At 55.2% G+C, this 68,031-nt stretch overlaps 4 protein-coding genes and 1 long non-coding RNA gene across 8 annotated transcripts in view; 2 read left to right on the top strand and 3 right to left on the bottom strand.

Moving 5' to 3' along the window:
• Positions 1-757, top strand: part of CDK5R2 (cyclin dependent kinase 5 regulatory subunit 2) — a 6,571-nt gene extending 5,814 nt beyond the window's left edge. The window contains exon 1 of the mRNA XM_058300104.1: positions 1-757. This exon is cut by the window's left edge and continues 5,814 nt beyond it. The gene's annotated coding sequence lies outside the window, so the exon portion shown is untranslated.
• A 10,504-nt stretch (positions 758-11,261) lies between these two features.
• FEV (FEV transcription factor, ETS family member) lies at positions 11,262-14,563 on the bottom strand. The gene is made up of 3 exons (XM_004467731.3): positions 14,512-14,563; positions 13,681-13,755; positions 11,262-11,848 (listed from the first exon to the last, which is right to left on the bottom strand). Exons 1-3 carry the CDS (start codon positions 14,561-14,563, stop codon positions 11,262-11,264), a joined length of 714 nt encoding a protein of 237 aa, XP_004467788.3.
• Positions 14,564-19,344: 4,781 nt separating this feature from the next.
• Positions 19,345-22,173, bottom strand: CRYBA2 (crystallin beta A2). The gene is made up of 4 exons (XM_004467732.1): positions 22,013-22,173; positions 21,091-21,232; positions 19,902-20,044; positions 19,345-19,492 (listed from the first exon to the last, which is right to left on the bottom strand). The coding sequence occupies exons 1-4, from the start codon at positions 22,171-22,173 to the stop codon at positions 19,345-19,347; spliced, it is 594 nt and encodes a 197-aa protein (XP_004467789.1).
• Positions 22,174-32,432: 10,259 nt separating this feature from the next.
• CFAP65 (cilia and flagella associated protein 65) lies at positions 32,433-67,347 on the bottom strand. Of its 4 annotated transcripts, XM_058300101.2 has the most exons (34): positions 67,046-67,347; positions 63,884-64,094; positions 61,818-62,002; positions 58,483-58,585; positions 57,945-58,111; positions 57,540-57,739; positions 57,246-57,391; positions 56,674-56,896; positions 56,128-56,393; positions 54,720-54,802; positions 54,527-54,605; positions 54,018-54,371; positions 52,544-52,681; positions 50,535-50,780; positions 49,752-49,976; positions 48,840-48,995; positions 48,453-48,603; positions 47,964-48,092; positions 46,820-47,033; positions 46,373-46,501; positions 42,636-42,812; positions 42,278-42,344; positions 41,994-42,104; positions 39,038-39,229; positions 38,777-38,935; positions 37,436-37,579; positions 37,055-37,168; positions 36,775-36,882; positions 35,537-35,581; positions 35,144-35,343; positions 34,578-34,703; positions 33,541-34,062; positions 32,731-32,868; positions 32,433-32,613 (listed from the first exon to the last, which is right to left on the bottom strand). In XM_058300101.2, exons 2-34 carry the CDS (start codon positions 63,968-63,970, stop codon positions 32,481-32,483), a joined length of 5,517 nt encoding a protein of 1,838 aa, XP_058156084.1. In that variant the 5' UTR covers positions 63,971-64,094; positions 67,046-67,347; the 3' UTR covers positions 32,433-32,480. The 4 variants fall into 4 exon arrangements, with proteins under 4 accessions (XP_058156084.1, XP_058156082.1, XP_058156083.1 ...); XM_058300099.2 differs by having other exon boundaries at positions 54,527-54,802; XM_058300100.2 differs by lacking the exon at positions 67,046-67,347 and having other exon boundaries at positions 61,818-62,005; positions 63,884-64,068.
• Positions 33,609-34,573, top strand: LOC139439297 (uncharacterized). Its single transcript, XR_011649200.1, has 3 exons — positions 33,609-33,666; positions 33,913-33,995; positions 34,481-34,573. It is a non-coding gene; the product is annotated as an uncharacterized lncRNA (long non-coding RNA).
• Positions 67,348-68,031: the final 684 nt, after the last annotated feature.

Raw genomic sequence — 68,031 nt, 5'->3', positions numbered from 1 at the left:
TCAATTCCATTAAGTAAAAATAGATTAGTCACTTTCGGGACAATTGGATAGGCATTTATAGGGAGAAAACAAAGGCAAACCTTCCTCACCCCTTACTCCAAAATAAATTCCAAATTGACCAAAGATTTAAATAAGAAAAAAGTTACAAAATTCTTAGAAGAGGGGGCAGTTCGAAAGTATTTTAAAATTTTAAATGTATATAACTCTTTATAATCAGCCAGTACAACCTCTAGTATTGACCCTAGAGATATACTTGAACATGTGCACAAAGAGACACAACAAAGGATTTTTTTAAATTGCATTATTATTTGGAATCACTCCAACTATCCATCAGTAGGTTAGGGGTTAAATAAATTTTGATAACTCAAATTACTGAATACTACAGTATTCAGTTTAGAAGAATAAGTTGGACTATATGTACTGACATGAAAAATCTCCGAAACAGGTAGTTAAATTAAAAATTGCATAGCGATGCATAAAATAAAATATAATTTATGAAAAATAATACTGTACTATAATTTCTGTGTGTATATGTGTATATATATATAACAGAAGGTTGAGAAGAATATGCATCACTTTTAATAAGTGACCTCTGGGACAGAACTGGGTTTGGAGGAATGTTGTCTAGGGGATTTTCACCTTATCTGTGGAGTTTACTTTTCTTACAATGAGAATGTATTAGTATATCATTTGTGTAATTTGAAAGCAGTAGTTAATATGGCAGTAGTCAAACATTAAATAAAATACTTGAAGAAAATATGGATAATTTATTATCATTATCATTATTATTATTATTTGCATTGTGTGGTGGGTGGAGAACTTTTTTTAAGGCTAGAGAGACCTTAAAGGAAAAGATTGATTCATCTGGCTACATAAAATTGAAACTTCTGAATGTCAGAGAAATAGAAAAGAAACACTACCATACCATAAATAAGGTGGAGAGACATATAACAAATTGAGAAAATATATTTGCAACACAACATATTTTTCAAAAGAAAAATTGCTTAAAATATGAAGAGGTAATTCACAAAAGAGAATGTAAATAATCAGTAGACTCATGAAAATATACTTAACTTCACTATTTTCCAAAGAAATTCACGTCAAAATAGTAATGGGACATTTCATCTCTTATACTGACAAAGATGATAAAAGTGCAAAATTCCAACCATGCTGAAAGCATGGGAAAATGCACACCTTTTCTCATACTGTTTGTAGACATATATGATGGTTCAGTCTTTGTGGTGTGTTGTTTTGGCAATGGATCAAAATGGGAAAGGCAGTGTATTCTTTGATCCAGTTACCACATTTCCAGAAATTTGCCCTAAGGAGATAAGTGGAAAAGACAAGAATACTTATCATCATGCTGTTTATAATAATAATAAATTGGATACAATCTGAATGAACATCAGTAGATTAAGTAAAAGATGATAAATCAATACTCAGATATTATAAACCATATAAAAATAATGCATCCATCTACATTTACTGACATGAAAAATGACTGTGACAATGTGAAAAATAGCAGGTTAAAAACAGTATCATATAGTCTCATTTATATAAGAGAAAGAGAAAGATTTTTGATCTTGTCACTCATATCTTGACTTAATAACCTCCTCCATCCTTACCACCTTGTCATCAGCCTGCCTCATCATCAGCTTCCATCACATTCCCCTGACTTATTTTCTTCATGGCATATATTCCCAGTTGGTAAATATTTATTTGCTTAATTTGTATCCTCCCAATAAAAGGTCTATCTTGTTCACTGTTATGTTCTCCAATACTTAGTACAGTTCTGGACACAGACTAGGCAGTTAATAAATATATATTAAATGAATGTGTACATGCAGGGGTAGAGCCTTTTAGAAGGCTGTTTCCTAAAATGTTAAGGGCTGCTATCTCTAAGTGGTGGGATTTAAAATGATCATTTTTCACTCTTTTCTAATGCTTTTCAGAGTTTTCTAGTTAGTTATCAATTACATGATTTTTACCAAAATAAGAAGAAAAATTATAAAGAGATAGAGAAGGAAAGAAAGAGGGCAAGGAAGAAAAAAAGAGAAGGAAGGATGGAAAGGAAGAAAGGAAAGGGGGAAAAAAAGAATGAAAAAGAGCCAAAAATAGAGGGAGGAGACAAAATGAGGCTGGGTGGTATTTCTGCTCATCTAAGTCTAGAAATGGAGAAACACATAACCCTGCCCCCTCCCCTCTTACACATCTCTGAAGTCTCTCTGTTCCCTTCCCACTCCTCAGCTGTTTCCAAATCTCTGGGGTTTAAGAATGTTTCTTGCTGGATAAGGAAGATTGGACTCCTTTCTAGCTGGCAAGCACTTGGTATGCACACAGAGCACATGTATGGTGCTTGCACACACACAGAGCAGGGACATACACAAGTACAACTCTTATCAGGATCCTTCCAAGCACATTTAAAGAGCACGTCTCTATCTTTTATGTAACTTCCATAGAAGACCTTGTGTCCCTTATTCAAATAGGAAAGGCAGGTAATTTTTTTTCTTTTCATATTACCTTGTTTATACCCTTTATTTAAACAATGAGAAATAGCACAGTGCCTAGGATACAGTAGGCTCTCAATAAACGTTAATGAACTAAAAAAAAGTGACACTTTCCATGTTTTCCTTTGGTTCCCAACAAGTATACACATTTATCTTTAGGACACAAATGTTGTAATTAATTCCTCCTGGACATTTTGTATTTTTTTCTCCTTCCAAACAGTCCCATTTTATGCTGGTTTTCGTGATGGGTGTTGTTTTTGTTTTGTTTTGGATTTGGGTTTTTTTTTTTAATTTATAAAATCTTTGAGGAAGCAGATGTGGCTCAAGCAGTTGGGCACCTGCCTACTACATGGGAGGTCCTGGGTTCGGTTCCCAATGCCTCCTAGAGAAGACAAACAAGACAGCGAGCTGATGCAACCAGCTGGCATGGCAAGCTGACGCAAGATGACAATGTAACAAGGAGACACAATGAGGAAACACAATGAGAGACAAGAACAAGCAGGGAGTGGAAGTGGCTCGGGTGATTGGGCACCTCCGTCCCACATGGGAAGTCCCAGGTTCAGTTCCCAGTGCCTCCTAAAAAGAAGACAAACATAAACAGAGAGCAAACATCAAGCACAAAAAACAACGGGATGGGATGAGAGAAATAAATTAATAAAATACATCTTAGAAAAACAAAAATAAAATTTTTTTAAGTCTTTGAATTTTATTCTGGTGCTTTTATGTTTTTTTTTTTTTAGATTTTTTTAAGATTTATTTCTTACTTATTTCTCTCCCCTTCCCCCTGCCCCAGTTGTCTGTTCTCTGTGTCCATTCACTGTGTGTTCCCCTGTGTCCGCCTGTATCCTTATCAGCGGCACCAGGAATCTGTCTCTTTTGTCGTTGCTGTTGTTGCGTCATCTTGCTGTGTCAGCTCTCCATGTGTGCACCGCCACTCCTGGAAAGACTGGACTTTCTTTCATGCTGGGAAGCTCTCCTTACGGGGCGCACTCCTTGCGCAAGGGGCTCCCTGCACGCATTGGCACTGCACATGGGCTAGCTCCACACGGGTCAAGGAGACCCTGGGTTTGAACCGTGGCCTTCCCATGTGGTAGGCAGACACTCTATCCATTGAGCCAAGTCCACTTCCCCATAAACAGTCCACCTTTTCTTCCAGTGAATGCCATTCTTTATCATTTATGAAATTCTCATCTATATGTGGATCTCTTTCAAGGCTCTACTTGAATCCGCCGGTCTATTGACTATTGCTGTGCCAAATCATGCCTTTAATAACTGTATCTTTGCAACATGCTCATTGTTCTTTTGCTAAAATTGTCTTAACTATTTTTAAACATAGTCCAGAAGGCCTTTAGGACCAAGCTTGTCAAGTTCAATAAAATTCCTTTGGGATTTGGATTGAGCCTGCATCACTTTTATAGATCAATTTGGAGAAATAGGATAGTTTTACAATACTGAGTCTTTCCATCCTGGAACATGCTAGCTTTTTCTGTTTATTTGGGCCTTCTTTTTATGTTCTATAGTGAAAATTTATAGTTTTCTTCATTTAGATTTTCTTCATTTAGGTTTCCCATGTTTTTCATTAGTTTTATCCAAAAGCACATTTTTTAACTGATATTATTCTGTTATTCCCAATTCTTTTTTTTTTATTGTTACAAGTTACAGAAGAGCCACAGGTTTTTGTATGTTGAATTTGTATCTTGTTGGAATTTCTTTTGAATTTCCTAGGTAGGCAGTGGCATTGTTTGCAAACTAGGATATATTAATAGCTTCCTTTTCAATATTTACACATAGCATGTATGTTTTCTTGTCTTATTGTATTGACGAGGACCTCCAAAACATTGCTTAGTGCTATAGAGATGACAAGGGGCAAGCTAGCAGCAATGACTAGGTTAGAAGGGATAATAAAGACATCCTTGCCCTGTCTCTGACTCTAATGGGAATGTTTCTAATAGTTCATCAACTATATTTTGATCTGTCTTTTCATTCCACATATCCTGTTTAGTCTTTATTGTTATGAAGTAAGTCATAAATTACCTGTCCTGTGTGGAGCCCCAACTGAGCCACGTTGGACTACATAGTCCTGGCATATGTAATTCGCAGAGAGAGGAGGTAGCTAAATGCTCCCATGGGACTCCTCTATCCCACCTGCCATTTAAAGGCAGTGTGATGTGATGTACAGCACAGACTAGGAGTCAGAGATTTGAGTCCCTACTCTGCCCTACTAGCTGTTGATCTAAGTTATTCAATCTTTCTGAATTTAAGTTTTCTCATATATCAGAAGGGAACATTCATCTCCGACTTCCTCAGTCTTTCAAATGGCTGATAGGAATGGCAATATTACTGTGGCTGGGACGAAGCCTACTGCTATGGTAGACCATACTGGGGATTAAGGGCCAGAGGGAGAGGACAGAATGGGACCCGGGGCTGCTCTGGGCAGCTCTGCTGCAGCCCTGGAGGCCTGGGCCTCCCACGAGCCATCCTGAGACCTGGATGGCTCGTGTTTACTCCTTGTTGCCAGGTCCTGGCTCCAGGGGAGCCCACGTGCCTCCCTATGGGATGCCAGCCAGGGGACTGGCTCCTTTTGCCAGAGTGTAGAGATTTGTGCCAGCCTGGCCCAGCACAGCAGCATTCCTGAGTCTACACATGTGCTTGGGGCCAGCAGACCAGGTCCCCTCCCGGGACTCCCCACTCCTCAGATCTGCTTGCCCCAGGCTGGCTGAGGTCAGCAAGGGGGATCAGCTGAACCCTTCATCCAGGACTCACCTCCTTTGTGACCTCGAGGGGGGGTGCATCTGGGGACACTAGGCCCCAAGAACCTTCACAGCCTGCCTGTGAGCACACATGTGGGCCCTGCCTCTACCTCCAACTGCAGGGTGAGGTGGAACTATCCTGAGATTGGTGGCATTTCTGGGCTCCGCTACATCCTCACAGTGGGACCTTGTGACTTGTGTTTGCCCTCATCTGTCATATAAGAGTAATAACAGCCATCCCACTATTACAGAGGATGCTGTCTCAGGTGCGATCATGTGTACGGATATGCTTTGCAAGCTGTAAAGCACCATTCAGATGTAAAGTGGCCCCGAGTCTGGCCCTTACAAGCATGGCCACAGACGTGGCCATTGCACGGATGTGGGTACAAGACAGACCTAGAACTTGTCTCTCTGCCTCTCTATGACAATGGTAGGAAAAGCGAAGGGGAAAGACTTAGAGGATTGGGAAGATGGTCATAGGAAAAGAAGAGGAAGCCCAGAGGTTACCATCACAGCCTGGGTCCCTCCCGCACTTCCCCACTCTTCCCATTCATTTCTCCATCGAGCTTTGCCCAAGCTCTCCCTTTGCAGCAGGATAAAAAAGGACAGCAGCACTGCCTGGTGCCTCCCTGACAATCTCCTCTGTGTTGCTAAGCAACTTGGCCTCCTCTTCCAGAAAAAGGAGCCTGATATTCAGGGCCTGGCCATCCAACCTCTTTTGGTGACTTCACCACCCTCTCTCCCCTCCCCAAGGCTCAAGGAAGGAGCTTCTCTGACTCTTGGGATGCAGAACTGGAGGAGACAGGTGGCAAATGGTGTGAGTTTGCAAGGCAGGGCTCTGTTTCTAGGCTGGTTGGTGCTGAGGCAAGGATGACTGTGGAGAAGTTTTATATGCACATGCCCTGTTCCCGCAGCAACCAGCAAGATGGGCATAGCCAGCTCTCCATTTCAGGGATGACATCACTAAGGCTCAGAGAGAGTAAGTCTCCTTCTCAGTCCCAGGGGGAGTTGGTCACATGGGCTATGAACCCATGCCTATCTGGGCTCCTTCTACACCATCATGCTCTTTGGGAAAAGACAAGGGTCACAGTGGGCCACAGGACCTCTAAATTATATTTCTTACTCTGACATTTTTCTGGTGTTGAAATAGTTCCTACCCTGGAACTCCATGACGAGTGCAGGAATTAGGAACCTGTGCTTGGGTAGGGCTGGGGTTTGGGCATCGACTACTGACACTTCCTGTGCCTCTCAGAGTCTTAGAATCTCCTTAAGAGATGAGCAAAGAAATAAGGGGTGGGAAATGAATGAAGGCATAAGCTTGCAAAAGACATTGCAGGCAACAAAGCAGCCCCTGGTCTGTTCAGGAAAACGATAGACTCTCATCAAATTGGGGACCTTACCAAGGACATTCATAAGACAAGGGGCCAACTTGTCCTTTATAACCAGCCATCTTCTGCTATGATTAGACAGTAAGATGTGTGCACCTGCAGTGGGCAAGCAGCAGGTCACATTTACATGAGGAAGGAGCTAGCCAGGAAGGCCCAGGAGGAGAGGCTCTGGTGTGATGGTGAGGACTTAAGCACTGAGGTCACAGACTGGGCCAGTCACTTAACTTCTCCATGCCTCAGTTTCCCCCATCAGAAAATGGAGGAAACCATCAGCCCCTGGCAAGGTTATCAAAGGAGATACCCCACGTAAAGCATTAGTCCAGGACAGTCTGGCACAGAGTCAGGTTCAATGAAGGGGAAGCCATACTTTTATTCTCAGCAGACCCAACTGATGCAAATTATAAGCAGTCCCAGGAATAGGCTAATTTGGGTGCAGTTTAAAGAAAGTTTGGAGGAAAGATGGCAGTCAAAAGAGCAGAAAACTCCAAGAAAAGTGCATCACAGCAGCTCATTTGGATGAGAAAGTGCTCTCTAAGCCTCAGCACCCCAGGTGGCCTCGTTGATCTGGGATAGTGATGTCCTAGCGCTGCTTGTCAGTAGGGCTTCTGATCCCATCTGCAAGTGGCGGCAAGTGGAGCTCAGACACTCAGGACACATATTGGAGAAGCACAACCTCCCTGGTTCATTAGACATGGGTCTATGACATCCTGAGGTAAGAGATGCTAAATACTGGGTGATGGGGGCCACTTGGGACTATGGAGAAGGCGCTTCGAAAGTTTGGGCCTGGGTGAGGAGCTGGAAGATGCAGGTCCTGGGACAAGCCCTGAGACTTCAGCTGTGTCACTTAACACCTTGGGCCTTGCTCTACTTAACCCTGAGTAGATAAAGTGGTCCCTGCCCTGTCTTCCTCCCTGACCTTGGAGAGGATCCGTAAAACAATGGATGTGAACGTGTTTTGTAACCTCTGTAGGGTGAGCCATATTTTCACCGGTGACTTGAATGAGGAGATAGAGAAAAGGCTCAGAACTTCAGGAAATGCAAGTGGGGCCAGACCCTGGATGGGAGAAGGAAGCAATGTAGGATCAACACCCTGGAGGGCCAAGGACCAAGGGCTAAAGAGGCAGTGAGGACAGACCTGGCTCACCAGAAAGCTGGGAGTGGGTAAGAGTGTGGCCTTAGGTGGAGTCAATTCACCCCAAGACCACAGTTACTCAGGCCCTGGAGACAGCACAGAGGCAGGGAAACTACCAGAGCTGAGCTGGCCTGGAGAAGAGGACATCCCTCTAGAGGATGCTGGGGCCGGAATCCCTCCACTTTAGGGATTATCTTGAACAGATGCTTTCCAACTCTAGGTTTTTAGGAACAAGTGACTTCTGGGGTTCCACAGAGCAGAGTTTGCAAATTCCTGGAACAGCATCATTATTTTAATGAGATGAGAACAGAATCCCAGAGAAGAGATGTGGTTATCTGAAAGTCACACAAAAAGTTAGCAGCCAAGCTGGGACTGGAACTCGTGCCTCTTGGTTACCATCCTGCATCTCAGCTTCCCAGACCAGATATGAGTGCAGGAAAGAACAGAAGGGCAGGGAGAGCCTTAAAGAAGGGATTTCACAGGCAAGGACACTTCCTACTCTGACAACACCTCCTACAGCTGCCTGAGGATGCATGAAACTCCTCCTTTATCAACCCATTCTCAGGATTTCAAGTCTCAAGTTCAGAGTAGTCACCTCGTCCAGCTCTCCGTCTGAGGCTGGAGTTCCTCTCTCAACCTCCCAAGAAAGGGTCTGCAGAACACTCTGATGACAGCCAATTCCTCACCTGCCTTGCTCTGAGTTAGAAGATTCTTCCTTGGATCACGTTGACATCCATCTTAGCACAGCTTCCAGTCATGTGTCCCAGGACAGCCCTTAGTCACACCCATCCAGGCCCTCTGACCCAGCACAGCCCTTTGAATAACTGAAGACAGCTCCCACGTCCCTTCCCTGTTTGATGTTCCAGACCACATCTCACTTGGTTGTTGGTTTTCTTCCTGTGTCCACTACTCTGCATGTTCTCCATGTGGACTTCTCCTGAAAGTGTCATCTAACACTGTGCACCATATTCTGGGGGTGAAATTATTAAAACAAGTGGACCACTTCCTTCATGATAGGTTTCATAGCTCCGTCAGCGCATCCTCTCATCACAATGATTTTTGTGGCATCCATTTCACCCCACAGGCTGAAATTTAACATTGTGTTGGCAAAGTCATCACTAATTTACATATTTGCACCCCACCCTCCTCACTCCTCCCCCTTGGGCCTCCTGGTGTTCCACTGAGAGCTCCAAGGGCAGGGCTTCCCATTCCTTCCCGGGAAATTTCTCCTTGCTACACTCAGCCCACAAATCCCTGACCCCCTGGTCCTCCGGGATCCTGGTTTCATCTCCCCAGCTTCCTACCCCCTGCAAAGCAGACAAGCCTGCCTGCTGCTTCCCCGTCTAAGTTAAGAGACCCTCGCCAGGCCTGGCTCCTCTCGTGACTCAGCTACTCAGGGGAACACATGAGCCCCTCCACCCCAGGAGGTCTGTAGGGTGGTCATCATGAAAGAGGACGTCTTATGTTAGAATGTTGGGCAGCTAGAGCAGGTACCACTGAATCTTAAAGTGCACAGAGAAAAGGAAGGAGATTACTATGAAGAGCTGTCCACTGTGGTGTATTGGGGCTACTGGCGATTTTGTTCCCACGTTTACGAACACTCTTCATCCAACAAACATTTAATGGAGAGAGTCCTTGCTGTGTATTTTCCAAACTTTCTATGCTGAGTACGTTACTTGGAAAACCCAAAGGAAAAAAAATAATAAACTGGAAAATAAAAATAAAATGAAAATGAAAAAAGAATTTTTCCCTAGGTGAACTTGGATGAATTCATCAGGACCCTTTGGGAAGCGGCACTGCTGCCCTCCCCTGCAGCTCATCCCCTCGCTTCCACCCGCATTGCCTCTTCCCGCCAACAGGGCACAGGGAAATCTCCTCAACGGCCTGCTGGGAGCCCAAGGCATTCTCCCACCTACCAGCCCAGACGCTGAGAAAGAAATACCATGCCCCGGTGCGCCGCTCTCAGCCCCTGCTCCAACTTCAGACGCCTCCCCGGGGGCTGCTTCCGTCTAAGGGAACGCGTTGGCCGCGGTTTTCCTGCCGTCGGGTTTTTGAAAAGGCGCAGAGAGAACATAAGGGTCCCCAGGTGGTGAAAGAAAGGGCCCAGACAGGAGAATGACTCACTGGACAGACTTCCCCGACCTCCCGAGGCCTGGCCCGGGCTGCAGGGCCAGGGTTCCGCCTTTCCGCCTCGTCTGTGAAGGCCGAAGGAGGCCTGAGGCGGCTCCGTGCTGCCGGAGGGGAAGCCGGCGAGGTTTGCGCGGGGCCTTCCCAACCAGACCCTGGCTTACCCGGCTGTGACCAGCAGAGGGCGCGCGCTACCCGCGAGAAGGAGGGGCAGCCGGCGGCCACAGAGCCAGGCAGCCGCGGGCCTGCGCGCAGGGGGACGAGAGGTCCCCCTTTGAAACTGAGACAGATCCAGAGACAAGAGAGCGATGAGGGTATGGGCGGTGGGGAGTTGTGTTTGTGCGTGAGGGTGAGAGAGAGTCGGAGTGAGGGCTGGATGGGGAAAGGGGTGAAGGTCAAGAAATGCAGTGAGAAGTGGGCCGAGGGAAAAGTGAGATGGGGTGAAGACGAGACAGGTGGGATGGACGTTGGGATGGGATGAGGGGCAGGTGGAAGGGTGGGGGAGAGGGGGGCGAAGGAGAAATACGTTGCACGTTGGCACGGACCCTGGGATGGGGTGGAAGGCCGGGCGAGTGTGCCGGTGGTCGGGTTGGGGAGCCCCCTCTTCGGCTGGGTCCACCCATCAGGGACGCCTCGCTGCTGGGGTCTAACAGCACGCGAGGCTGCTTCGCCCGCGTTCCCTCGAGCTCTTCCTCCACGGGCCTTTCTCCTCAAGCCTGACTGAGCTCCTCCCTCCTTTTGTCCTGCAAAAAGGTTCTGGTGCAGCAAAGAACGGCGAGAGGAGGCAACGAGGAGCTCGGGAGCTTTAATGGGACTGGAAGGGAATAGAAACACAGTGGACCGCCCTGCGCGGTGGTGGGGTCATCGGGAGGAAAGGGGCGAAGCTACTAGACTTCTTATGGGGGCAGCGGCCCTTCCCAAGCCCGCTTAGGCCCCGGGGAGAGGCCTCCACTGGCTGGGGTCGGGGGCAGCAACCCGGAGGAGGAAAAAGTAAGGAAATATCTGGAAAGATAGGGGACTTCCAGGTCCCTGGCCAAAGTGCAGGTGGAGGGAGAAAAAAGCAGAGCAGGCCCGGGAAGCCCCTTCGGGAGTCTGGAGCCCTGGAAGAGGTGGAGATTAAACGGAGCCACCGCAGCCCTCCCCGGGGGCTTGGGACGAGAGGCCGGGGCACACCTAGTGTTAAAGAAAAATGGGGGCGGCTTCCCGCCGCGTCCGCAGGGGAGAGCGTGGCGGGTGGAGTAAAATCTGGGGCTCAAGGGGGCTTGGAGGAGGCTCCGGGCCCCATCCCCAGGACGCCGATGGCACCGGACGAGGTTCCGGGCACCTGAGGAGGCCGCGCGGCACCCGGTCGCCCCGTCTAGTGGTAATGGCCCCCCAAGTGCGAGGCGGCGGCCACGGCACCGAAGGGCCCGGGCGGGGGCTGCAAACCCGGGCTGGGGTAGAGGGCGGCGGTGGCGGCGGCGGTGGCGGCGGGGCCCGGGCCGGGCCAGTAGGAGAAGCCGGCGGGCGCGACGCCGGCCGAGGCGGCCATGAGGTTGAGTTTGGAGAGGCCGGGGAAGGGCAGCGGCGCGAGGCCGGCGGGCAGCTTGTAGAGCGCGCCGTCCTGGGCGGCGGCGGCCGCGGCGGCGGCGGCGGCGGCGGCGTGGGCGTGCGCGGGCGGCGGCTGGCAGGCCTGCGCCAGGCCCTGGAAGTCGAAGCGGTAGGCGTAGCGCTTGCCGTGCACCTTGCTCATGATGTTTTTGTCGTAGTAGTAGCGCAGCGCGCGGCTCAGCTTGTCGTAGTTCATGTTGGGCTTGCTCTTGCGCTCGCCCCAGCGCCGCGCCACCTCGTCGGGGTCGGTGAGCTTGAACTCGCCGTGGCCGCCCTCCCACGCGATGCAGCCGGCGTTCGCGCGGTCGGCCAGCAGCTCCAGCAGAAACTGCCACAGCTGGATCTGCCCGCTGCCTGCGGGGAGGGGGGTGGTCAGCGGCCTGCGGGGAGACCCACCCTGCCCCGGCGGGGACCGGCGTCGGGGAGGGAGAGGACGCGTCCAGCTGTGGAGCTGGGCGCAGCTGGAGCGGCCAGCTGGGGAGGGGCTGATCAGGGAGCGGTCCCTGGTCCTGCCAGCGCGTTTGCACGACGGAAACACGGCTCCCCCTTAGGAGCTACTTCTTTGTGAGAAGTGGCGGGGAAAGCGGCGCCCCGAGGCACACGGCTTTCCAAGGCGAGCTGAGGCCAGATTTCAGCCCCTACTCGCCACCTTGGCGGGGGCCCTTATGCAGGGCAGGGCCTGCACAGCCTCATTGGGCGGTCCTCGGCAGGTGGCTGACGGTCGCATCCCGGCTGGACCACGTCCAGAGATCCAGAAGGGAAGGGGCAGGTGTGCAGCAGGACCGTCCCGGCCAAAACTGGACAAGACCCAGCTCCCGCCCCGCGAAGTCATAGATCTGGACAGGTCCCGCCTGAGCGGAACAAGGGGCGGCGATTGAATTCCTTCTGATACCAGACGGGAATGGGGACAGCGGGCTCCTCCGCCTGTGAGAGGAGGGACAGGGTCTCAGCGGGCTCCCCACGCCAGCAGCCGTGGGCTGCTCAGGACGTTGCACTGGCGCTGCTCGGATTCCGCCTTTTTTTTCGGAACAGGCGGGATTCCCGGTGCCCGAGGGTGAAATAATTCCCTGGGATCCGATGCAGAGCTTTCAAGAGAAGAGAGCCGCTGTGCCGGGCTTTCTGGAGACCTCCCCCATCCCCGGCAGGCCTGCGGCTCCTTTGCCCGGTCTGATTTCGGGATGGCTGGAGGAGGGCGGCGAGACGACAGGAAGCCCTAGAACTCCCGGCTCCCCTTTCTTGTCGCCTCAGACAGTCGGAGTCAAATCCTGATCTTAATACAATTACCGCCCCACCCCCCTCATTTAGAATTAAACGGATTTTTGTGAAGGTGCCTGATCATTGCCTCAAATCGAGTCTGGTGAAACCCTCTTTTTCAACCACCGGCTCAGAACTCAGGCGTGCCTTCCACCATCATTTCAACACTGTCTTACACAACAGCCCAGCAAGCAGCTGACTGGCCCCAGGTCGGGATGGTTGAGCTTTAGGGTCAGAAAAAACGGGGAAGGTTTGGGTAAAAATGTGCACCTGGCACCGACGATGGAGTGACATCGGAGGCTTGCACGCTCGCTCCTGCTGGGCGTGGTGTTCCTCTGGGATAAAGCAGTTGCCAACCTCGTTTTTGCGGTTACTGTAACTTGGTGAGATCGAGGGTACCGTCTGGGGTGGGGGCTGTGGGGAGCTGTTGCCAGCTCCGGGATCCCCCCTGCCAGCAGGGTAAAGACAACGGCAATTTGTCCACCCCGGGGGGACTTGGCCCGCAGAGCCCAGATGCGCAGGCACGGGAGGCAGGAAGCACAGGCCTCTCTGCTAGGTGGCCCAACCCTACATGGACAGAGTGATTCCGGAGTCCCCTTGCCAGGAGGTACCCCACCTTGTGCTGTTTCTGTGAGCAGGGAAAGGATGCCAAGCCCCTTAGCCTGGGCTCCAAAGCCGTGCAAACCACAGACAGCAAAGAAAGAGGGGGCCCAGGCCCCTCCCCAGCTGCCTCTCACCTGCAGTCCAGCCCTGGGACTCAAAGGCAAGTGAATGCCCACCTCCTCCCGCCCCGGGGCCGCCCCCAAGCTCAGGTCCGGACCCTCCGCTTCCCAGGAGCCAGCATGCATCTCGCTGCCACTCTCCGTCGGGATGGCTGCGACGCCGATCCTTCTGGAGGCACCCAATCCAATGCCCTCGCGTCCGCAGCTCACCTTTCTGCACCGCAGGGCTCAGGGGCCCCCAGCCTGGGCTCTTCCCTTCCTTGAAGAGGCCTTCTCCGACGGGATCTGCGACAGCAGGAGAAAGCAGTGAGGCGGGACAAGGCGGAGGTTGTGGGCTCGACGGCTAGGGCCCCGGGCCAGAGCGCACGGTGTGTGGGGGGTGTTGGGGTGAGCCCTGGTACCCTGGCGCGATGCAGGGGGCCCGGGCCACCGGGCTCCTCCTCCCGGAGTCCGGTCCCGGCGTGCGCGGCGCGGAGCCCCTCCGCAGCGCCCAAGTCAGGAAACGCGTCCAGGAAAAAGGAAATCCGTTTTCCGAAAGGCCCGGCGGGAGCCTTATAAAGCCCAGCGGGGGGTGTGCCGGCAGAGCCTGAGCGCGCGGAGCCCATCGCAGAGGAGAGAGGAGGGTGCCTGCAGGGCCCGGCGGATGGAAACGCTCGGAGCACGGAGGTGAGGAGAGGCGAGGGCGCAGTGGCGACGCCCTGCTGACCACAGTCCCCCACCCTGCTCGCGCACAGTCCCCCTGTCCGCCGATGACCCCTGCTCCCCACGACAGGCTCTTTAGAGTCGCTGAGCCCGCGCCCTTGGCCTCCCCGTTTCTCAGTCTTCTCACTTGGTCGAGTCCTCTAGACCGCACAGCGCAACCCCAAAGCTCTTCATCTGCCTTAAGGTTCCCACCAATGTCCTAGAATGTTCAGCCCTCCAGGATCCCGGAGTCCTCGGACCGCGCCCCCCTCCCTTAGTCCCCGGCCATCCCTTCCCATCCCAGAGCCCAAACTTCCCGCCCGGGTCCCAGTTCCTTCAGCTCCCGCTGGTCCCTGGTACCTGGCAGGTACATGTTGATCACCAGGGGCTGGGAGGCGCCGCTCTGTCTCATCGCCGCCGGGGACTGGGCGGTGGGAGGTGGGGGGTGGGGGAAGAGGGGGGAGGGGGAGTGCGTCAGGCTTTGCGCTCTGGGGCACCGATCCCCGCCCGAGGCGACCGTGGGTGAGCGGGAGAAGAAGACCGCGCCCGGGTCCAGCGGGGCCTGGCGGGAGGGGGCAGCCCGGGTGTGGCGAGGGATGGGGGTCCTGGAGCGATGCTCCCAGCTACCAGGCTGCTAGGAACCCTCCGGCCCCGGAGCGGGCAGGGGCCGCAATTTCCGTTTTAATTAAAGCACCGCCGCCTAGGCCTCCCGGACCCCGCCCCCGCCCCCTTTATCGCCCCATCGCAATAAAGTCTCCAATGCGCGGTGCCTCAGCCAAGCGCACCCGGCAGTCCTCGGCGCCCCGCAGCCCGGGAGACGCGCGGGGGATGGGCCGGGGCCGCGCGCTCTGACCGGCACCCGGAGCGCAATTCTTTTCCGCCTCCTGAACTCTGCAAACAGAGATGGGGCCGGGTACCCGGCCCTACCCCTGACTCCAGAGGCCACAGCCCCCTCCCCAGAGCTCTCCCTCCCTCCCGTCCCCCCCACTTTTCACTGCTCCACTCTCCTCCCCCTTCCTCCCCCCACCGGCACCGGGTTCCCGTCTCCAGGCTGCGTTATCTGCATCTTCACTTTTAAATTTCCGCTTTCTCTCCCTCTCGCCTGTCGCTGCGCTCCGGGCCCAGCAGCCGTTGCTCCCTTTATCTCCGCGCCCCCCCTCCCCAACACCCGCGCCTTCTCCCCCCTCCTCCCTTCCCACTCTCTGTTCTTCCCTGGAGACCTGATCCCCTTTCCTGTCTGTCTCCCTTTCGCCCCTGTTCCTGCCTTGTCGTCCCCACCCTTCCCTTGAGTTGCCCCTATCCCCTTTAGCTTTCAAAGTGTCTCCTTCCTCTTCCGTCTCCTAGTCCCAGGCTCCTCTCCCTCTCTCCTTCCCTTTCTCTCATTCATTGTGTCCCCATAAATTAGTTGTGGCTAGCCTGGGACGAGCTCTAGAAACATTGAGAGTCTGTGCTCACTTTTCCTGGTAGGTTCCTGATTCTCTTCCCCTTTCCCCTGCAATTATTTCTCTCCCATCGTTCCCCATCCCCTGTCATCCCAGTCTACCCACCACCTTTGCAGTTATTCTCTATCATGGTTATCCTTGACCCAAGAAGCAATTTGTACCTAGCTCTCTTAGCGATAGAGGGGTTAACACAAGGCTGGCCCCATTCAGTTATGCAAGTTGTGCTCTGTGCAAGGCCTTCAGCCCAAGGGGCAACTAGAAGCCAAAATCCCCTAGGAAAACAGATACCCTTTTCTCACCTTGGGCAAAAATACTGATTGTATTATTAGCAACCCAGGCAGGTAGGTTTCTTTCCACCTGGTTCCCAGGAGAACTAATGTCTCTGGGTAGCTGTGGGGCTTCCTAACTCTGGAGGGACAGGCTAAGGAGGGATACTGGCTGAAGATGAGGCCCAGGGTCAGGAGCCTGCCCTCTGCAGCCACTCGGCATCTTGTGGCTACTGTCAGAATCAGTAAGCCCTCCCACTGCTTGAGTCCAGGAGGTAGGGCTCAGGAGCACATGGATTGGAGTGGGCAGCTCTCCTGCAGGATCCCTGGCCCCAGAGCACCAGGCTGAGGATGGCTGGAAAGTCCATTCCTTATGCCCTGCAAGGGCCCCTGCTAATGCCCACTTGCTGTAACTTCTGCCTGTTCTCTCAGAGGGCGAAGGGTGCAGAGGGCTGGGGTATGAAGGAGCCAGGGAGAGTCTAGGGACAAGTGGGGGAAACCTAGGAGGTCCTAGAGGGATGGGGGGGGGGGTGGCTTCAGGATGTAGACATGGGATCTAGTGGGAGCAAAGGTCTGAGGTTGGAATACTCCCTGGGAATCAAACTCAGAGCTCTGAAGGATGGGAGGGCCTTGAGAGTGTGGCCGAGGTCCGGAACCCTCTCCTTTGTGCTTCCCTAAGTCCAAGAAGCAAGAGATAAGAGCTGTGGGGGTACAGGGGGGTGGGGGTAGAGCAGGGGAGTCCACCCACTTAACTCTCTCAGCAGGAGGCTTAGACAGAACGGAGGGGTGCTCAGAGCAGGGGTCTACCCAAACACCCCAGCTCCCAGATGAGAAAGGATGGACTGTGCACACTTGGTGCCCGGGACCCACTGCGGATGCTCCAGCAGCTGGAGGGACCTGGGAGAGAGTTTACCCAGGATCCCCTGATCCCCTAAGGACCCTGGCGGTGCCAAGGGGGAGGCACCCTCCTCTTTCCCCTAGATCCCCTCAGGCTGAGGTGAGGCCGAGTAGAGGCTGCTTGGGGCTGAGTCCCTGGCAGCTCCCCCCTCCACCCCTTCTGACCCTGGCTGGGTGAGGGGGCAGCCCGCAGCCCGACGAAAGTGGGAGGGGATGGGAGGTGAAAGTGCCCCTGGCTTTGAGGGGCAGGTGGCAGGCGTTTGGGAAAACCTGGAAGGTACTAGCTAGCAGAAGAGATCGACATCCTCATTGTGCAAATGGGGAAACTGATGTCAGAGAGCTGGAGTGGGCTACTTAGGGTTCTACTGCCTGTTCCTGGAGCTGCCTCGCTGACTCCTCCCAACTGCCACCGTGCCTCCTGAAAGAAGGGCAGCTCAGCCGAGGGTGGGTATCAAATCTCCCTTTGCCCACAGACCTCTCCTCAAAGCAGGCCAGTCTGTTTGGGTTCTGGGTTCAAGTCTTGGCTCCGCCATTGCATAGTTGTGTGACTTTGGGTAACTTACCTAACCTTTGCACCTCAGTTTCCTCATCTGTATAATGGAAATTGTAGTGCCTACCATACAGGGTTATAATGTTTAGATAAGACACACAGAGTGCTCAGAACAGGCTAGCTATTGTTAATATTACCATCCCCCAGGGGGACAGGGAGGAACCTGTGACCAATCAGGAATCCCAGGCTCCTCTGGGACCCACAGAGGTTTGGGGCTCTGCTGAAGCGTGCAACTTTTAGACACTGCTCAGCTTAGTCTCGATCTGGGGTCAGGAGCCCTGTGTTCAAGTCCTGGCTTTGTTACCAGTTAAGTGAGTTACCTCATCAAGGCCTCTCCCTCTCAGAGTCCCAGTTTCTTCATCAGTGAAATAGATGGAGAATGGAGAATGTTAGGAGGATCAAATTCAACAGGGATCATGCCCTCCAGAGCCCATCCAGGTGAAGGCAGAATTTATGCCCTGCCTAGAAGTCTGTCCCTGGGTCCTGCCCCGCCCCACCCCGGCCCCACCCTGGCCAGTGCTGCAATCTCTGAGGGCAGGCAGAGGGAGGGTGGCCCTATGTCGGCTGCCTCAATGTTTTTCCATTATACGAGCAAGCATTTCCAGGGGTTTCTCTTGGAATCCCCACAGCAACTCTGGGAGACAAGGCAGGGGTGAATAGACTCTTTTGTGGGTGAAGGAATTGAGGCTCAGGGATGCTATGTGATTGGGCCCCAGGTGTTCTGATTGGGGTCCAGAGTTCTTCCCAAGGGAGCAGCTGCCCAACTTCCCACAGTGGGGACCCTGGGGACTGCCCAAGCCCAGGTCCGGCTGTGCCCTGACATCACCCTGCCTCCCCTCGGCTGTGGAGCCACCTCTCCATGTTGACAGATCCACTTGGGCCTTGAAAATGCAAGAGCCGTGAAGGGCCCTGGGAAGCCCTGCCCAGAAGGGGCTGGGGGTATGACTCACTGAGTCAAAGTGGGAGCTGGGTAGAAAGTGCGGTGGCGCTAGGGACTCTGATGCCTGCTACTACACTCAGCACCCCGCCCCCAGGCTGTGGGCTTCTGCCCCCTGCCCCAGAACTGGGGACAGTGGCTGAAGGTAGCCTCTCCAGCTCTCTAGCCCTCTGAAGAGTTGTGGCAGATGGAACCTAGAGGAAGAGCTTGGTTCAAGTCCTGGTCTGGCTGTGCACAACCGTGAAGCTTTGAGCAAATCACATCGCCTCTCTGGGCTCAACTGGACAAAGACATTAGCGCTTTCCCTTCTGCCTCCAGATGGGCTTGTTTGGATCAGCTGGGAGGAAGGGTATGAAAGTGCTCTGCAAATGCTGGAGCTCAATTCCATGCAAGGGACTGTTATTCAGAAAAGGGGTCTAGGGACGGGCTCAGGGAGAGGGAGTGTCTCCCTTAGAGGGCCCTGGGAGGCAGTGGGGCCTCCCATTAGCTCCTCCTCTCGCACCCTTGCTCTTCTCTAAGGCGTATGATACTATAAAGCTGGAAATGGAGGAAAGAGATGCAGGCTTCCCTGGGCTGGGATCGGGAACCAGAGTCAAGAGAAAGGCTAGAAATACCCTGGGGATTACAGAGGAACCCGAGAGGCGTTTGCTTTTGGGTAGGCGGGTTCTGCCCTGCACGAAAGTACCTGACCCAAAAGGACCATGGAGGTTGAAATCCAGCTAGGAGCCCTGCTGTGGGGCTGTGTCCATCCCACCCAAAGGATGGCAAAGGTGCCATCTGGGCTCATAGTACCCCTAGCCATGCTGATGGGACTTTACCTAGGAGAGAATGTGGGACTGGTTGTATTTAAAGGAGCTCCAAGATTCCTACTAGTTGCTTCCTCTTAGCCCCATCAAAACTTGCTCACATATATCCCAAGCCAGTTTATGCTCCATGGTCAAGGGTCCTGGAGCCTGAGGGGTCAGGTTGGCAGGGAGGGACCTTCTGGGGGATGAGGATGGAGATCACAACATGAAGAAGCAAGAAGTAGGCACGAGGGACAGGCAGGTTCAGGCGTCTTTATTGCGGGGTCCTCAGGTGAGGGGTCTGGGGTCGCAGAGCTTATTGCTGGACTCTCCGAATGGACTGCAGCTGCCCAGTGTGGGCCTGAGTGCCAAACTCGCCATAGGTACGGAACTCTCCACTGTGCCGGTCCCTCTCCAGTACATACTGGTAGCCCCGGTAGCCTGGGTACTGGTAGGCCACCCACCTAGGCCAGTGAGGGCACAGGGGTGATGAGTAGACTCTGACCTCCCCTGGCATCTCCCAGACCCCCACCCATGTCCTCCACTAGGCTTTCTATTCCCAGCCCAACACCTTCACTCCCATCTTCTGAATATGGATCTCCCTGCCCTGCCTACTGGGTTTCCTACCACCTTCCTCATCTTGTCTCCTGTACCCACCTCCCATTGCCCCTCGCCAATGTTTCCAAGCCCTTCCTCTACCCCTATGTCATTCCTCTTTCCTATTCTTTTATTGCCTCCTCCTTCTCTCCCAGAGTCCATCACCTCACTTCCCCCTTTCTCCCAGTCCCATCATCTCTTTCCCACCTGCCTCCCCAGTCCCCATTGCTTCCCTGCTTTTCTCTCCACCTCCCCTGTTCAAGCCACTGGACTCACGCTCCAGAGCTGACTTTGAGGGAACCCACGTCCTGGCTGGCCCAGCCCATGGCGGACAGGGATGGGTAGTCATCATTGAGTTCAAACTTGCAACCCTGGAAGTTATCGCCCTCAAACAGTGTCACCCGGCTGTCGCTGTGGTTCTGAGGCACAGGAAGATGGTGAGGGAGTCAGACCCTCCCGAGGGAGTATGGATGGAGGCATTTTCAGTCCCAATCCCTCCACCCTACTGTCCCACAAATGCTCCCAGAGTTCACCCCATCAGCAAAATGGCAGTCGGGGAGCTGAGAAGCTCAGAGGTCCCCCACCTGGCCCCTCCTGTGGCTTTGGGGAGGTTCCCAGAGACCCTTCTAGTTCAGGGCTGGAGGGCATCTTAGTGGCAGGGACCTGCTTAGGAGGAGGAAACTCAGAGGTTCCCAAGGCAGGTTTCCTGAGGGCCTCTCTGACCACTCAGTCCCCCGCCCACCACTAAAGGGCACTGGATGACAGACCAGAGTGGACAGGCTAGGGTCTCAGCATTGGTCTTGGCTTCCCCAACTCCAGGACCTTCTCCTGAAGAGTTTCTCAGCCTCCTAGAATGGAGAGACTGGGCTGGTTCAGCACCTGCTCTCTGCCCTGCTGTCTCCAGTTCCAGGCCTCACCAGAACCGTGCCTAGGTCAGCACGGATGGGAAGTGAAACCCTCCTCTCCGGTGTATTTGATTCATTACAAGGCCTGCCCCCCTCACACACAGTAAGGCAGACCTTCTTCTCAAACTTGATCCCTGAGTTCTAGGCTCATCTCCATGTTAACCCACGTGGCCGTGGGCAAGTCACTTTGCCCCTTCGAGCCCCTTTTCACACCTATTTATGGAGCTAACAGCAGCCCACCCCTACCCACCCTCACCCACCCCCGACCACACTCGGTTGCGGGAGGACAGGGGGCTCATATGTATGGACTGCAGGATGGGAGGGACTTGTGGGCGCTGTCCGAGGTGCTGATCGCCAGCCGCCTGCGCAACGCCCACAATCCCAACCTTCTGATTCTCCTCTCGCTCTGGGAAATGATACTACTACCGCCCATCTGAGGGCTGGGTTTACACCCTCATGCGGGGGGCTGGATGTGGTTCCGGGGTGCCGTGGTGGGACCAGGGCCTTGAGCCAGGAGCTAGGAGGCAGAGCGAGGAGGAGGGAGAGCGGGCTGTACTCACCGCACAGAGCACTGGCCGGAAGGAGAGCAGCTGGTCGCTGTGGTGGCCGCCGCTGCCGCTCCAGGCGCTCCAGTGAGGATAATCGCCCTTCTCCAGGATGAACTGCTGTCCCTGGAAGTCGGGGTACTCGAAGCCCACCCAACTGGGGAAGGGAAAGGGGAGCTGGGAGGCATCTGCTCCTGCCACTCTCCTTCCTCCCCCTCCCTTTTGCTTGCAGTGATCGAAAAGACCGAGAAACCCTGTCTTTTACCCCAACCCCAGGCTCTCCCCTCTAACACACCCATCACATGGCAGATCTAGCACCTCTCGAGGGTGATAACCCCCAAACCAGCTGCTATCCTGGGTCTGAGGGCTGAGGCTTCCCTTTCAGGGCCGCCGGGTTGAAAGGAATTTCCCAGGTCATGCAGTTCACCAGACCAAGCGCTCCTGCTTCAAGGATTTAGGTGCCTGCATAGGGAGGCGTTGGCCCTTCCAGCCTGCGGTGGCACTACTGGGGCCGCAGCTCTTCCGGAGGCCCCATGCTGGGCTCTAGGAGACCAGGGGTTAGCCAGCGGGAGGGGGGTGGCTTCTTTTGTTCAACAGATTATCTAGCCATCCAACTTTAAACAGAGGAAAACTTTGGAGAGAACATGGCTACACTCGGAACTCCGAGTTCTGGCCAGCCCGGTCCGAGCCGACAAGGGGCAGGTTACTTGCCTTTATCGCTTTAGCTCATGCGAGAACTCACTCTCCTTTACATGTCTGCCTTAGGGCGAGTGGGGAGACTTGAGGAGGCCGTGGGATTTCCCACGTTGGTGGGTCACTCTCAGGGTTTAGGATCAAGAAGACCAGGGCTGAAGGCTGAGGTTTCAGGCTTGGAGCTTGGGCCCCGCGAGCCCAGCGTCCTGGGTCCCTGCCTAGTCGCGGCCAGGCGATCACTCACGCTCCATTTTCCACCTTGACCGAGCGCACTCTGCTCAGGCCGCCGCGCTCGCTCACGCTGGCGCAGTCGCTCAGCAGTCGACAGCAGCGACCCTGGAAGTTCTCCTCGTCCCAGAGGGTGAGGCAGGCGGGCGCCGATCCCGGCGCCAGGGCGCTGCTCATGCTTCTGCGGGCAGGAAGAGAGGGTCGCCACGCTCAGCGAGTCCCCTCCCTGGCTAAGCCGTCCCAACCCGGGTGCAGGGTGAAGGAGCCGGGCATGGAGCGTTTCGCCCTTGTTTCGTCCCCCTCCCCCCGCCCGGAAGAGACCCATCCCTGGTACCGAGTATTCGCCGGGTTGGTGTGCGCGGGGCAGATGGAAAGATGGGAAGGCTGCGCGCGGGCAGAGCGCGCCGGGCTTTATACCCAGGCCTCGCTCGCCGGCCCTCACTTTCTCTCGCTGTGGGGCTGGGGTGGGGGGCTGAGTCAGCAGGCGGGCTCTGGGCAGCTCTGGTCTCCCCGGGGAGCCGAGGCTTTTCCCGCAGCCGCCGACCTCGCCCCAGCCCGCAGGGATCACAATGGAAAGTGCTGAGGTGCCCGTCCCGCGCTCGCCAAAGCTTAGGCTGATTCCGCGCTTTTTTTTTTCGCCGGGGCCTGAGCCAGGCACAGCGCACTCGGCCTCGGGACAGACCGCTCCGTCCCTGGCCTTTAAGCCTCAGTGATGGAGGCATCAGGCCGCTCTGCCCCCTCCCACAAACACAGCCCCCAACACACACACCGAGACAGGCTAAGGCCGCGCGTTCCTGACTCGGGACGCGCGAGTTCTTCCCAGAACCTAAACTCCACCTTTTCTCAACCCTAGGTCGAGGCCTCTCTTTTAGGCGACACTAGGGCCCCTCAGTCCTCTTTTCCCTGGAGGATCGGTCCACTGTTGCCTTTTTCTGCCAAGCGTGCGTTCCCAGACCCAGCGCTGCGTCTCCGGGAGTGGCTCTTACCGCGGACCTGAGAAGAGGTGATGACTAGGACTGGTCGCAAGGCGGCGCTGAGTGCAGGAAATCTGAACGTCCAGGGGTTACAAAGTGGTAAAGAATGATAATTACCAAGTAGTAACGCTAAGGTAGTTGGAAGTAAGTTTCAATCCTAGGGCTGCCAGGTCACCTGGCGACCCCACTTCTCTGCCACAGCTCTCGGGTCTGGGGGCTCCTGTCCCAACGACCACCTGAGGGCTAGCAGAAGATTATTGAGCGCCTATTACAGGCCAGGAGTTTTGCTCAGCACTTTTATTTTATTTATTTATTTATTTATTTTAAAGATTTATTTATTTATTTTTCTCCCCTTCTTCCCCCCTCAAGTTGTCTGCTTTCTGTGTCCATTCGCTGTGTGTTTTTCTGAGACTGCTTCTATCCTTACCAGCAGCACCAGGAATCTGTGTTTCTTTTAGTTGCATCTTGCTGTGTCAGCTCTCCGTGTGTTCGGTGCCATTCCTGGGTAAGCTGCACTTTCTTTCGCGCTGGGCGGCTCTCCTTACGGGGTGCACTCCTTGCACGTGGGGCTCCCCTATGCAGGGGACACCCCTGCGTGGTATGGAACTCCTTGCGTGCATCAGCACTGCGCATGGGCCAGCTGCACACGGGTCAAGGAGGCTCAGGGTTTGAACCGCGGACCTCCCATGTGGTAGACGGACGCCCTAACCACTGGGCCAAGTCCGCTTCCCAGCACTTTTATTAATACAAGTTTGGTCTCACCGAATTCTTTCACCGACTCAATCCGATGTGGTAGGAGGTGCTGTATTGTCCAGCATTTCACAGACGACAAGACAGAAGCCCAGAGGGGTTCCAGAACAACCGAGAGGTGGCCCAAATGAAATGTGAACCTAGACTGAAGGTCCTAGGTTCCTACACACACACACGTGCGTGCACACACACACTACAATCCCAGTACCAGGTGGGGGGGGGGGGAGGAACACACTGAGAAGGGGAAGGGGGAGGAGTCTTGGTGTCCAAAGGAAAGCTCCAGGGAGGAACTCTTCTCACAACTAGCAGTAGGAATTCCTAACCACTGTAGCTGTCAATGACATGAAAATTTCTGGCAAAATAGCGACTTCTTGATTGATTGAGTGTATTCCAGCAAACGCATGAGGGGCGACTGGGAAGGGAACTAATGTTGCTGATGCTCCCAGAAGCCAAGTGCTTCCTAATAGACTCTCAGAGCAGCCCTAGGAGATGGGTTTGCATGAACAGATGTGGAAACGGAGGCTCAAGGAGGTGAAGAGCCTTGTCCCAGCTCACACAGCTAACCAGCATCAGAGCAAGATTAGACCTTGGACATTTTGACTCCAAATCCAGTGCTCTTTCCACTGCCTCATCCAATCTCCAATGACTAAAAGGGTTCAAACAAGCCAGGTGTGGCCACCCAGTCCTCTTTCCTTTCTCCCAACATGCCAAACCCATCACCATCCCCGAGCCTTTGTATTTGCTGTTCCCTTTCCTTGGAATGGCTTAATCGCAGGATCTTTGCATGGCTGGCTCTTTCTTTCTTACCTCTTTGGGAAGGTCATCCCTGGCACTCTTCCTCTCCATCACCCTGTTTTCTTTATAGCATTTAACACTCTGTAAAGTTAGCTTTCTTCATCCACTTATGGGTGCTGAGTGTCTCCCTTTCTAGAGTGTAAGCTCCTCTTAAGAGGGCAGGGTCTGTGTCTGTCTTGTCATCAGTTGTTATCCTCAAACCTAGCACCGTGCTGGATACATAGTAGGCACTTAATAAAATTTCTGAAATGAATAAATGAACAAGGTGGTCAGGCGTTGGTTAAATGTCCATGGGGAAGGGGACGGTAGAGGAAATTCTCCTATGGGGGGTGGAGGGATGGTTTGCCCATCCTACCAGGCTTCCCGTTCCTGAAGTTCTTGGGTGCTGAAGATAGGTGCTGGGGGCAACAGGAATCTTCCTTGGGTCTCTCTTTTTATTGTTGAGGAACTGGGGATCATGAGGTGAAAGAAGGCAAGTGCCGAGAATGCAGGGCCCTTGAATATATATATATATATAGGGCCCTCGAACTTGGCATGGGGTGGAGGTGTAAAATCCAGGTTAGGAGGATTTGTGTTGGATTAGGGATCAGGTTTGACTGGGGGTGGGGTCAGGACCTGTCCCCTGACTTCCTACCCTAGAGGGGTTGGACAAACACAAGTGGGGAAATTTTTCTCCTATACCACAATGGGGGAAATCCAACTTACAGAGGGGAGCAAGAGCCAGGCCTCGTGTCCTGGTCTTTTCACCAGTCGAGTCTATGCAGGGGCGTGACTGAGGAATCCCTCCTCCTCCCCCCTCTCCAGAAATTCTGGATTCGGCCACCAGGGGGTGCGGGCGGGCCGCACTGGTCGGAAAACTGGCGCGGCGGCGAGGGGTAGAGGTGGGAACTGGTGGGAGGCCCAGGTCGGGGGAGGAGGCAGAGGCGGGAAGGGGGGGTGGGCCGCGGGCCAGCTCCGAGTGCGTCAGGCTGAGCACGTCTGCGCTGGTCAGTGACGTGGGCGCTGTCCCAGGCGAGGGGCTGTTTGGGCGGGGCTGGGGCGAGGGTCTGCGCCTACCCCTGAGGTGGGGGCTCCACGAGGGAAGGGCAGTTTGCAGTCCAGGAGTTGGGCTGAGGTCTGTATTTCGCAGGAGGGGGATGTTGGGGGCTGGGAGAGGAACGACAGCCGAGGTCCAGGTTAGAATGAGGGGCCCCAGCCCTGATCTGGGGTGGAGCGGCTGTGTGTGAGAAGGCCCCCACTCCTTGGGCAGGCGCGAGTCCTGGTCCTGGCTCTGCCCTAAGTACTGTGTGGTGCTAGCCAGGCTCTTCCCTTCTCTGTACCCCAGTGTTCTCCGGTGAAGGGCCTGTGGGTCTGACCGGCCCCACCCTGTCAGCCCATGGTTTTTGGTTCTAACTGTCTGGGAGTAGCTTTCTCAGAAACAGGGACTCCCACCAACCATGCTGGTAGCTGGTTGGCCCAAGAAGACCTGTTTTTTCAGGGATGCCACAACCCAGCAGACTCCTTTCTGGCATTGAACCTCCCAGTCTCTTGGACCTGGTGAGAAAGGAAGAAACAAGCTTCTGAAGGGAAGAGGCAGGGAAGGGGCTGGGGGAGGGGCTGCCTGGTGTGTCAGAAAGGGACTCTGGGGTCTCTAGCCCTTTTCTTGACGCTAGACCCCCTCCCCATCTCTTCCTCTCCCCATCAGGCTGGTCCAGCTCCAAACATCCCCGCCCCAGCCTCCCCCTCCCAGCCCCCTCCCAGCCCCCAGCAGCTGCTCCTGTTTGTTTTCCCAGATTGGCTGCGCTTGGAGCTTCCTGAAGGATGGATGCACAGGTGGCTTTGTTTGCCAGCTCAGCACTCTCACCCCTACCCCTCCGCATCCCCGGTCTCAGCCTGTGGGTGTGGGGGTGGGTTAGGTAGACATGAAACCCAAATCCCCAGATCTACACTTCCAAGAGACCTCAAGATCTCACAGGACCTCATCACCTTTAGAGACCACACCCCCACACACCCCATCCAGTCCTCCATCCCATATAGGGACTTTCAGATGCCACAGGGAAATCCTCAGACCCCTCACTCCAGGTTCTACCAAAACACCAATCCCATATGGACACTGGGGGGCCAGAGAGAAACCCTCGGATTCAATCCTGAGTGCCCTCAGTGAGGCCCTCAGGTCCCATCCAGACCCCTATACCAAAAGGGGACGTGGAGATTCTACAAAGGAAGTGCCAACCCTAATCCTGTGCTCTCGCCCGAGTCTCCTGCCCAGGTGAAGGCCCCGAGAACCCTGAGAAGCGACACTCCCTCCTCTAGAGCCCCATCCCATGATCAGCCCTTCTCTCATGATCAGCTACTGCTGGGTAGCTGAGTGGGGTCTGGTGGCCAGTGTCCTCTCTCCAGCCCGCCTGCTCCCAGCCTCACCCCTCATTTCCCTGGGAAATCACCCAGGGCTTTGGTGGCTGAAGATGCAAATCCTGTGCAGGGTATCCTCCCCCGCCCTGCCTCAGCTGCCCCCCCCCCCCCCGGGGACGGTCAGCAGCCCCTCCTCTCCCCTGCCACTCCCCAGCTCCCTGCCCCCACCCAGGTCTGCAACCAGGAACAGGCAGAGGAGCACCTTCCCCGGGGCTGTCCAGGTCCGGTCTCCTGGGAGACAGAGATAACACAGGAGCAGAGACCAGCCTGGCTCCCCCAGGGTTTGACAGCTGGGCCCCAAAGAGATGGGTCTTGAGGGGGCTGGGGGCCCCACCCACACAGGCTCTTTGTCCTGGCCCAGTATAAACAGAGCCCCTCTTAATTGTCCCTCAGTGGGGATGGAGAACTGGCTAGCATCCAGGGAGACCGAAGGCTGCTTTCATCACCACCCACTGGCTGAGACGAAGCAGCAGGCCTCACACGGGGTCGCCCGGAGAATGCACACGTATATACACTCGCAGTCACCCACGCAGAGCCAGGCACATGGATGTGATGCCACACTCATCCCAAGTGAATAGTCTCGTTCAGGGTCCAGGAGACACCCCGACAGTCACACTCTCTTGTGGGCAGACTTTCGTTCCTTTGCTTATTCCTCAAAGTTTTCAAAAGATGCCCTATGTGCCAGGTGCTGTGCTGGAACACCCGTGTCCTCAGAGGCACACATGTCCATTCCATGGTCACGTGGAGAGCCATCACCCTAGCCACCCACCCACCATCACACAGACACTGAAGGGTTAAGAGTATGGACTCTAGAGTTCAAATCCAAGTTCCACTGCTTATAAATTGGATAATCGTGTAGTTTGCTACTCAGTTTTCCTCTTTGTAAAATGGGAATGATAATAATAGTCACAAAGAGCAGTTGTGAGGATTTAAATGCCTGTAAAGCACAGAACCCCAATAAATGTTAGCTGCTGCTTTGGTTGTCCTTAGAGCTGGCTTAGTTGCGTGGTTCCTCTTGGGGGCTGGGGCCGGGCAGGCCTGGGGGGGAGTCGGTCGGGGCAGCAGATATGGCCATGGATCTCCATCCCCCTCCCCAGGGTGGCCCAGGGGAAGCCAGCCTAGCGCCTCTCAGGGTAGGGCCCTTTCTGCCTCAATTCCTTCCAGCCGTTCAGTTTGTGAGGGCTGGTGGGGATGGGAGGGTTGAGGGGAGGAGGGTGTCAAGGAGGGCACCCCAGTTGCCTTTGTTCCTGCCCAGGCCTCTGCCCTCCTGGAAAGAACCCTTGGGAGTGGAGCTGGAGACCTGGCTTCTGGTCGGGTGCTTTCCCGAGCCCCATATGGAGCCTTGCGCCTTCACTCCCCTTCCTGAGGCCTCTGTTTTTTCCCTGTCAACTAAGCTGGCTGCTGATCCCCCCCAGACCAGACTCCTGGGACGCCTCTGAAAGCCTCCTTCCCACCCCAGCCCTGCCTCTGTCCTCACCCACCCACCCACCTGGCCCAGCCAGAGTGAGGGGGCGAGTTGCTGCGGTCGCCATGGGGACTAATCTCCAAGAAGGTCAGCGAGGCTCCAGGACCGCCTTGGCCGGATGGGGATTAGCACCTGGCTATGAGCCCCCCCATCAGGGCCTCCACTCCCAGGCCCCCCACCCTCACCCAGACCCTGAGTAGCCGCCACGCCCAGAAGTCCCAAGGCTGGGCCAGAATCAGCAGGATGGGTGGGGGCAGGACAGGCAGTACAGCTGGTGGTTTATCCAGCTGTGACCAGGAGAGAAATGGGGTGCGGAGGGGGTCAGACCCATGCCCCTCACGCTCACAGCCCCCAGCCCCAGGCCTGAGGCACACCCCTTTGCACTTTCTGCCCTTTAATGGGGGGGAGATGGGCCTTCCCAGATAGGGGCAGCCCCCCACCTTAAGCCTGGGCTAACCCATTTGTAGCCCACCCCAAAGCCATCTCTCTCTTCTCTGATGGGGGTAATTTCCCAACCCAATATGGGGGGACGCTCTTCCCACCTAGCCATGCTCTGCGCCTTCCACCTCTGGCTGCCCCCACCTCTGCCCCCATGTCTTCAAATCCCTCATCTCTCTGGAGGGTACGTCTCTCATGAGCTCACCTCGTCTCTGCCCCTTTTCTCTGTCATCCCTGATTTCTCCCATCTGCCTCCCACGCGCACCGGCTGAAGGTCTGCAATTCTTTGGGCCCCATGGTTCTCCCACCTCTCCAGCTACATCCTCTGTCTGTCCATCTGTCCTTCTACCTATGTTCTTGGATCTCTTTCTTGCTCCTTCCCTCTCCATTTCTCTTCAGCTGTTTCCACTTCCACCACCACCTACCTTCCAATGGCCCGGTCCCTTCTTCTGTGTCTTCCACTACCTGTTCCCTCCCCCACCCATGACAGGGACGACAGGAAGCAGACTCTGGCTCTGAGCGGGAGGGGGAGGGGCCGCCCGGCCTCGCACACCAGCTGCTGAGCCCACCCCTCCCTTCCCGGCACCTGCAGGCCCGCCAGACGCCTGGAGGCCCTGCCCCAGCCTGGCAAGAAAGCACAGCCTGGAGCAGAGGCCAGATCCCAGCTCAGGGCCAGGAAATGCGGGCCTTGGGTGGGTGGGGGTGGGGGTGTGGGCGCCTGGGGAAAGTAGGCTCTGGGAGGAGGGACAAGGGTTCTCTCTCACCAGGCAGAGCAGAGCCCACTTGGGTGGCTTCATTCTCTCCTCAAGGATTGCTTGGTGTATCTGGGAGGGGGGGGCAATGTGGGCAGGTGTCATTCCAAGGGGAGACCTCTTTGTGGTACAGGCCTGGAGTCTAGAATCCCAGCCAGAGGGGATCCCTGGTCTCCTTTCATGAATGGGGAGATGGGAGAAGCAGCCATCAAAGATGCAGGGATGACGGGCCAGCCCCACGCCAGGCCCCTGACAGGCAAAGCAGCTGATGCCAGGCAAGGAGCAGAAAGAAGCCCAGGACAGAAGCCCGGTCAGGGAGGCCAGAGTGGGAGGCTGCACACACCCCAACCTGGGGACCCATGATCCTTCCCACCCACCACCCCACGCCTGCCCAAGAGCTGCAGCCCCCGCTGGCCCCAGCCCTGCCTGGGATCTGTCATCTCACCCCTCCCCCATCTCGTCCTCTGTGCCAAGGACTCAGCAGAGCCTGTGGGTCCTGCGGGCGGTTGGGTGAGGAGCAGTGGTGGAGTGGGTGGTGGTAGAGAGGACAGGTCAGCAGCTCAAGAAACATCCAGTTTGGAGCTAGAAGGGCCCGTGACCCCTGGCCCTGTTTCTCATCTCCCTAGGGGCTGCCTAGGTTGCTTCCTCACCTCAGGGGAAATGGGAGCCCCTCACCTCTGTCAGAGGAGCCTTCTTCCCACCTCCATCTACAGACGGGCCCCCCGGGCCTGGCTCAGCCCTGTGTAGCGCCCTTGGTTCTGGGTTCTCCAAGCAGGAGGCCAGCGACTGGGGGAAATCTCCCCATCCCCATGTCAGACTTTAGCACGGTGGCTGACGGGAAAGGGGGAGAGCGGCCCCAGGTTTGAGTTGCAGCTAATTTTGGGCTCCCATGTGAACTGAGGGCCACTGACATCCACCTCCACCCCGGCTGACTGATGCCAGAGGATGTGGGATGACGAAGTTCGAGGAAGGTCGGGAAGTACTGCACCTGGGGACCCCATGTTTGTCCTTTTCAGTCTGACTGGCTAGCTCAGACTTGGAGTGACCGAGAGAGGGGCCAGGGAGGTGGCAGGGAAGTGAAATCTCAAGATGTCAGCACCTGGAACCCTAGGAGCCAGGGTGAGTCTCTGTCTTGGTCCTCAGTTCCCCCACCCAGACCTCAACACCTCCCTGGCTTCTGGGTCAATAGGCTCAAAGGAATGGCTAGGAGCCCAGCAACCAGGATATAGGGGCTCGGGAGGCCCTCTCTAGAGGCCAGACCAACCCTCTCATCGTGCAAATAGGAAAACCAAGGAGAGGCTGGGAAATGACTTGCCCAAGGCCACAGAGGTCGCTGGGACAGAGCCAGACCAGAATTCAGTTTCCACCTCCGGAAAGATTCCTGTTCCGGGCCACAGCCCCGTTTCCTACCCCGCGGGGCCGCTCCGCTGGGATCACCCGGAATCAGTCCCGGCCCCCCGGGAGCTGCGGGCAGGGCAGGGCACAGCGGGCAGGGCCGGATGGGAGCCGGATCTCCCCCGGGAGCGGCGCACGGACTTCTCCCGCCCATATGGTGGCGGCAACAGCAGGTGCCCGCGTGGCGATCTGGCCGGGCCCCCAGGCAGGTGCTGAGAGGCCGCCCCTGCCTCACGCGAGCCGAACGAACAAAACGCTCAGGTCCGGTTTGTGCGAGGGGCTCGTCGCGGGGCGGGAGCGGAGGGCCCGGGGCCTGGCCGTGGCCCTCGGTGGTCGTCCGGTCCTGGTCTTCCCCCAGCTCGGCGCCGCGCGGCTCCCGACTAGCCGCCGCCCTCACCTGCGCGCATCTGCAGCTGACACGTCGGCGGCCTCGGCGGCCCCCGCAGGTGCACATTTGGCCCGCCCCTCCCTTCCTTGGCCACCCTCCGCCGCCTCCTCTGCCCACTCCGCCGGCCGGGCCCTGCTTGGCTTAGTCCCCAGCCCACGCCCCGGAGCTTGTGCCGGAGTCCGGGCTCAGCGGGCTCTTATACTTTCTCTTCAGCCCCCGCCCCTGGACACACGCACACATACACTCGCACCTGTCCGGGTGCTCGTTTGCTCGGAGCAAATATTGACTCAGAGGAGGCGGAGCGCACCCCCGCCCCCATGCCCCTCTCCCCGCCCCCTCCAGGGCTCTGGGGCCAGAGCTCCTCCGAGGCCCGGGGCGGGGGGGGGGGGGGGGGGGTGGTACGGGGGGTGCCCGGGACCAGGGCGCCTCTGGAACAACACCAGATGTCACTTTTCCACCCACCTGCCTCTTGAGGGGGGGGGGAGCAGAGGACAGAGGCTGCCCGGAGGGGGCTGGGGGGAGCGAGGAAGTGGGTATCCTAAGACAGGCGGGACATTGCCTGTTCTGGGGAATCTTCACGCTAGGAATCGCTTAGTAGGGTCTGTGGCCCGCCGTCTAACCGTGACCTCGACCCGCGACCCAGCACCCTGTTCCTGGCTCTCCGCGATGTGCCTCGGTTTTCCTCCCTTCCCAACCTCTTAGCAGAGTCCCAGGAGCGCAGCAGGGGCTGAAGAAGGGCTGACCCTGGGGGTCCCGAGCCTCAGAAGAGGAGAAAGAGCAGGGGTGCGCGGCCACGTGCCGCGCCGACCGGGGCTGGCGCTCAGTGGGTGTCTACCCCGCCACGCTGCAGCCAAGGCCAGCCAAGTCCGACCAGGGGCGCCCTCCCCCGGCCAGAACGACTCCAGTGCCCCGCAGGGAGCGGCGAGAACTCTGGCCTGGCTGCCGCGTGGAACGGAGGGGCGCATCCTCCCAGCCCCCGGTCCCCGCAGGGTCGCTGAGGTCAACTCCGGTAGCTCCCGCCACCCGCGCCTCTCAGAGCGCACGCGCGAGTTCCCTCTGCGAAAGGGGAAATGAAGTCAAGGTAGACATGGGGGAACAAAGACTAGCTGCTTTACTGGCGGGGCCGTGGAAAGGGGCTAGGGCGGCACGTTCGGGGGGCTGGGCACCAGCGTCCCCGAAAACTTGGCAGTGGGTGGCAAGACCAGGAGGGGCACCTCCACTAGCTGCTGCAGGGACTGGGTCTGCGGCGGCGCGTCCGGGGTCGGGATCCTGGAAGACAAATCCTCCAGGTCGGGGTGGGGGCGGGATTCGGGCCGAGCCTGCGCCTCCCGCAGGCCGCTGCTCCTCCCGCGCCATAGACCTTTCTGCGGCCCCGAGCGCCCCCACCTGGGCGCGCTGACGGGCGGCAGAGCGATGACGCGTGGCCGCGAGGTGAGCACCACCTCTCCGCGGCTCGCCTCCACCAGGATGTTCTGGATCATGTTCTCCAGCAGCGCCTCCTGCAGGTTGGCGAAGGCCGGAAGCCTACGGGCGGGACGGGGAGGAGGTGAGCCGCCGCCGTTGGCACTCGCCTTCTCTGCTCGCCCCCTCGCTGCGGGACAGTGTGCCACGAACTTTTACAGGGATTCTCATTTATTCCCCGCCTCCCAACATGCTGGGGCCTCCTTGTTCCAACTTCACAGACGCCAAAAGTATGGCTAAGGAAGGCCAAGGTGTCAAACGTCACAGTGGTGGGATTCAACCCTGCCAGTCGTGCTTTGCATCCCAGAACTGGGTTTGGGGAAAGGTAGCCAACGATGTGAGGGTGCAGAAGGGACTGGGTGGGACCTAGGGAATCCCGACAAGGAAAGAAAGTGTCCATAGAGCGATTCTAGGGAAAGAAGAGGCCAGACTTCTCTCCTGGCTCTCGAACCCCATTTAGAAGACCTTGGTAAGAGCTAAGCGCCTGCCCGACAGTGGGGTGCTGGTAAATGGTTCGCAACCGGCTCTCCCAAGGCAAAACCCTGAGGTCTCAGGTTTCCTGTCTTCCAGATCTGTAAATATTCCCACTAAAGCCTTAAGCTACCAACAGATGTCACTGCACCCTGAGTTGGGAAGAGATGTGCACAGGGGAGGCCTCCGGCCCAGCATGCTTTTGCCTCCTTCGATCCTCCCGCACGCAGCCTCTGCCAACCCTCCCTGGGCCCCGCTGCTCACCGGCCGATGGCCTCCTTCTCATCCCGCTCCTGCTCCTCCTTCAGGATGGCTTTCAGCTGCTGCTGCCGCTGCCATTGCAGGGACTCCTGGGATCTGGGCTGCAGGATGGGCTCCACCCCTGTCCAGGTGGACTTCTCTTCCTTCTCCATTGTCTCCTTCTCCCCAGGCTCCTCCTTTTCCATCTCCTCCTTGCCCATCTCCTCCTTGCCCATCTCCTCCTCTTCTTCCATCTCCTCCTCTTCCTCCTCCTCCTCTTCCTCCTCCAACTCCTCCTCCTCTTCCTCTTCACCCTTTTGCTCCTCCTCCCTCCCTCCCTTCTTCCCCAACCTTGGTTTGTCCTCCTCCTTATCTTTGCTTTTCTTGTCCTCCCAGTTGTTGGGAAGCTGAGACTGGACCAGCAGGTTCCTCCTTTGGGCTATGGATCTGGCCGACTGCTCGCTCCAGAACTGGCAGAAGTAAGGCACCTCCTCCACCAGGCTTTTATCCACAGCCTCATGGAAGTTCTTGTCCTCCAGCAGGCCCCTGGGTGGCAGGGAGGAGGAGGAGAAGGTCCCTGCTGAGGGGCCTCGCAGCCCCTTCAGGGGCCCTGGCTTCCGGGCTCCCAAGGGGTGGCTCTTGCTTATTGTGTCCACAAGCAAGAGCTGGGTGGAGGAAGGGAGACTTTGCTCAGTTGCCCCTCTCACCCTCTCTTCAGAGGAAGTCATTCTTGAGCCCCCTGGATTCTTGGAGGTGAATATTATATGGTAGAGGAAGAGTCAGGAAGTCAGAGTTACACGGATGAGGGGCAGGAGCCCTGGGCAGACAGAGCGCTGGCGCCAAACCTCATTTGCCACCCATGGATGGGGTAGAACTCAGAACCCAGCCCTGGGAATCCCTCTAGACAGCTGGTCTGGGGCCACCAGCGGAGAGATTTTGAGAGACAGTTCTCTTTATTTTTCAGGAAGGGAAGGGCTGGGACTTCAAGGGCCATGGACGTGGCTGGGAGGAGCTGCAGAGAAAGGAGCACTAGAGTGAGGATCCAGGAGATGGGCCATTACCTGATGATGGTGGTGAGGCAGTCAACCAGGAGCTGCTTCTCTCCCTTGGAGACAGGGGTCCCCTTTTCAGATTGTTGCTCAGAAGTCTCCACTTCCTTTTGGGGGGGCTTCCTCTTTGGCAGCTCCCTGGGGGCAGGTCATGACATTCTGAGTGCCCTGGGCAAGCCGCCATGCCAGGTTCGGGGGTATGAGCAATGGTGCTGGCTGCCCGGGCCAAGGACATAGATGAGTTTGGGACAACCTCCAGCCTTAAAGGAAATACAATGCTATTGTGTTCTGGAATCACCCTCAATGCTCAGAAGCAGCGCAGAATCCAGAAAGGCTCCAAGTTGGAAAAGGAAGGGACGAGGTGGGAAGGGGGGGGGGACTTGCTGGATTCCCCAGGGGACTCTGGTTGCCTTGACCCCCTCCCCAGAAGGGCCTAAGCAGCAATGGGGGCTGGTTACACCACCACTGCACTTGCTCCAACCCCTCCCTCCCAAGGGCTGAGTGGGCAGCCCCTGTTCTGGAAGGGAGGGAGCAGAAGGGAGAGGAAGGAGATGCCTGCCCCCTTCCCGTGAACTCACAGGTGCAAGAAGTGGCAGGGAAACTCTGCGAAGTTGGCCAGGAAGTAGTCGGTGGCGTGGGCGCGAGCGGTGAGGCCCAGGCGGAGCATGCCTGGTTGGGGCAGCTCTGGGCACGGCCAGGACGACTGCTCCTGTGGGATCCGCAGGTTCCAGCTGGCGTGCTGGTTGGGAGGCCGCTGGTTCTTGATGGGGGGCAGTGTCTTTGGGAAAAGGGAGGCATGGCTGATAGGGGCTTGGGGACCCCACTCTCATCACACAGATGTGTGCCCCCCGCCTTAGCACTCATGTCCCTCCCCTTTAGGAGGCTGGGCCAGGGGTTGGAGGGCTCTCCGGGAGGGAGCAAGGACCCTCGCAAGTTACCTGAAGGGTTGTGCCTGGGGTTTAGGGCCTCACCTTGTACTTCTTCCTGGCTTCACAGGCTGTACAGGATTTCCTCATCTGTGGACTCGGAGAGACCCCCACTTAGGATGGCAAGAGGCCTGAAAGAGGCTCCCCCTTTCCACTCCCCCCTTTACTGGTCCCCAGAGGGCCTGAGGCCAATGCCAGGCCCTGCCACCTTCTTGGTTCTGCCCAACTCCCAGTCACACCCTTCTCCAGAACCTTCCCTAGGTAAGTGGCGGGCTGGACATTTTCCCTACAGACAAGGAGCATCCAGTGGTGGAAAAGAGAAGAAAATGCCACGGCTCTTTTGTAGGCCGCCCCAGGGAGTTGGGTTCTTGTGCCCTGGGGCTTGGTGGCTTGGTGACAGAAGGAAGTAAGGCCCCCGCTTATTATGACTGAATTCAGAAACCCCTCCTCCCATGCTCCCAAGATACTGGTGTGCGTTTGCAGTGGGGCCAGAGCTTCAGCGGGAAGCAGTGCCTCTCTGGGGTTCAGCATGGTGGACCCAGAGGTGACTGGGGTGAAAGAAACTCAGAGAGGAACCAAGAAGGACGTTTCGTCTCGTGTCTATCAGCCCGCTGCCCACAAACACTAACAATCCATGTTTACTGACCACTTGCCAGATGCCAGGCCCTGGCCTTCCATGTATTCACTCATTTAATCCTCACAGCAGCCCCACAAAGCAGGTACTATTTCACTTGGATTAAATAATATTTTTAGACTTTTATTTTGAACCTTTTTAATAGTCAAACATACAGAGTGGAGAGAATGCTACCATGGAAGCTCCATTACCCACTGCCCAGCTTCAATCATCAGCAACTCATTGCTGGTCTTGTTTCATCGGCGCCCCCCCCCCCCGAAGCCAATTCCAGCTGCCCTACTGCGCCCATTTTACAGTCAAGGGAGCGAAGAGGTTAAATCAGTTGGCCGAGATCCCAGAGCTACAAGCTATGAAATCTGGGAATCAATCCCAGGGGCTCTGTTTCCAGAGCTGTCACCCAAAACCGCGATACCACGCCACCTCCCACCAGAAGGTGAGCTCTGTCTCACTCCCCCCAGCCCCAGTGGCCAGCGCAGAGCCAGTGCGCATGGGGAAGTTACGCTCAGGCTGACAAATGGCAGCTCATCTCTTATGGTGGGCTGGCCAGTTTTGCATACAGGGCCACCTCGGAATAGACCTCTGTGCCCCCTGGGGAGGCCAGTTAGAAAGGTCCTTGGTGGCCGCGGCCTGCTCAGCCTGCCCTCCTCACCTGCACTTTCCTGTCGGTGATGGTGAACTCCACCTCCTGGCGTGTCTTCTCCTCCTTCCACTCCTGCAGTTCCCTGTGGTACCGCTTCAGGAGTTCCCGCCGGTACACCTGGGCCCGGACAGGGAGCAAGGCCAAGGTCTGGAGGGCCTGTGCCACGGGACCCCACACTTTCAGGGGCCGGCCCCTGCCTCTTTCTGGGGATCTGAGGCTCTCAGAGCCTACCGCCCTCCCAGGGATGGAGCCGTGCCTCCGCTCCCCGTCTCGCTGGGGCTGCCCCTACCTTGCAGAGCAGGTCCACGCTGTAAAAGCTGGCATCCACTGAGGCCTTCAGCGTCACCACAAATGGGGCCGTTTCTTCCGGAGCCACCTCCCCTATCATGGGACTCACGGACACCTGTTGATACGGGGAAGGAGTCACTGGCAATTAAAGCTAAAACAGTTTTGGGTACCAGAAAGGGGGGAACTGCTATGACTAAGACCTGAAAAAAATGTGGAAACGGCTCCGGAACTGGGTAATGGGTAGAGGCTGGAAGAATTGTGAGGTGTGATAGAAAACGCCTAGACTGGTTTCAAGAGACAATTGGTAGAAATATGGGCGTTAAAGACACAGGTCTGGAACGGTGTTAGAGGTTCTGCTTCTTTGGGCACAGAGGACTCTCACCTCCCCGAAGTCTAGAGGCGTCAGCTGCCAGGCGAAGACAATTGTCTCATCCTTGGAGATGTTGTTGAGGAACAGCAGGCGACTGCACTTGCTCTGCACTGGGATGTTTCCCAGGGAGATGTGAGACTGGGACAGGAAGACTGTCTGTCGGTAGAGACAGCACAATGGCTACTTTGGGTGGTGAAGAAATAGCCATAGCAGCCGCTGCTGGTTCCTGAGAGCATTCGACAGGTACCATGAAAACTTACTGTGGTCCTATGCTACAGGTACTATTGGTGTCCCCACTTGACAGGTGTGCCACTGAGGTTCAGAGAGCACAAGCAACTACCAAAGGTCAGTCACACGCACTGGATAAACCCAGACCTAGGCTTAAATCCATGAAAATAGGCCTGGAAGGGCTGACAGAGCCCAAGTTGGCTCAGAGAAGATGGAATTGAAGCCAGCTTAATAGGAGTCTCTGAAGGATAGTTAAATAAGATTGGAAATGGAGAAAAAAATTTTTTTTAAAGATTGGGTGATAGGCTGTTTGCACCTTCTCCAAGCACAAAACAGGAGCTGGAGGGGTGTCTGGAAAAACACAGACCACACAGAAGGGACATATTTCCTCTGCCAAGACCATGAGTGTCTCCAAGGCATGAACTTTGTTGGCTCTTTTCCGGGTCCCCAGAGCCTACATAGTGCTCCTCCTAAAACAGGAGTCCAATTAGGGTCTGAGTGGATGGCTGGACAGGTGGGTATACCATGGATAGCGATTGGATGGACAGGTGCATGGATGGATGGTTGGAGAAGTGGGTAGATGGCTAGGTGGGTAGGTGGGTAGATGGATAGATTAATGCATAGATGGTAGGCGGATGAACAAGAGGACAGGTGGATGGATGGGTAGATGGATGAGTGGGTCAGTTCAGACCTCCCAACAGTGAGGAGAGTGTGAACTAAGGGTAGGGTTATTGACCTCAGATGTCTTTTAGCAAAATACCTCTAGGTCCAGGGGAGGGACTGCTCTCTATAAAGATAATACCCAAATGATCTAGAATGGAAGAACTTTTTTCTACCCCAGCCAATACGCCCATCACACCAGAAGGCTGAACAGGGGACTCTGCTGCAGGCGGAGTGGCTTGAGCGGGAACACCTGTGGGCTTAGGTGGCAGGGTAAGCCTTTTATGGAGCTGGTGCTGCCTCCCAACTCAGGAGGAGATCTGGTTCCAAGCCTCGCCTCTGCAACCCTCCCTGCTCAACTCCATCTCATTTCCTTCCCAACCTCGCTATCCCTCTGGTCTGCCTGCCAGGAGCCCTCAGGCTTCCTCCTTCCAAGGCTTCACTCCTTCCCAGCTCTTTCCCTACCTGTCCAGGAGCCATGAGCCTAGAGTGTATGGAGGTGTTATCCCATGAGGAGATGTTGTGGAATGGGGCTGTGTCCCCCATGATATGGGGGTCATAGCCCACTCCCTGGAAGCGGATGAGGGCCGAGTTCCATCCCAGGATGTGTATGGGTACATCCACCTAGGAAGTTAGCAGGACAGGGGTCAGGGGTGATCAGAGCAAGGATTGCTGAGGGAACCAACTCCCACCCACCACCCCATATTATCCTGGGCTGCTGCTCACTGTGTAGGTCTTGGCTTCGATGGGTGAGAAGATCCACAGGACCCGAGCAGTTGTGCCTGGCTGGATCTCCCCTTGGGGATTGAGGCAGCAGAAGATGGGGTGATCGAAATTTTTTTCTTGAATCTCAGATAGGATGTTGGTCTGGATCTCATATGTCACGGGCACTGAGCCACCATTATACAGCTCATAAATCTGCAGGAAGAGGAACATCTCCACACCAACTCAGCACTACAATTCAGAGAGCCTGAGATTATGTATCCATTGTGGAGGACAGGTTGATTGCCATGTCACCCTGAGAGCTCCAGAGCTCCCCTAAATACCTCTGGTTTCCCTTAGGCCTCCATCACCAAGAAGTATGTAAGTCTTTCTTGAAACTATACTTTCAGTCTGGGGAATTTTTGGACCATCTGTATAATTCTATTTGCAAAGGCGTTGTCCTCAACTTATCTCTATCAAGTTATAAGGGGACCCTAGTGCTCATGTCCCTAATGTTGGGATTTAGGGAAACACCCACAGATGCACCATCCAGACCTTTCCATCATTTTCTAGCCCCTCATTCTAATCACCCATGAGGCTGCCACTGTCCACGTCTGCCTTTTGAGGCAGTCTTGCTCAAAGGCAGGTAAGGGGTTGGAAAAAAGATCTGAGGTCCCCAAGACTAAGGCCAAAGATTGGGAAAGTCCTGGAAGAAACCAGAGATCTTCTGGGCCAATCTCTTATTTTATAGATGAGAAAACTTAAGCCAGAGAGAATAAGGAGTTCAGCCTGGACCCTTTTCTCATCTCTCTCAACACCCACCCCTTAGTATTTTGACTTTGTTTCTTTAGCCTGGTTTGTCCCTGAGCTCCAGACTTTGTATTCAACTTATATTTGGCAACTCCTCTTGGCTGTCTCGTAGGCTTCTCAAACTTGACCAAAACAGAACTCTTCCCTCTAAAACCTATCCCTCTCCCTAGGTTTTCTCCTTTTGGCAAGGGTCCTACATATCCACAGTAGCTCAGAATAGAACCTGTTATGTCTATGATCCCTCCCTTTCACTTACTTCCCATATCCAATCCCCAGCAAGTCCTAGTGATTCTGCCTCCAAAATGAATCTTAAATTTGTTCACTTCTCTCTCTCCCCGCCCCCCTCCTTCCCTCCCTCTATCCCTCTCTTTCTCTCTCCCTCTCTCTTCCTCTCCCCATCCCTGCCCCACCCCCCCACCCCACCCCCCCACCCCCGGCTCTCCCTCTCCCTCTCTCCCTCTCTGGACAGCCCTCTCATGAATGAAAGGGGAAGCTTACCACAGAGAGGTATTAAGAGGAACTGGGTGGCAGACTTGGCCCAGTGGTTAGGGCGTCCGTCTACCACATGGGAGGTTCATGGTTCAAACCCCGGGCCTCCTTGACCCGTGTGGAGCTGGCCCATGCGCAGTGCTGATGCGCACAAAGAGGCAAGGAGTGCCCTGTCACGCAGGGGTGTCCCCCGTGTAGGGGAGCCCCACACACAAGGAGTGCACCCCGTAAGGAGAGCCGCCCAGCGCAAAAGAAAGTGCAGCCTGCCCAGGAATGGCGCCACCCACACAGAGAAATGACACAAGATGACACAACACAAAGAAACACAGATTCCCGTGCCGTGGACAAAGAAGACACAGCAAATAGACACAGAGAATAGACAACTGGGGTGGGGGTGGGGGGGAAGGGGAGAGAAATAAATAAATAAATCTTTAAAAAAAAAAAAAAAAGAGAACAACTGGGTCGGGCACTTTCTGTTGCTTACACTCAGACCCACAGCGGATGGTCTGGTTTCTCAGAGCCTTCCTTTTCTAAGGCCTGGGAACAGTAGGGCTTCTAAATGGTTACCAATTCCACTGTGGTGAAATGCATGGGAAATTACTATGCTCCCCTCTTGGAGATTCCCAATGTGCATTTTCAGAGCAAAGGAACCTGATTCCCTCCAATTAATAAAGAAAATTCTACAGCTTCCCTAAGATTCACATTCTAGTTTGTCACACTTCAGAAAGGCATGCTTCTTGGAGCAGTGTTCCTCAAACTGTGCCCAAGCGGGTCATGAAATCAATTTAGTGGGTGATGGCCAGCATTTTGAAGATGGAATACAATTTTAAAAAGAGAGAGAGAGAGAAATAATCAGACTACTTTGTATGTAGTACTTCTGTACTTTTGGGTCGGGTCAAAGTGTAAGTATATATGGGATTATAATCTAAACTAGGGAAGCAGACTTGGCCCAGCGGTTAGGGCATCTGTCTACTACATGGGAGGTCCGCGGTTCAAACCCCGGGCCTCCTTGACCAGTGTGGAGCTGGCCCATGCGCAGTGCTGATGCACGCAAGGAGTGCCCTGCCACGCAGGGGTGTCCCCCGCATAGGGGAGCCCCACGCGCAAGGAGTGCGCCCCGTAAGAAGAGCCGCCCAGCAAGAAAGAAAGTGCAGCCTGCCCAGGAATGGCGCCACACACACGGAGAGCTGACACAACAAGATGACACAACAAAAAGAAATACAGATTCCCATGCCGCTGACAACAACAGAAAGAGACGAAGAAGACGCAGCAAATAGACACAGAGAACAGACAACCAGGGCAGGGGGATGGGGGGGAAGGGGAGAGAAATTAAATAAAATAAATAAATCTTTAAAAATAAATAAATAGATAATCTAAATGACATTCAGTGTGGTTTGTGGCCAAAAGAAGTCTGAGGAACTGCACGCTAGAGGAAGGAGATCCCACCTCTGCATGTGAACTAGCCTAGCAAAAAGGCTTAGTACCAGCTGCAGCCAATTAAGATCTCTCTCCTGGAGTCTCTCCCAGGGGCCCTACCTCGGGATTCCACCTGCCAGCCCTGCCTCTTAGAGTGAGGGCCCCTGGAGGGCAGGGTCTCTGTCACTCTCTCAAGAGTGAGACAGAGATCTGCGGAGATCAGCGTTTAGGCCACTTGACAACGAGGACCACATGGACCACTAACCTGCCGCGGGGGCAGTGTGTCGCCAATGGGGACAGGGATGAACTGGTGGCTGGTGGAGGTGAAGTGCACGTACTTCTGCTCCGGCTCCACTGTCACGCCTACAAAATTCAGCTGGAAACAAAAGGCCCCTGAGTAGATTCCTTCCCTGGGAGGAAGTGAAGCTCGCCGCAGAGCGCTGGAGCCCAGCACCCAGGGTCACCGATTCCTGCTCCTCTCTTGGTTGTCCAGTGAGCCCCCTCCTCCAGCCTGGAGCCCAGGACAGGACCAGGGTGCTGGGGCCTCACCAGGACTTCCCGGCCGTGGGACACCTTGAAGAGCACTGGGAGGCGATCAGTGCCGACGAACAGGTGGCTGGAGGGGAGGGGACAAGTCCAGGAGTGAGTGCTTGAGCCCCAGCACAAGTGGGAAAACCGATGGGCGGTGGCTTTGAGCAGGGTGAGTCCCAGAAGCACAGGAAACCCCTGGGTTCAACTGGGTGAGGGGAAGATGGAAGCAGGCCTGGAGCCTCCCCGCAGGCAGGAAGACAGGCTGCCAGGATCCCCTGGAGTCATGCAGGGGAAGGCCAGGCCCTCCAGGAGGCAGGGCGAAGGGGGTCTCGAGGACTGGAGGTGCAGGTGTATTTGAACACCTGTATTTGAACACCTGTATTTGAACTCCACCATCTGCTCCTGCCCGGGGCCCAGGCTCCCAGTCTTGGGTTTGATGGAGAAGATGCAATTGTCCTGCACGCGCATTTGGTGCAGCTCAGTGTGGTTAAACTCTGCTTGCTCTGCCCACAGCTCCAGGTCAATCTGCTGGTCGCTTGGAAAGAGGAAGGCCCTGGGAAAAGGGATGGGAAATAGGGAGAGTGAAGCCACGTAAAGGATCAGTGGGTGGGGCCAGAGAGGCGGAGCTCTGGGCTCTGGGCAGGTGGGATGGGGAGCTCCTCCACGCCTGCCCGACTTCATCCCCCGCGGGCCGGCTGTCCTATGTGTGGAGGAGCCTACGCAGCTGTTGTGGGATCTCACTTCGTAAAGGCCCCAAAACCCGTGAGCAGCAGCAGGGCTGCGTAACTAAAGGGAAGTGAAGACTGGGGCTCTCACGGTGGGGGTCAGGGGTCAAGGGGCCACCACTAAGAGAGTGGTTTGCTAACGTAAGGTCCAACTCTCTGCAACTATGTTATGCAATCATTAAAAAGAATGAGCTATATCTACATGTATTGATCTGTATTGATCTGAAAGGAATGCTACTGATACAATACCGAGTGAAAATCTTTTGTAGAATGTAATGAGCATAGTATTGCGCCATTACTGGAATGGAATGAAAGAGAAAAAGAACGACCCTGTAACTATGCAAATGTGTCCATATGTTGTGCCAGTGCTGAGAACCAGGTGGAAAGCACACTCGAAACTCTGCTCCTTCAGCAGAGCAGACTTGCAGAGGGAACTGGGGAACTTCTCACTTTTGTTCCATCACCCTAGTATCGTTTGATTTGTTCCAAAGTCAGTAAACGGACTTAACAGTTTTACTTGGGGAACATTGATCAGTAGCAAAATAGGAGATCTTGGTATTTCTGATCCTCTGCGTGGCTTCGCTCCTTCCTTTGACCTTGCCTCGCTTACCCAGTCTCCCTCCTGAACACCCTCGGCCCCTTTTTCGCTGGTGGTCATCTAGTTTTGACAGCCTCCCGACCGGTCCCCTTGCCTCAAGTCTTGGTCCAGCCACTCATCCATTTGCCCGCAGCAGCCCAGCTACAGGTCTTGAGAGTAGATGGTGTCCTTGCCCCACAGCCCAGCTTAAATGGCCTCAGGCAGCGTTCCAGACCCCAGGCCCTGCCCTCTCGCTCTCTGAGGCCCTTCTCTCCCTCCCTCCCAGTGCTCAGCCACGCGGCACCCTTCCCTCCTAGCCATGCACCAGCCAGGCCCTTTGTCTGGAAGGCTCTTCCGAGACTCTCTGCCCTTGCCCCTGGCTAATGGCTGTCCAGGCTGAGGTCCTCCTAGCGGCAGCTTTCTTCAGGAAGCCCCTCTGATGTGCCCACCTCTCCCACAGCACACAGTACCCTGCCGGGAGGACGGGTCTCTCTGTCCCAGACCCCGGCAGCACCTGGAGGGCAGGAACGGGGGCTGGTCCACATTTCTAGTCCGAAGGCCCAGCCCAGAGCTTGTATCTAAGAGGTACCCAGGAAAGGTTTGGCCAGTGAACTAAAAAGTTAAAGAGTGGACAAATGACAGTGACCAACACCTTTGGTATCTGGAAGGAATCGCCCCTTAAATGCAGGACCCGCCATCTCCCTAGGCCAAGCAGAGGCGTCCAGGCCAAGCAGAGGCGTCCGAGGAGAAGGCTTGGAGGGAGCAGGCAGCTGCATGGCTCTCATTCCTCCCCCTACCCCCCAACCCCTCCCCCAAAGCGGGGTTCTCCCTCCATCCTGTCTGCCGCTGCATCCAGGCCAAACCCACACACCCCCTTTCTTACTGGTCTTGGCCGGACCAAGCCCTGCATCTATTCTTTATGAGCAGAGACAGGCTAGAATGTTCAAAAATAGCCTTCTACGAAACTGAAGGAAAACACGACCCACAAAGCAAAGAAGAGTGGAGCCTTCCAAGGAAGGTTCCTGGTGCTCAGAATCCTGGAAGAAGCACGGCCTGCCTTCCTGAACCTCAAACGATCTCCGGGTGGACGGGCCCAGCTCGGCGGGCACTCCGCCTGCCTTTCCAGCAGCCTGGACGCTCTCCACGGAGAGAGGGTGAGCTGGCTCGTGCCTACACAAACACACACGCGCGGTCCACCAAATACCCTGCTCCTTTCCAGGACACAGGCCAGCTCCGCTTTTCCTGCTCCCACCCCCGAGCCCCAGAGGGCCTGGCTCCCGGCCTGTTCCACGGCCCCGCTGAATGGCAGATCCAGAGCACCAGGCAGGACCTGCGCCTTCCGCATCCGGGCCCGCGGCCCTGCCACGAGCTTCCCGGGTTATTTAGGGCCCGGAGCACTCGCCACTGGCCGCCCTGCCTTTCCCAGACAGGAGCCACCTAATGAACCAGCGTCTCCATCTCCCTCCACCTCAGGGAGGGACGGGACTTTGCGGAGAGTACGGAGAGTACTGGATGGCTGCCGCAGGCCTGATCCGCCAGCTCCCACCCCCACCTCTGCTCCTACACCCCAAGACTCTGCACAGACTGGAAGGTTTCTGAGATTGCTGGTGTCCCCCCATCCTGCCGGTGTCCCCTCTCATTCACCCGCTGCCCTGGCCGGGCGGGGCCCCAGCTCTCTCCCAAGCCTGACCAGACAGGGACATTTCTTTTTCAGCTCTATCTAGCCAAGCAAAGTAGGAAGATATCTAAAGGAAGCTTCCTAGGAAATCAAGATGTGTGGAAGAGGCAGGGAGGAAGAAAAAGAGAATACCCTGCCCTCGAGTGGGGTGTCTACTGGGCACAAGTTCTGGGTGCCGGTGGGAGGAAAGTCGAGCCCAGGAAAGGCCAACTTGGCAGGCTCAGGTGTCCAAACCTGGCCCCACGTGGCTTGAGAGGTGGCCGGGCAGGGATGTACACGGCCAGTCCTGGCCCTTCCCACGGACCCCACCATTCTGCTCCGCAGTGGCCGTGCAGTGGCAGGTCCATCCTCCCTGAAACCAGCTCTGTGGCAGCAGATCCCTGTCCTGCCCTTGACTCTAAGACCCTCAAATGTTGCGGGCCTGGCCCCCCAGAGCGGAGGCCCTCCGTGAATGCCCAGCACAGCGCCCGGCCTGCAGGAGCATCTCCACGTCTCCCTGCAGACTCGCTGACTCGGGCAGGGGCTCTAGAGGCCAACAAATCTGGCCCTGGACCTGGCTCTGCCCACTGACAGCTGTGTGGCCTTGGCTAAGCCCTTGACCTCGCTGGCCCCCAGTCTCCCCACCCATGAGAGTCAGCATGTATTTTTTCACAGGCTTGATGTCAGGGGTTGAGTTGTGTACGACACGGTCAGGTTCCACCCCCAAGCGTCTTATTTGGAAACGGGATCTTTGTAGATGTGATTAGTTAAGATGAACTCATGACGAGGGCAACCCCGAACCCAATACGCCTGCTGTCCTTATAAGAAGGTGAGACAGACACAGACAGGGAGAAGGCCACGTGCAGAGGAGGCTGCACAGAGGCAAGGAAGGACTGTCCCCCAGGGGTCCCGGAGGGACCTTCACAGCGTCACCAGGAGGGTGGTCCCATCCCTCCCGGCCTATTGACGCAGCTCAACCCAGGGCAGCTCCCGTGTCCGCGCAAACTCCAGGGGCCCGGCGACCCTGCTTGGTGGCCCAGGCCACGTCCCGCCCATGGGAGACCCTCTCTTCCCCACACCAGGCAGCCCCCTGGCAAGACGGGCAGCTTCCCCGCCTTCCCGCCCCCCAGCACCCCGCTTCGAGCCAGCCATACCAGTCCAGGGGGACCACCCCGCTGTTCTTCAGGACCAGGAGGACCACAGAGGGGGGCGCCTCGAGCGGCGCGGCCCCAAAGTTGAAGTCAAGCTTCAGAGGGGTGAAGACGGGGGGAATCTGGCTGGTGCTGTGGGGAGCAGAGAAACAGGCTCAGAGGCCTCCGGGAGCGGGGCGGGGGTGGGAGGGGAGCGGAGGACCCTCCTGGGATTTTCTGTCCCTCCCCCCCGCACCCCTGGAGAATCTGGAACTCAGGAGGGAGGGGTGGGCTAGTGCTTCAGACCTCAAGCCAATCCTCAACTTCTCCAGGCCCCTCTGGGGGGGGCAAGAATTTTGGGGGTCTCCCCCCTAAAGAGATGCTTGGATGGGACCTGGAGCTGACGGTGTGGGTAGGAAGTTCCAAGGATGTCCCCACACGGGCCCCGTCCCTCCCCAGGGTCCAGCTCACCTGTGCCGGGTGGGCACCTTGTAGGTGAGTTCCCTGGGCGTGGGGTCACGCTCCAGGTAACTGTTGAGCGTGTCCAGGGAGAAGAGGCGCCACAAGTGTGTCCGGGAGATGCCCTTGGCACTGCCCATGGAGCAGGCATCCAGGACAGAGAGCAGGGGGTACACGGCCACCAGGGAGACCCGGCACAGCTCCTGCTTCTCCCCCGCCACGTTACCTGGGGGAGGGGCGGGGGGAGGAGGTAGGACCTGCAGGGCTCTGGGGCATTTGCAGCCCCAGCCAAGCCCCCGCTGCTACTTCCTCTCTGTGCCAGGCAAGCCCTCATGCCCTGCACACACCGCTGCATTTAACGTGTACCGTCACCTTTTGCAAACTAGTTTTTAACATCACAGCTTTAAAGAGATATAATATACAATTTACATACTATAAAATTCACCCTTTTCAAGTGTACAATTCAGGGATTTTTTTAGTGTAGTCAGAGTTGTGCAACCATCACCGTGATCTAATTTTAGAACATTTTCACCACTTTCAAAAGAAAACTCCATACCCATTCACAATCACTTGCCACTCTCTCCTGCCACCACCCCCCCTGGCAACCACTGAGCTACTTGTTGTCACCACGTGGATTTGCCTCTTCTGGACAAGACTCATTCATGCGGCAGCACGTGTAGCTCTTTATTCCTTTTTATTGCTTTGCCCCGATATTACCCCATTTTACAGGCGGGGAAACCAAGGCACAGAGAAGTTCAACAACGTGCTAAGGATACATGACTAAGAAACACTGGAGCCAGGATCCCATCCAGACCGTCTGGCCGCAGAGTCCGCTCTCAGGCACTGTTCTCTGTGCCCTGGCCTCTCCCAGCCTGCCCCGGGGCAGCGTGGTAACAATTCCCTTTTACAGAGGACCAGCTGAGGCCCAGGGAGGGTAAGATCATGAAATAAACCAGGAGGGGAGCCTGAGTCCGCCGCAGCTCAGGCACCCACAGACACGCAGAAGTGGGACAGCCACCCCGGCACACGGGGCGCCTAGAGCACGTGCACACACTGCTCTGTCTTGGCCCTCGGCACCCCCACCCCGCCTCACATGCTCTCCCCCTTCCGCCTGCTCCTCCCTGGCCCCGTCTCTCCATCCAGGAAGCCCAGGTACCTCTGTGGGACAGGAGAGAGTAGCTGATGGTCCACGAGTATAGGGACCGGTGCTTGGGGCAGGCTGTCAGGTTGACGGTGTCCTGGGACCGAGCGGGCATGCTCCCTTCTGTGCGGTCCAGCTGCAGTGCTGCTCAGCGGTGACCCGGGGGTGGGGGGGGGGGTGGCAGGGGGCAGAGCAGGTCCTTGATGACGGCCAGGGGGGCCTGGTCTCTGCCCCTTCCCCTTTCCAGAGCCCCCCCTCCCAATCCAGGGCAGAGGGACCCACACTTCCTCGTGTTGTTGGCACCAGAACACACTCCCCCACCTAGCAGCCCTGTGGGGTGGGTGCCACCTGCAGCTCATTTTACAGATGAGGAAGCCGAGGTTCAGAGAGGAGAGTCACCTGGCCAGTGCCACCCATCTGAGAAGGTAACCCCTGCCCTGCTGGACCCCACACCATGGCCTTGCCCAGTCCTAACCAGTGCCCCACCCTGCCTATCCCGAGTACCCAGGGAGGCGCTTCCTTCGACCTCGGGGCTGCTCTGCTCCAGGAACAGGCGATAATAGAGGGTGCAGTTGCCGTGGTTCAGGAGCACCAGAGAGCGGGACTGCTGGCTGTCCACCAGCATGCTTCCAAAGTCCAGCTCCTTTTCCTTTGCCTGAAGCCCAGAGGCAGCCAGCGGGGGGCCGGGGGCGTCCTCAGGCCCATGGGCCTGGCTCTCCCACCACCAGCCTTCCAGCACCCCCAGGAAGGGCAGTCCCCGGGGCCTGGGCTGGGGCCACAGGGCTCCCCTCCCCTGCCTCTTGGAGCCAGGTCCCCAGCACCCACCCCCCCACCTCAGCCCCAGGCCCCAGCCACCACCCCCGCCCCCGCCAGCCAGGCTCTCCCACTCACACAGAGGCTGCTCCTGATGCCCAGGCCCACCAGCCGGAGCAGGTAGTGGGTGGAGGTGGGCTTGGCATTTGCGGACTTGCTGGCTTCCCAGACCCACATCCCCACGTGGAACAGGTACTTGGTCTCCTCCAAGGGGCTGAAGATCCACGTCAGGGTCTGGGGTCACAGAGACAATCCCTGCACTGGGGCCTCAGAGGCTCCCAGCCCTTGAGGTCCCAGCTTTAGGGGTGGGGCTCTGGTGACCCTCTGCTGATGCCTCCCTCCGTGCTGGCTACGTCACACACAGTGCACATCACACCTGTTAACTCCCTAAACCCCACATCTCTGGGGCCCCACCAGGTCAGGGGTATGATTTTAGCACCTCATTTTGGGATGAGAACTGAGACTCAGAGAAGTGGGGCAACCTGCCTGAGGCCACATAGCTGGTGCAGCCGGAACTGGGATGCCTCCCCAGCGACTACACCCTGGGACCACACAGACACCTTGTGTGGTGATTCTCGTCCCAAATATGGCCTCTTCGACCAGTCCACAGAGCCCTGGGCTATTGTGGGTCCCTGCCCCCTCCAGATTGCTGCCGGGAATTCTGGGAACCTGTTCCCCACCCCTTACTGACAGCCACCCACTTGGTCCCAAATCCAGCTGCTTTGAACCATCCTTGCTGTGACCGCTCAGCTTTGGGAACGATACCTCGAGAGTGGCCACGCCTTGGGCCCTGGCATGAGAAGCCCTGGTTCAGGTCCCACCACCTCACTGCCTAACTTCTGATCTTTTCCTCTGAGTCTCAATTCTCCTTGGGTAGAAGATGGGCGAGGCAGTCATGGACTGAGTGGGAGGGGGCCCACCCTCTGTCCGACACTTGCTGGGCAGGAATGAGACGACGAGGACGGGGGCGGGGCGGGGGTGGGCACTCACAAGGTTCTCGTTGGGCTGGATGAGCCCCCTGGCCGGCTGCACGGCCAGCATCTCTCGGTGCTGCTCCGACACCCTCCACTCAAACTCCAGGGGCAGTCGCGAGGGGTTGCGGAAGGAGAAGAGGCTGGTGGAGGAGCAGCCCACCCAGGTGGGCCTGAAGAAGAGGCTTCGCCCGGTGCCCAGCTGCAGCTGCAGCGGCTCCTCCCGGCTCTGCATGTTCACCTCCTGGGGCCGGAGGAGGAAGGGCAGCGCCCCGGCCTCACCAGCAGCCCGGGCTCCCCCCGCCCCCCGCCAGTGACCAGGAAGCTACACCGGCTTCAGCTTCCGCTGAAGGCAGAGCGGGTGGCAAGGGACCCAGGGGGCGGTTCTGGAGAAAGACTCGGGAACTGGGCCAGGATGTCAGACCACCTCACGGGGCTGGACATGGGGCGGTCACCCCATACCAGATCCCTGACCTGGCCTTAGCTGTCCAAACAGCCTTCTAGCACCTGCAGACAGGAGTTTTCTGTAACCCTCCCCCCCAGATCCTTCCACAGGGGATGCTTGCACCCCTTTTCCTGTTCCCAGACACCATAAGGCCAACAGACAGGAACCTGAAAAGTGGGAGACTTGATCACAGATGTGGCCAATGGGTGCTCTCCCTGCTACTTCCTAGAGGAGGAACGGTCCCCTGGCTACTTTAGAGGAGCCTTAGAAGCCAACCCCAGAATGTGACTTTGAAAAGGGAATCCCCAAAATGTGTCCCACTCCCAAGGACCCAGGTCCCCTACCTCTGCCTCCTACCTTGAGATACTGGGGGCAAAAATTGAACTGCAGGAAGAAAGTGTGCTGCTTCCAGGAGTTGCCCTTGGGTAAGGTCCAGATGAGGAAGATCTGGTGAGCCCCAGGGGCCACAAGGCCTGAGCTGGGCCGCAGGGTGATGTCCGAGCAGCTCTTAGGGGCCAGGCTGAAGGTGAGCAGCATGGAGCCTTTGTTGACCAGGAGCAGGCTGCGGTAGGAGGGTTGGCCAGAAGGTACTGCAGCAAATAGCTGGGGGTAGGCAAGACGAAAAGAGGAGACCCAGGGAAGTACATGTGGGTCTAAGGGCCTGTCTCCAAAGAGACCCAAGGTGCCTCCAAGCATCCCACTTGATAGCCTGGCAGCAGGGACTTGAGGGAGGCCACAGCCTAGCACAGGAATGGTTCTGCCCTTCAGAGACCTCCCGACAGGGAAGTGGGGTGGCCACGAGAACAGGCCCCTGGCAAACTCAGGCTTCCAAGACTGCTCCTCAGGTTTTGGGTAGGAGCTCTTTCAGTTTAGGGTGCATATGCATCACTTGAAAGACTCACCCTCAGGGACCCTGGTCCAGCAACTCTGGGGTAAGCAACTCTTTCTAGATGATTCTGACTCAGGTGGCTGAAGGGAACCCTACTTTGAGAAAGGAAGAGCTGCAGTAATCCCAGCTCCCAACCTCACTAAGCACCTAGGGTACATCCGGCAGCAGGCAAAGAACTGAGTAGGCTATAAAATGCCAGACCCACAATCCCTGACCCGAGATTCTCTTCCAGCTGGGCTGCTAAGACACGCAGAAGCAGCGTGGGCCCAGAACTGGCTGGATTCCGCAAAGGCCATGCACACAGTGCGGGGGAACTAGTCAAGAGAGGGGGGCCGTGGGAGTCAGCCAGGAACGGCTTGCTGAAGGGGTGGAGGGGCTTGAGCTGAATCTCAAGGGTGCTATGGATTTGGGATTGGAGGCCAGAAGTGGGATGGGGAGCACGGAGTTATGCACCCCAGAAAAGCATGTTCTTCATCTCAGCCCATTCCTGTGGGTGCAAACCCTCTGTAAATAGCACCTTGTGATGGGGTGACTTCAGTTCCGGTGTGGCCCAGCTGAATCAGGATGGGTCTTAATCCTATTACTGGAGGCCATACAGAGACGGCCACCGAGAAAGAAGCCCCGGGGAGTAGCCAGAAGCTGGAAGCCAGCGGAACCCAGAAGAGAAAGGAGAAGACATGGCCACGTGCGTTGTCAGGGGATGGACAAACCAAGGACCAGGGATCGCTGGCAGGCAGCCCCGGGATGCCAGTCCTCGGGGAGAAAGCATTGCCCTGCTCATGCCTCGGTTTGGGACTTCTCTTAGTCTCAAACTGTGAGCCAACAAATTCCTGTTGTTCAAGCCAACCCAGTGTGTGGTATTTGTTTTAGCAGACAGGAACCTAAAACAACCCTCAAGCACATTGTCCAAAAGTGGTGCCTTCTCGACATGAGGCATGAGGCCCGTGGAGACCGGGTGGCAAAGCCTGAGGGTCGTGGCAGCTGGGAGGAGCCCGTACTTTTAAACCTGCTGTTACCCCCCCTGTCAAGGGTCCTTGGGAGAGCCCTGGCAATTAGGGCTCCCTAAGGAAGAGGCTAAGCCAAGGGGCCAGCTCTGCCTCCCCCATGGGGCTGGGTACTCCCCAAGGACAGGGGCAACCCTGAAGGCAGGTCCAGGGCTGGGGACACTGCAGATGCTCAGCTACAGGGCACAAGCACAGGGGAGCTGGCACTTTCTAAACTTGGGCATAGAAGAGAGATCAGTAGTGCAGATAGGGTGGGGAGGGGCAAGCCAGCCAGCCCCAGACTTCCGGGCCCTCTCCCCAGTCTCAGTGTCCTGCCCCAAGAGAGAGTCCTAGACTGGCCCAGAGCGCCAGGGACTGCAGTGGGGAGGTAGGACATCCAGGGAGGGTGGGGAGGGCCCAGGGCTGTGTTTCTGAAGCCAGCTGAGAGGAGACAACGATTCTGAGGGATCTGACCCCTCTGGGGCCAAGCTCACCTTGGGGGCATCCAGGGAATATTGGGGGATGTGGTGTTGGAAGCCAGCGCTGTAGCTGTGGCCTTGGGCCCGCAGAGTCAGGCACCAGGACGGGCACACGGTGCAGTCCTCCTCGATGTTATTGTAGCTCTGCAGGACCTGCCGGGGGCCAGGCAGACCCAGCTCAGAGCCCTGCGCCCACCCCTGCGGGGCCATTCCCCTCCCTCCCCCACTGCCGGAGTCCACCATTGGGTTCAGAAGGTGGGGGGAGAAAATGCATCCAACTCCAGCCCTTCAGGCTGGACGCTGGGACCTGCACTGGGCCCTCGGCAAACACGTCTTTAATCCTCGCCACAGTCCTAGGAGGAGGGGGGGCTGGACAAGAAAGACGCGGTGGGAAAGCAGCTGGCACTCGGTAGGCATCTGTCCAGACTAGCGCTGCCGGGTAGAACCAAAGTGTGAGCCACAGATGTAACTCAGAATGTTCTAGCAGCCACATTAAAAGAGTAAACCACAGGAAATAAATTTTAACGGATATTTTATTGGACCCAGTAGATCCAAAAGCTTATCATTTCAATACAATCAATATAAAAATTATGAATGAGCTCTTTTAGGGTCCCCTTTTCAAACTGTGCATCTGATGCTCCGGCACACGGCCTTGTGGACCAGCCAAAGGGCATGTGCTCGGTAGGCGCGTGGCCAGTGGTTGGCATATCGGACAGGGCACGTCTAGAGCCTGTGACCTAAAACTCTGATGTCCCCAGGCCTTATTCCTACAACTCTACATTCCCCCACTGCCAAGAGACGGTGAAAGACCTGGCTGTGGAAAGCCTCCTCGAAAGTTCAGATGGGACCCCGAGTTCACAGATGAAAGGCCCAGGGCTCAGAGGCCTGAAGGAGCTTGCCCACAGTTAGAAAGCTGCTAAGGGGCTCTTGACCTTGTCACTGCCCTGGTCCCCAGCCACCGGGAAAGCCCAGCAGGACGTGCGGCAGGGCGAAGGCAGGGAAAGGGCAGGGCTAGGTGCCAAGGACTGGGATGAAGAAGCTGGGGTGGGGGGCTGGGTTAGGAGCCCTCCCCACCCCCACTCAATCATCTGGCCCCCTGATGCTTCCCCCAGGCCCCAGGTCCTGCCCACCATGGCCACAGCTCCTTTAGAGGCACCTCCCTTCCTACCTGAGGGACTGGAAGAGAAGCCAGGGGGCTCCCCGGGGTTTCGGGGAGCCCCTCCCTGTGAGCCCAGCTTTGCTAAGGGCTTGCTCCAGGCTGAGCTCCCCCTCTGGAGGGGACCCAGAAGGGCCTCCATCAAGGAAGGCCGGGGGCGTGGGAGAAGACAGACCAGTGGGGGCTGCTCCTCAGCCAGGGAGAGGAGGAATAAGGCTGCCACGGAGAGGATGGCTCCTGGCTGCCCCCCTCGGCCGCCCACTGGCCCCCGTCCTGGCATTTGGGGTCAGGGCAGACCAGCCGCCTCCCTCTGCCTCACCTGCGTGCACACACCTTATAGACAGCAAAGGCTTCGAGCTCCACCGCGTAGAGGCAGTTGGGGTGAGGGGGCTGGAAGTGCAGGCGCATGGCGGTGGACTTGAGTGGGGGCACGTGACAGGTGTCCGGGGTCACCCAGAAGGGGCAGTCAGGCCTGCGCGTCCAGGCCACAGTGATCTTGCCCTTGGTGTGGTTCACCAGACACAAGGGCACGGGATTGGGGGTCTTGGGTCCAGGGCAGGCGCCAAAATCCACCTCGACGGGCTCTATGCTGACGGCGGGAGGGAAGACGGCCGTGTCACTGGTGCCATCGCAGAAGTACTCGGTCATGGGGGGGATGGCTGGGTACTGCTGGGCCGGCGAATACTCCTGCGTGGGGAGAGATTGGTGGGCTGGGCCACGCCTGGCTGCCTCTGACCCCACTCTGCACACTCCTTTCTGGAAAAGGCTATAAGAGGCCTGCACAGGCTGCCCCCACCTGCCAATTGTGCCCACCCAGAGCTGCTGGAGAAGGGGGCATGTACCTGGGGAGGTCGGCCTGTTCCTGGGGGCGGCGGGGTGCTCTGGAGAGTCTGGGGCCCGCAGTGGTCCATGGGTACCTCGCTGGGAATCAGGAGGGCCCCGTCCTTATCCCGCTGCAGCTTCTTGTCCTTCAGCATGGCCCCCAGGATGTCGGGAGGGTAGAGCGTCAGGCCCCGCGCCAGGTGTGTGCGGTACCTGGAGAGGTGCTGGGGTCTCAGGATGGCCGGCTTGGTGCTCTCTGAGTGGCAGGTCCCCATCAGGTCCAGGAACAGAGGGTCCTGCGATGTCCAGGTGAGATGGGACATGAGAGAGGCAGTGGAGCAAAGGAGGTCCTGGGGACTGAATTGAGGCCAGAGGCCAGGGGCAGACAGCAGGGCAGAGGCTGCAGCTGAGGGTGCCTCCCCACAGCTGCCCGGCGCGGCTGGGGAAATGGCCAGGATGTGCTCAGCCTGTGCCCACTCCTCCCCTTCTGCCCATGGTGCACCCTGCTGCCCACCCCATCACCAGCCAAGAGGCCTGCAAGAGCGGGACTCAGGCCACTGGGGCTGGGGGAGGACTAGGGAGTGCAGGGGCAGCAGCCTCCTCAGGCCTTCCCTCCTCTGTCTTCTCCTCCACCCCCAGGGCCTCCGCTAGCCCACACTGCCTCTTCATGAGCATAGAAAAAGGCACCAGGGAAGCAGATTTGGCTCAGTGGTTAGGGCATCCGCCTATGACATGGGAGGTCCGCGGTTCAAAGCCCGGGCCTCCTGACCCGTGTGGAGCTGGCCCATGCACAGTGCTGATGCACTCAAGGAGGGCCGTGCCACACAGGGGTGTCCCCCGCATAGGGGAGACCCATGTGCAAGGAGTGTGCCCCGTAAGGAGAGTGGCCCAGCGCGAAAAAAGCACAGCCAGACCAGGAATGGCGCCGCACACACACGGAGAGCTGATGCAGCAAGATGATGCAACAAAAAGAGACACAGATTCTGGGTGCCGCTGACAAGAATACAAGCGGACAGAGGAACACACAGCGAATGGACACAGAGAGCAAACAATGGGGGTGGGGGAGTAAGGGGAGAAAAATAAATTAAAAAAATAAATCTTTAAAAAAAAAGAAAAAGAAAAAGGCACCCACTCCTCCAGGTAGCAGATACAGTTCAGAGCCAGGGCATGCCGCTCAGGGAGCAGACAGTGGGAGGATTTCAGTCCCCCCACGAGCCACCTTGGCCTGGTACTCCTTGGTCAAGGCACAACTTAGGCAACCGGATGCAGGGGTTTCCCAGAGCCTCTGTCCTGCACGTTCAGGGGTCGGGGAAGTGAGGTCCAAACCTCCCTCCCCCCAGCCCTGCAGCAGCCCCAGCCGTCCCTGGCCCAGCAGCCATCGGCGTGAGACTAGTATACCCCCCTGTCTCAGAGTGGACCTTCCTGTGCCCCTGGCCATGCTCTGGATCCCAAGGCCAAGGTCAGGGCCCTAGAGGGGGAACTGACCCAGGCACACAGCCCCCGAAGTTCCAGAACGCAGGGGAGGACACGGCAAGCATCGTCTTCACCTCTGTGTCTCCGGTCGGCCCCTCCAGCTCCCAGGCCCTGGGGGAGCCCCTGTGGACCCTTCCTCGGGGCTCACCTGGTGATGGATGAGACAGGCCACCCGCCGAAAGTAGATGATGGGGTGAGCGGGCCGGAAGGTGCAGTGCAGGGTCACGCGGGCCTTGCCCACCAGCGTCCCGAAGGCAGGCCTGATGCGGAAGACGCTCTCCTGGCAGTCAATGGCGAACTGGAAGTGCGCCGTGCAGTTCGACTTGTTCTCGATCCACAGCAGCTGCTCCGCGAGCTCCCCGAGGTTGACCCAGTTGAAGTCGAGGCAGGAGTGCTGCAGAGACACAGCAGGACCTGGGCGCAGGAGGCGGGGTCCCTGTGAGCGCGCCTGCCACCTGCCTCAGAAATGGCTCCCGCTGGTGGGAGGGGGCGCTGCCTGGAGGCAGAAGGCCAGGCTGGAAAGGCCCAGAGCACCTGCTGCTCTGAGCAGCATTCGGGCATCCACCGGGACCCGCGTCTCCAGGTGGACACAGGCAGTTTCCCGCTGAGCCCACCAGGGGGCAGCAGACACCGAGGCTGAGGCGGGTGGGCTGCTCCCGACCCCCGGGAATGCAGCGTCAGGGGCGGCCCGTACCTCTGCAGAACCCAACCACTTTGAGCAGGGTCTGGGAGGCAGAGCCAGAGGGCACAATGGACACGTAGTCCACAGTCCTGGCGTCCAAGGTCTCGGGGTGGAAGGACACCGACACGCACTTCTTCTCTCCTGGGTGCACGATGCCGTGCGCCGTGGGGCACGAGAAGGTGTGGTCCTGAGGCAGCACGTCCGCGGACATTTCGATCCTGAAGGGGGCGCTCACCTGTGCGGAGAGGCGCGGGGTGGGGGGTCGGGTCACCTGGCCAAGGGCGTGAGGGCCGCTGGCGCCCAGCTGCGTCCCCTGGGCAGGCCACGAGCGTGGGGAGAGGCTGCCTCCGCCAGGAGGAAGGAAGGGGGCACCTCTTCTGCTTGTCCCGAAGGCACCCTAAAGGCTAGGTGTGCTCGTGGGGTCAGGCCAGCGTCAGGGCTGTTCTCACGTCTGCTGAGAGGGGCCCGCCTGCCAGGTGGGTCTGCAGACGGTACCAAAGGGGTGGAAGGGAAGCGGCCCTCTGTCAGTGGGGTGGGTTCAGAGTGCCCGGCCTGGTGGTCCCCGCGTCCTGGAGGGCACGTACCACCGACGGGTTAAACAGCTTGATCTGCCTCTCGGCGGTGCAGCCCACAGCCACGGAGCCAAAGTGCAGGACTTTCTGGGAGCCTTCGGCCTCCTGGTCCTCGGGCCTCTTCTGCTTTATGCTCACAAACAGCTGGGCGCACTTGGCTGGGGCAAGGATGGGGTGCTGGGGGGAACCCACTGGGGCCTCTGGGGCCCCACCTGAGCAGCCCAGCAGGTGTCCCCAAGGAAAAACTGGTTTGCAGCCCCAAGGAAGACAAAGGAAAGGCCAGGTATGGGGGGGGGCCGGACTCACCCACAGCCTTCAGCTGGATGCTGCTCCTCTGCTTGCTGCTGTCCCCATACCAGCACGTGGCCTGGGCCTCGTGGACGACGGCCACAAGTGGCTGAAAGGTCACCTTGATCCTGCAGGCCTGGCCGGGCTCCAGCAGCCCTGTGATGGGCAGCAGCTGGAACGGGCTGGAGAATTCCCAGTTGAAAAAACTGGGCAGGTCCCTGGGGGAGGGTGGGAGACGTCAGAGCCCCTGGGCTGACTCTGCCCCCTGCACTGCTCCAGGAAGGCAGACACTGGACAGCCCTCGCCACACCCCTCCGCCAGCCTCGGCCAGTCTCTCCTTCTCCCAGGTCCCCCTCCTCACAGGTCTTGCTCTCCCCACCTCTGGGTCTCAGAGGGAGAGGGAGCCTCCGCCTCGCCCCTCACCCCACATTGTTCAAGCAGAACCAGGCCTCGGCCGTGTCCCCCACGGCACACATGGGCAGCTGCAGGGACGGTGGGCAGATCAGCTTGTGGCAAGGCAGACTGGCCCTCAGGTCCACACAGAACATCCCCTCTGCTTTCTCAAACCACAGCTGGTCCATGTACTCCTTCTGCAGAGTTGGGAGCGGGGGCACCTAGAAAGTGCTCAGGGACCATGCATCCCACCCCAATCCCCAGCACCCCAGCAACCAGTGAGGGGCAGGGCAGGGTGGTCCCACCATCCCAGTGTCCAGGGAGGTCAGATGCCTGTGTTCCAACACTGGGTGGTCTCAGAAGAGCGGGGCCTCTTTTGTGGTCACAAAAGATTTGTGGGGAACCATTTCTTTTAGGAACAGGCCAACAAATTAGGGTCTGAGCCCCATTCCAGAGCTTCCCATGCTGGGGTTCTTGCTGAGAAGGCCTTATTGCTCCGCCTTCCTCTTGTTCCAAGATCACTCTTGTCTTGACTCTTTCCACCCTCTGCTCTCCGTGGGGACCTTACCTCCTCCAGAGGCCGGAAGATGATGGGGAGTGCGAAGGTTATGCCTGGGCTCAGTAAGATGGACTGAGGGATGACCGTGAAGAAGAACTTGGTCTTGGGAGGTCTACAGGAATCAACCAGGGGAGAAGCACTTCTGGAGGACAGCTCAGGAGCCAAAGGGGGCAGGAAGTCCAAGGAAGGCCCTGAAGAGTTGAGGGGGTGTGGGTCCCTGAGGAACGGACCCTGAGGATGGATCCTTGGAGCGGGGAGCACGGGTGTTCTGGCCCAGGAGGACCCATCTCCTCCTCCTCCTGCTTCGTCAGGCCTCCTCTGGGCTCTGCTTTTCTTGCAGACCTTCCTTCCAGGATGTCAGAGCACTGAACACAGAGATCCAGGGACAAGGGAGCAGACAACTATGGGGAAGGGCTGCCCTGATTTAACAAAATCCCCAAGCACTTAGCTGGGGTGAATAAGGCTGAGAACAGAGGGGCTGGGGATGCCACAGAGCTTCTCCCCTGGGGCTTTCCCACCAGAGGCCTCAGCAGAGCTATACAGTCCCAGATGGGTCATCACTACAGATGCTACAGACTTAAAAACATTAATAAGAGGGAAGGTCAACAACTCAATACTAACAAAATTAGGAGTTTAGATGAAATGAACCGATTCCTAGGAAAATTTCACTTACCAAAATTGACTCAAGCATTTTACAATGAAATTTATGGCAACTTTACTTAAAACCATCAAAGAAATTGAATAGGTAGCCAAATATCTTCCTACAGAGAAAACGCTAAGCCAGATGGCATAGCAAGTTCTACAAACATTTGAAGAAAAATCTTAAACTCTTCCAGATAATATAAAATGAAGGTACTCTCCAAGTTTTTCTATGAAACCATCTTAACTCTGTTATCAAAACTTGACAGAGGCAGGAGAAGAAAGGAAAAGCACAGGATAATCTCATTCACGAACAAAATATTAGCATGAAGAATTTAGTAATATATAGAAAAGATAATCTTGGCCAAGTTGGTTTCCCCGCCCCCCAGGAACCCATAGTTGGATTAATATAGAAAATTAGTTCATAGGAGAAAGGATGTAGCTCAGTGGTTGAGCACCTGTTTCCCATGTACAAATTTCTGATTCAATTCCAGGTACTGCCAGGAAAAAAAAAACAATTCATATAATCCACTATGCTAACAAATTAAAGAAAGAAAGATCAAATGATTGTTTCAATAAAGAAAATTATTAGATAAACTTCAACATCTCTTTGATGAGAAAATCTCAGTATACTAGGAATAGAAGAAAAACCCACAGAGAAATCTATTGAAAACATTCAACTTAATGGTGAAATGCTGAAATCTTTCACTTTGAGATCATGAACAAAACAAGGATGCCTTCTATTATCACTTCATACACCACTTTCTTATTCAGCAGTACATGAAGAAAATGTATAAGGATTAGAAAGGAAGAAAGAAAATGCCATTTTCTGTCTAAAATATGTGTATGTGGAAAAAAAACAAAAGAAAAACAGATTAATTATTTGAATTAATAAGAGGACTTAGCAGGGGTGGGTGTAGCTCAGTGGTTGAGTGCCTGCTTTCCATGTACGGACCCAGATTCAATCCCCGGTACCTCCTCAAAAAATATAAATAAATAAATAATTAACAAATAAATAAACAAACTCTACTAAAAAAGAGGATTTAGCAAGGGTGCTGGGTACAAAATTTATATCAAAAATAAATGGCTTTCGGGAAGCAGATGTGGCTCAACTGATAGAGTGGCCGTCTACCATATGGAGGGTCCAGGGTTCGATCCCCAGGGCCTCCTGACCTGTGTGGTGAGCTGGCCCACGTAGTGCTGATGTGCACAAGGAGTGCCATGCCACATAGGGGTGTCCCCGGCATAGGGGAACCCCATGCGCAAGGAGTGTGCCCCATTAGGAGAGCTGCTCAGCGCAAAAAATGTGCAGCCTGACCAGGAGTGGGGCCACACACACAGAGAGCTGATGCAGCAAGATAATGAAACAAAAAGAGACACAGATTCCTGGTGCTGCTGACAAGAATACAAGCGGACACAGAAGAACACAGAGCAAATGGCACAGAGAGCAGACAACTGGGGAGGGGAGGGAAGAGAAATGAATAAAAAATATATCTTTAAAAAAAAAACAATTCCATTTAGAAAATATAGAAAAAAGACTTCAATATGAAAGGCAAAACTTACGAAGTCTTTAGAAGCTACTATAGGAGAGTATCTTCATGACTTAAGGGTAGAAAAGAATTTCTTAAGCAAGTTATCAAAGCAACAACCATAAAAGGAAAAGTTTGCTCAAACTGATTACATTGAAATTAAGATCTTCTGTTCTTCAAAGGACATGATAAAGGAAGAAAAAGTCAAGTCACGATGGGGGAGAAGATATTTACAACATACAACTGACAAAGGATTAATATCCAGGATAAGAACTTCTACAAGTGATGAAAACAAACCAACAACTTAATTGAAAAATGGGCAAAGACTTGAACAGGAATTTCACAAATGAAGAAATGTAAACGACCAAGAATACATATTTTTTAAAAAACACACAGCCCATTAGTAATCAGGGAAATGCAAATTAAAGCCACAGGTTACCATTATGGAGAAAAATTTTAAAGCCTGACAAAGCGATTGTTGAAAAGGATGTGGAGGACAAAACTCTCATGTACTGCTGGAAGGACTATAAACTGACACAAGTACTTTGGTAGATAGTTTGGCTTTATGTATAAAATGTGAACATGTACATATCCTAAGTCCCAGCAATTCTGCTCCCATGTAGCTACCAGAAAAACTATTGTACTTATGCAACAGGAGATGTATATGTGAATGTTGATAACGCTCCCACACTGGAAACAACTCAAGTGTCTCTCAACAGAAGACAATGCTTTGTGGTACAGGCACACATTGGAATACCACTCAGCAGTGAAAATGGCTAAACTATAGTGGCTCACATAACATGGATGTGTCTTGCAAATACAATTGTGCAAAAGATCCGACTTGTAGAAGAATACCATATTCATACTATTCTATTTACATAAGTCCATAAGCAGGCAAAATTAAATGATATCATTTAAGGACGCAAACATAGGTAGTAAAGCTATTTAAGAAGAGCCAGGGGACAGCTTATCTTTAGCTCACCCTCTACGGGAAGGTGAGCTTCAAGACACTGTTGTTCTATTATTTAATCTTGTCACATGGGGTCCCCTTTCTATAAGTCTTCAAACTTATACTCTTCCAGTTTTATAGGACATTAAAACAATTTTAAAGAGTGCCTGGTTTGGGGGCCTGAGGACTTGGGGGCTGAGTTGCTGCCCCCCTCCCCATACTGGTACCTGTACTTCACCTTCTGGATTTTCAAGGATCGATTTTTCAGAACCAGCTTCTTGGTGATCTCCTTGCCTAGCTCCCAGCCCTTCCAGTGCAGCTCTTCAGCCACCTCGATGCCCCAGATGACCCTCTTCTCCATTCTGTCCTGCTTCTTTGGGAAGCATATCCGCGTCTCCATGTTGCTGGCTGGCTGCTTCGAGTGTCATGGAGAAGAGGAAGAAGAAAAGAGGCATTGGCAGGGTAGGACTCAAGGACCCAGAGCCCTGGCGGAGAGGGTAATAAATTACACCACCCTTGCCCCTGGGGGATGGCCTGGACAGAGGGGTTGAGGGTCAAGTAGGTCCTGGGGTCAGACCTTACCTCTTCCAAGGTCACTGGAATGGTTTTCCAACTAAATCCCGCAAACCTGCTTCCTCAGCCTTCCCTAGGCCACCCCATCCAACCATCTACCCAGCACCAAATGCATCTCGGCTGGTCTGGTCTGTTCCTCAGGGCACCTTCAGATACCTTTCCCCTTGGCCTCTTCTCCCTCCTCTACCAAAGCCTCTCCTGGCTGGAGCAGTCTATCCCAGGCACTTTTCCAGGCCACGGTGACACTCTACCACTCCCCCTCCTCTGCTCCTCAGCTGCCTGGTGGAGCAGAAGAAGGAGCCAGTTTGCCTACCACCAAGGCCCACCCCATGCCCTGTCTCCTGGGATCACTCCAAGGGCTGCTCCTGGCGCCACAGGAAGTACAATGGAAAATCACTTCATAGGCTGACCCACAGCTCCCGAAGCATCTGAGGAGGAAGAAGTATGGAACTCCCCTGCGTGGTAAGGTGGGGGGAGGACTGAACTACAGGCCTCTTCCTACCAAGGTCATTGCAAAGTCATTGCTATGAATGTCCAAGGCATCACCATTTTATCGACCAATCACTGCTTTTATATTGTTATATACTATAAGGATATTTTCAACCATTCAACAAATATTTGTTGACCACCTACTATGTACCAGACACTGTGCTAGGTGCTGGGACCATGATGGAGAACAAGAGCAACAAATCCCTTCTCGCTTGGAGTTAACATTCTCAGTTTCCATATTCACAGAGAGCATCAGTTATGTGTGATCTATGTATCTTTTAAAAATAAATTTAAAATATACTAAAAAAATTTAAGAGAGCATCGGGTAGCCAATATAGTATTTTCTTCTCCGATTTGCTCATGGAGGACAGGTGACATGAGCAAGGGAGAATGATTTACTTTAAATCTCAGCCCACAGTCAGGGTCCAAGCAGGAAAACAGGAGCCACTTCTGGGTGTTTAAAGCAGAGGGAATGTAAGGCAGGGAATCACTCTCACAGCCAGGGGAGAGTGAAGGACCCCAGAAATTAGCAACATCAAGAAGCTGCTATTGCACCTAGGGGAGGAGACCCAAGGTGTGGTGGCAGCTGAAGCCATGGAGGAGACACAGCTGCTGATGGAGACACGGCCCAAAGCAGAGAGGGAAGAGAGAGATGCCCTGGCTTCTTGTCTGCCAATCCCCTGCCAGCTCGGAGCAGAGCCAGAGAAGGGCCAGGAAGGAATCTGAGTGCAGGCAGGCCAGAATGGCACAGACAGAGGGATGACGTGCCTTCCAAAATGTGGTCCTCAGTGCACAGGGAGGCAAATGCAGCCACCAGCACGGCACCCACACACAACACAGAACCTCGTGTGCCAGGCACAGACATACCCCGTGGTCACACCCCTGGACAACTGTGTGCATCACCTCCCATCAGCACGAAGAGAGAACCTGAGAGTCGCAAAAAGCAAACCACATCCATACACTGGTCAAACTCTAAGTGTGCAGAAGAACTTTCTGAGTGGAGAGAGACAGGCCAGGACACTACCAGCCTGTGACTCGCTCCTCCCTGGAGCGCTCCGTCCCCCCGCATTTCCTCACTCTGCTCCTCCCTGCTGCCACCACGCCAGCCTGCTTGGTGCTCAGTCTAGGCAGGGACTAGCGCTGGGTTTAAATACAAGAGTCGGGTCCTCTCGGACCGCTCCCACCCCCACCATGGCCCTGCGCCCTGCTCCAGCAGGTCACGGGTCCTCACACGTGCACTGCTGCTGCTGCCGGCGCTCGTGGCCATGCTGCTGCCCGTCGCGGTGGGCACGCTGGTGCTCAAGCACGACGAGTTCATGGTGTAGTCCCTGTGCTCACTGCGCCTCAAGAAGGACTCCAGAGCTGCCTGGGTGAGCACTGGGCACCTGGAACACAAGTCCAGTGGGGAGCACGCTGGCTCAGATCCTGGCCTGAGTGTGAAGCTGGAAGAGAGCAAAGGGGAGACAAGAAGGACATGAAAAAGAGAGGTCGGTGGCGTAGAGGCGCCGTGGGGAAGACAGCCCGCTTCCCAGCTCTGGCAACGGGCGTGAGGTGGCGCCTTGAGGAATGAGACCCGACCCAAAGCCCAGGGCTGTGCCTGGGAGCCTGGGGCCTCACCAGCAGGAAGGCGGAGGGGCTTGGGGAGGGGCCCACCCAGCCGCGCCCCTCTATGCTATGGCCACACTTGGCATCGCTCAGCAAGCCCCCAGTGTTACTAGAACACGTGCATTACCTGTATCTGGCTTTCCTCTCTACCTGTTTCCTCTGAGTGTATCTTGCCTCTGGGGAGAATAGGAGCAAGGGGCAAAGAAGAGGCAAATGGGACTGGCGAGTCCTTAGTCCCTTGGGTTCCCTCCAGCAGTACCCAACCTGTTGTCCAGGTTTAAAGCTAACATTTGCTGAAATAATGACTCACTCAATCCAAGGATAAACGCATCCATTTCTAGAGCAGAGGGATTCAAGTCTAGGGATCCATGGATGCATTGCAGCTAGAAAGATGCAAAATGTCCTATGGGTGTACATGTGCTCTTTTCCAGGAAGAGCACACACAGCTTTCACCAAATGCTTTAAAGGGTGTTTGGCCCTGTTCTAGAGGACACACAGTATCTAAGACCTGCTCTAGCTCCATCACCTCAAATCCCCTCTTCCTTTAGCAGGCTTTCTTTAGCATACACACCTAGGTGTGACTGTGAGACCTTCATAAGAAGCTAGAAATGTTCCCACTCAGACACTCTGACTATGGCCAACCCTGCTCAGGAACACGGAGAAGTGGTTTGCAGAACCTCTGCTATGGTACACCTCAAGAGGTTTGGCTCTAGTTCCCCTTTACACTCTATATGGAGCTGGAATCCATAAAATCACCTAACACAGCAATGTCTCCCCAAAATATAGTGCAAACCATATATGTAATTAAAATTTTTTCTAGTAGCTTCATTTTTTAAAAAAAACAGGTTAAATTCATTGTAATAACATTTTATTTAACCCTTATGTCCAAAATATTATCATTTCTATATATAATCAATATAAAATAGTGAGAATTTTACCTTCTTATTTTTGTACTGTCTTCAAAATTCAGCGTGTATTTTACTTTTACAGCACATCTCAACTTGGACTACCCATATTTCAATGGCCACTTGTGGTGGTGGCTACCATATTGAACAGCATCAATCTAATATCTTTTTTTAAACATATGTATATGTTTCAGACTACTCAGTGTCCTTCTCCAACTCTTCCCCCCCACCCCAAGATGGCTCCCTCATCTCTTTGCAAATTGTTTTTTTGTTTATTTTTGTGCTCATTGTCTGCTCATTGTTTTTGCTCATTGTCTGTTTCTTCTTTAGGAGGCACTGGGAACTGAACCTGGGACTCACACCCCACACACACACACATGTGGGAGGCAGGTACCCAACTTCTTGAACTACATCCACTCCCTGCTTGTTTTGGTTTTGCTCATTGTCTGCTTGTTGTCTAGCTCATTGTCTGCTCATTGTTTTTGCTTGATGTCTACTCATTGTTTGTTTTCTTTAGGAGGCACACAGGAACTGAACCCAGGACCTCCCATGTGGGAGGCAGGTGCCCAGACACTTGAGCCACATCTACTCCCCCTTCTCCAACTCTTGGAATAATAGTTTCAAAATTAATAACAGCTTTTACTGACATTTATTGAGTAATGTTGCGAGGCCTTCACATGTATATCAATCCTCATGATAGTTTATGATTAGATGTGAATTGTCTTTTATTTGGCCTAAAATGATCTCTTTTCAAGTTTGGGGTCCAGCTCCTTATTATAACATACTCAGGTTTAGTAACAATTTCATAGTCACCTTTTAGGATTTTACATATTTCTACTGGACTCTCTCCCATCCCCTCCCCATAGAACAAAAGATTCCGTTGATTCAGTTTTTCTTAATTGGTAACATCTCCAACCCCTCTGAAGGGGACTATCTTAGGGTTCCTCATCCATTCATGCTATGCACCAGGTACTGTGGTAGGCATGGAAACAGACAGGCAACGTCCCTACCTTCAATTGTGAAATGGATGTTCAGATGGAATCAAAGAAATATAAGCCAGGGAGGCCAGGAGGAAAGGTGCCACTTGCAGACCTGCCCTGACCCGTGAATATCTCTAACCTCAGGGGATTTAACAGACAGCTACTACCTCGGGGTTCTAAAAAAGTCTCCAATCAACACATGAAACTATCCCAGATTGCGCACTGAAGAAATGAAAACCGGTAGAAAGCTGGACCTGTCCAGGTCATAGGGCTCAAGGAAGTGAGCCCTGGGCCAGGACCAAGGAAAGCTGGGTTCCGCATCGCTTTAGATAGGAAAGGACCTCCATCTCCCTAAGCCTCAGTCTCCTCATCTGTAAAGAAAGGGTCATCCTGAGTATTTCGCAAAGTTGATGTGAGGCTCGAATGAAAGAGGAGCTCTGAAAGGGCACTAGACAGACCTATATTACTATTATTATTAACCATCACAATCTCCACATTAGCCTGCATGCCTCCAAAGTAAATAGACATCTCCAATAATTTGAAGAGACTGGGCAAGTAGGATATTTTTTTAAAATCCAGTTTTCTGATCTAGAAGACTTTTGAAAATATATCTTCAGCTTCCTTTCTTTGCCGAATTTCCGACCTAAAAATTCCCAAGATAACTAATGCAAAAAGTAGAGGTTCGTTTTTGTCAAGTTGAGGAAGGAAGAAACGGGTTAAATGAAGAGGAAGAAAATATATTCAGGGCTGTTCCTCTCTCTTCGGGAACCTCAGTCTGATTCCCCACATCCACTCCCATCCCACGCCCTCCCAAGTCTCATCTCCACGGGGTCCTCCTGGGGGAGACACGGAGGGGACCCTGGCCACGCTTTCCCGGAGGTGGCGGTCTCCTGAGATAGATACCTTCCCTGGCCACTAGCGCCGCTCCCTGGACCCTGGGATCAACGCTCAGAACTCACACCGCCGCCATGTTGTCGTCTCCATAGATACAGGACGCGCGGACTACGGCGTCCTCTGGTATCCTAGGGCAACGACGGCAAACCAAATGAGTCAAGACGCACAGAAGGGCGAACGAGCCGCCCAACTCTAATCCCTACCCTCATTTTTGATTCTCTGATTTTCCTTGCTGATAGTAATTGTGCGCTTCTATGAGTCACGACGTGGTATGTATAGTCGCCTAGTTGCCGTGACGTCCCCGCAATCGTGACTTTAGTTGACAAACCAAATTCTTACGCGGGGCTACTCGCACGGGTGTTTCACTCCAGCGGAAGTCTTTACTGCTATTTCCCGATACGCGTTGGCATCACAAGATCAAAATCTCAACTGGGTTCTCATTCTCCGTGATTGCGATTGTTGGCTTAAAAGCAGCGCTTAGCTTATTATCTTGCGTATTGCTTTGCAAATGTATTTATTTGGTTGGGGGAAGAGAATGTGTCTTTGGCATTCCCTCCTAGCATTTCCTCCTGCCCAGCATCAAGCTAACTCTTTGGGGTGTATCTGAACGTGAATATATGAAGAAGGAATGTTTTGCCTAATGTGGGCTTTTGGAAGCGCCTTTGTTCATTTCTTGATATGTGAGATTGCAGGAAGGGCCTGTCAATAGGTGAAGCTGAGAGTCTCAAAGTTCATTCACGGGCAATAAAAGATGTTTCACTGCCCAGAAACTCGACAGTGAACCGTTTTCCTCTTGGATGGGTGGGGGAGGGGTGTGCTTAGGATGTGACGCCTCTAGGTAAACCCAGGGGGAAAACTATTATTTTGGGAGCATTGGAGTTTACTTGTGAAAGGGGAAAGAGGAACGGAGAGGACAAAGTGGCCTTGGTTGACCCAAAAGATCACAGGACCCAGGCTGGTGGGACTGGAAGGTACAGTAGGTAATGCCAGCACGA

This window comes from Dasypus novemcinctus, chromosome 7 (genome assembly GCF_030445035.2).
Source record: "Dasypus novemcinctus isolate mDasNov1 chromosome 7, mDasNov1.1.hap2, whole genome shotgun sequence".
NCBI lineage: Eukaryota > Metazoa > Chordata > Mammalia > Cingulata > Dasypodidae > Dasypus > Dasypus novemcinctus.
This window is presented reverse-complemented; position numbering and strand designations above follow the sequence as displayed.

Coding starts and splice junctions, on each gene's coding strand:
- CRYBA2 (XM_004467732.1), bottom strand. CDS start 22,173: ATGAGCAGCGCCCTGGCGCCGGGATCGGCGCCCGCCTGCCTCACCCTC. Junction 20,045..21,090: donor TCCGGCCAGTGCTCTGTGCG/GTGAGTACAGCC, acceptor CCTGTGCCTCAG/AACCACAGCGACAGCCGGGT. Junction 19,493..19,901: donor CTCAAAGTCAGCTCTGGAGC/GTGAGTCCAGTG, acceptor TCACTGGCCTAG/GTGGGTGGCCTACCAGTACC.
- CFAP65 (XM_058300097.2), bottom strand. CDS start 63,970: ATGAACTCGTCGTGCTTGAGCACCAGCGTGCCCACCGCGACGGGCAGC. Junction 56,394..56,673: donor AGTGGTTGGGTTCTGCAGAG/GTACGGGCCGCC, acceptor TCCTGCGCCCAG/GTCCTGCTGTGTCTCTGCAG. Junction 34,704..35,143: donor CCCTGCCACTTCTTGCACCT/GTGAGTTCACGG, acceptor ACCTGCCCCCAG/GGAGCTGCCAAAGAGGAAGC.
- FEV (XM_004467731.3), bottom strand. CDS start 14,563: ATGAGACAGAGCGGCGCCTCCCAGCCCCTGGTGATCAACATGTACCTG. Junction 13,756..14,511: donor GATCAACATGTACCTGCCAG/GTACCAGGGACC, acceptor CTGCTGTCGCAG/ATCCCGTCGGAGAAGGCCTC. Junction 11,849..13,680: donor GAGCCCTGCGGTGCAGAAAG/GTGAGCTGCGGA, acceptor CCCTCCCCGCAG/GCAGCGGGCAGATCCAGCTG.